The sequence below is a fragment of the Jaculus jaculus genome, chromosome 8 (assembly GCF_020740685.1).
Source record: "Jaculus jaculus isolate mJacJac1 chromosome 8, mJacJac1.mat.Y.cur, whole genome shotgun sequence".
Taxonomy (NCBI): Eukaryota; Metazoa; Chordata; class Mammalia; order Rodentia; family Dipodidae; genus Jaculus; species Jaculus jaculus.
Window position 1 is genome coordinate 4,786,141 of NC_059109.1, and position 58,716 is coordinate 4,844,856.

The window sequence follows — 58,716 nt, forward strand, 5'->3', positions numbered from 1 at the left end:
ACATGGGAGCTGGGGAATCAAATCTGGTCCAGCAGTCTTTGCAAGCAAGCACCTTTAACCACTGAGCAATCTCCTCAGCTTGAATTCAACTCTTCCTTTAGAAATATTCTGTGTTTATGGGGTGGAGATATGGCTCAGTGGTTAAGGAGCTTCCCTGCAAAGCCTAACAACCCGAGGTCAATGCCCCAGTAGACATGCACAAAGTGGCGTATGCGTCTGGAGTTTGCAGCAGCTAGAGACCCTGGCACACCTATTTCCTCTGTCTGTCTGTCTTCTATCTCTCTCTCTGCTGGAGGGATGGCTTCACAGTTCAGGTGCTTGCCAGCAAACCCAAAGGATGCAGGTTTGATTCCCCAGTGCCCATGTGAAGCCAGATGCACGAGGTGGTGCATGTGTCCGGAGTTCGTTCCTAGTGGCTGGAGGCCCTGGCTTGCTGCCATTCATTCTCTCTCTCTTCCTCTCCGTCTTTCTCTTAAATAAATAAATAAAATATTTTAAACAAACATTCTGTGTTTGTTTTGACTCAAGTGGAAGAGACTCTTTCCACTCACCCTCCTGTGTGCAGGCTCAAGATTCACTTTAATTGTTTATGAGCCCCTCATCCCACGAAGCCATCTATGATTGCTTGAAAACAAAAGTTCCCCTCTTCTTACCAGAGAAGCCAGTCCTTTACCTGTAGAGGCGCATCCCAGCATGCTCTGGGAGATAACACATCCCAGCATGCTCTGGGAGGCAACAGTTCCAGTCATATCCAGGAGCAGGCTTACACACACAAGAAAAACTCAGCAGAGATTTTGCTAATTTAAAGCAGAGACAGACTCCATGTCTGCCCACCAAATGAGAGAGAATGTAATTTTAGTTTGGGGCTAAACTGACCGACATGGGTGTCCTTACCGTGTTGAATTCGTTGAGCTTTCTGCTGGGAATGGTTCCAGTGCTTTGCTTAGCTGGGTAACCAAAGCTCAGATCTTCCCTGGTCTCCACTTAATTACAGGCCGCACTTCTGAAGTGCGGTACAGTTCTGGAAGTAACGCAGAAGAAATGTTGAGACCAGGACAAGAAGGTTGTAAGAATCCATCTCATGAAACCCCGTTACCGTCTGCAGGTCCCGGGCCTCCGAGAGCCTGGGAAATCTTCCCTTGGCCAGAGGCTGAGAACACCGGTGGACAGTGGCACTGTCTTTGAAAGTCACTTTAAAGGCTGGAGGGATGGCTTAGTGGTTGGGGCATTTGCCTGCAAAGCCAGAGGACCCAGGTTCTATTCCCCAGGACTCACGTTAGCTAGGTGCACACGGGCGTGTGCACATCTGGAGTTCGTTTGCAGTGGCTTGAGGCTCTGGTACGCCCATTCTCTCACCCTTTTTCTCTGTCAAACAAATAAATAAAAACAACACATATTTTTTAAAAATCACTTTAATGGCTCTGCTTTAGATGTCACCAAAGTCACTGGAACATGAAAATGTGACAGAATGCCCAAACTTAATGGGATCGAGAGCTTCTGGGGTGGCAGAGGCCAGATAGGGGTGCTGGGAGAGCTGAACTTTGTTGTCAGCTTGACTGGATTTGAAGAAACTTAGGAAACATACCTCCAGATGTGTTTATGTAGGGCATTTTCAGAAAGGGTTAACTGAGAAGGGAAGTTCCTCTCTGAATGTGGGAGGCACCATCCTATGGTCTTGGACCCCAGACTGAATTAAAAGGGAAAAGGGGCTGGCGAGATGGCTTAATGGTAAGGCACTTGCCTGGGAAGCATAAGGACCCTGGTTTGATTCCCTAGTACCCACATAAGCTAGATGCACAAGGTGATGTTTGAGTCTGGAGTTCATCTGCAGTGGCTAGAAGCCCTGGCATGCCCATTCTTTCAAATAAAATAAAATAAAATGATAAAATAAAATAAAATAAAATAAAATAAAAAAATAAAATAAAATAAAATAAAATAAAATAATAAAATAAAATAAAATAAAAAATAAAATAAAGGAAATGGGCTGGACATGGTGACACCCAACTTTAATCCCAACACTTTGTAGGCACGTGCCTTAACCACTGAGCCATCCATCTCTCCAGTCCTGAAAGGTTTATTTTTATTTTATTTTGAAAAAAAATTATTTGAGAGAGAGAGAGAGAGAGAGAGAGGCCAATAGCTATGAGTTTGATGTCAGCCTGGGAATACAGAGAGAGTTCCAGGACAGCCTAGACTAAAGTGAGACCCTACCTAAAAAAACAAACAACAACAAAAAAAAACTGCCCAGTAAGCACTTCTCTTAATGTTCATACCTATATATTAATGTTACTCTCACTTATGGTAGAGAACCTTCTCTTTTCAAATGGCAGTGACCTTGGAATGACTCAGAAGGCACTATGGTGCTGAGAAGAAGTGACAGAGGAGTGCTCAGCACTGCAACATCTCTATCATACCTTCCATGGTTCAGGGTCCATTGCGGAAGAGGTGGCAGAAAGAATGTAAGAGCCAAAGGAAAGGTAGGACTCCTTACAACGTGCTCCCCAGACACAAAATGGCCTGAACATCCATGACCTCACAGGCTGGCCTCTAATTTTCAATCTTCTTGTATCACCTCTGTGTGCTCTGACAAGCTTGCATCACCATATCCAGTTAATGACATTTTTAAATCCATGTTTTCATCATCTTGCTAACCCAGAGGCATAATGCTTACTTTTCTAATAGTTTATTTTTTTGGTATTTATTGAGAGAGAGAGAGAGAGAGAGAGAATAGGCATGCCAGGGTCTCTAGGCACTGCAAATGAACTCCAGATGCATGCCATCTCTCCAGTCCTAATGTTTTTTGTTGTTTTCGAGGTAGGGTCTCACTCTGGTCCAGTTTGACCTGGAATGCATTCTGTATTCTCAGGGTGGCCTCGAGCTCAAGGCAATCCTCCTACCTCTGCCTACAGAGTGCTGGGATTAAAGGCATGCACCACCATGACCGACTCCCTAATGCTTTTTTGTTTTTTAAGAAAAATTTTAAATATTTTTATTTATTTTATTTTATTTATTTGCAAGCAGAGAGAGACACACAGAGAAAGACAGAGAGAGAGAGAAGGGGCAGCCAGGCATCTGGCTTTACATGGGTACTGGGAAATCCAACCTGGGTCTTTAGGCTTTGTAAACAAGTGCCTAAATTGCAGAGCCATCTCTCCAGCCACTGAGAGGCATAATGTTTATAAACAACATGCTTCTGTTGTGATTTTGTTTTTGAGTGTGTGTGGGGAGGAGTGTCAAACCCCCTGGGGCAAGCACTCTACCCCTGAGCTACATTCCCAGCCCTGGGCTTTTACGGACAGGATCCTGTTACATTGTTCAGGCTGGCCTGAAACTGACTATCCTGCTTCCACCCCCCAAGTGCTGGAGTCAGAGATCCACACCCCCATACCTAGCTTATTTCTGATTCAAGGGATTTTACTCAAGCTTGTATTCTTGCTGTTAGCACCAAAAACCTTTTCCCTATTTTTGGATTTGTTTAAAACAAAAGCAAACAACAAGCTGGTGTCACATGCCTTTCATCTGAGCTCTCGGGAGGCAGAGGTAGGAGGATCACCATGAGTTTGAGGCTACCCTGAGACTACAGAGTGAATTCCAGGTCAGCCTGGGCAAGAGCATGACCCTACCTCAAAAAACTACAACAAAAAACAAACAAAAAATACCCAGGGCTGGTAAACCGGGTGGATCAGTGCTCACCTTTAATCCCAGCATTCAGGAGGCAGAGGTAGGAGGATCGCTGTGAGTTCAAGACCACCCTGAGACTACATAGTTAATTCCAGGTCAGCCTGGACCAGAGTGAGGCTCTACCTCAGAAAAAAAAAAAAAGACAAAAGGGCTGGAGAGTGATTAAGGCACTTGTCTGCAAAGCCTAAGGACCCAGGACCCAGGTTCCATTTCCCCAGTGCCCACATAAAGCCAGATGTACAAGGTGGTGCATGCTTCTGGAGTTCATTTGCAGTGGCTGAATGCCCTGGTGCACCCATTCTCTCTCTTTCTCTCTCTATTTATGTGTATATGTGTGTGTGTGTGTGTGCATCTCAAATAAATAAATAAAATATTTATTAAAAAAATATATTTTAAGCTGGGTGTGGTGACGCATGCCTTTTATCCCAGCATTCGGGAGGCAGGGGTAGGAGAATCACCATGAGTTCAAGGCCACCCTGAGACTACATAGTGAATTCCAGGTCAGCCTGTGCTAGAGTGAGCCCTATCTTGAAAAACAAACAAACAAACAAAATATATATATACATATACACACTGCCTCAAACAAAACAAACAACACAGTAAGAAAAGAAAAGCATAATGTGTGGAGTTAAATAAAAGTGAAGGTTGTGGGAGAAAGGGGTTGGTACAAGCAATATCTGTCTCAGAAGATAACCCTGTCCCCCACAAACCTGAATATAATATAATTATATTATATATTATATAATATAAGTGATAAATTCAGCAAGAAAGGGTGTCGTAAACTCTGTGAGCTCAGTTACCTAAGCATTGCTGGAAGCATTACCGAAGCCACCGCATGGGGTCCAGTGCAGCAGACGCCAGGGTGGGAGACTGGGGGACAGAAAGGGGCCAGCGGTGGCAGATCTCAGAGAACATTAACAAAAGTGCATTTCCTGTGGGCAAAGGGCTCACCCTGAAGTGAGCAGCCCACATCCTTCGCGTGCCGCAAGAGCGCAGCAAGCTGGGAATTACCAGGCCGAAAGCGACTGGTCACCGTGGTGAGAAGTACATGAGACGCACAGGAGACCTAAACGCCGCGGGTCTCAGAAGGTGCCCGGTGCCCGCCAAGGGCCCCTCCGGAGGGAAGCTCTTGCTAAGGGCTGAGCTGGCAAAATCCAACTCGTTGCATGGTGTGCAACGGAGATAAGGGATTACTGTGACGCTGTTATAGAGACACAGGAGAACCAAGATGGGGACGAGCAGCGACAGCTGACGGGTGAGGGACACACGGCAATTCTGGACAAAAGAACAGGGTCCGAAAGTGATGGGCGTGGGAGGTGGGGGATGGGGACGAGGGCTGGAGAGGTGGCTCAGCGGTTAGGGCGCCTGCCTGCGAAGCTTAATGACCTGGGTTTGATTCCCTACTACCCGTGCAAAGCTAGATGCACGAAGTGACGCACGTATCCGGAGAGTACATTTGCGGTGGCTGGAGGCCCTGGCTCACCCGTTCTTTTTGTTTCTCTTCTATCTCTCTGCTTGCAAATAATTAAAAGTATTTAAAAAAAAAAAAAAAAGAAAGAAAGAAAGAAATGTTAGCCGGGCGTGGTGGCACACACCTCTAACCCCAGTACTGGGGAGGCAGAGATAGGAGGATTGCTGTGAGTTCAAGGCCAGCCTGAGACTACACAGTGAATTCCAGGTCAGCCTGGGCTACAGTGAGACCCTACCTCAAAAAAAACAAAACAAAACAACAACAACAACAAAGAAAATGACACTGAGCTTCTGATCTTCCTGCTTCACTCCTAAATGCTGGGATTACATGCATGCACCACTACGTTTTATGCAGGGTCAGAAGTCAAACCCAGTACCTCATGCATACTAGGCAAGCACTCTACTGATGGAGCTATATCCCCAAATCTTAATCAATTTTATATATATATATGGCAGTATTAGGAATTGATAGCCAGGTGTGGTGGCGCATGTCTTGAATCCCAGCACTCGGGAGGCAGAGGTAGGAGGAGTGCCATGAGTTTAAGGCCACCCTGAGACTACATAGTGATTTCCAGGTCACCCTGAGCCAGAGTGAGACCCTACCTCGGAAAACCAAAAAAGAAAGAAAGAAATTGAACCTGGCTGGAGAGATGGCTTAGCGGTTAAGGTGCATGTCTGTGAAGCTTAAGGACCCAGGTTTGATTCTCCAGGTCCCACGTAAGCACATGGTGGCGCAAGCGTCTGCATTTGTTTGCAGTGGCTGGAGGCCCTGGCAGGCCCATTCTCTATCTGCTTCTTTCTCTAAAAAATAAATGAAAAATAGAAATTGAACCTAGGGCCTCCTGAATGCTAGACAAGTATCCTATGACTGATCTGTATCCGCAGCCCAATTTGATTTAAACGAACTTAATGACCACTTGCAGTTACCAGCTACCATACTGGACAGCAGATGATCAGAGACAAACTGCCAGGGGTAAAAGACTGACCAAGGAAAGCCGATCCGAGAATAATTATTTAAGAACTTCTAATTTAGATCAAGATACATTTCATGTGAATAATTTTACGCACCTTTCCCCTGGGCTGGGGAGGCAGCTCAGTTGGTAAAGTGCTTGCCTCGAGGGCATAGGGTGAGTTCAGTCTCTAGCGCAGGGTAGTGGTGTGTGCCTAGAATCCTAGTGTGTTCTGGGGACAGGTTCATGCCTGGAGCTCAGTGGACACCTAGTCTAGCGTTATTGGTGACCTCCAGGTCAGAGAGACCCCATCGCAAAGGGAGGCATGGAGCACTCCCGAGGACCATAGCTGAGGTCATCCTCTGTCCTACACACACACACAGATGTGCATGGGCACGTATGTGTGTCCACATGCATAGAGACACGCATACGTGGGCTGGAGAGGTGGCTCAGCGGTGAAGGTGCTCGCCTGCAGAGCCTAAGGACCCGAGTTCCATTCCCCAGTGCCCACATAAAGCCAGAGGCACAAAGCAGCGCATGCGTCTGGAATCTTGGCAGGGCTGGAGGCCCTGGTGCGCCGGTTCTCCATCTGCCTCCCTCCCTCCCTCTCTCAAACAAATAAATTGGCAACAGGAAAATATTTCTGATCATGCAGAGTGGTGGTTTGAATGTAAATGTCCTCAGAGCCTCAGGGGTTTGTCATTGAGTGTCCCTAGTCCCCACCTGGTGGAGCCTATGGGTGGTGGAGCTCTGCTGTAGGGGGTGTACGCCTGGAGTAGACGGGGTGGGGAGGGGTGGGGGGGTGGGGGTTGGGGAATGTAGCCCTACTGTGTGTTTAGAGCCAACTCACACTCACTGTGTTCTCTCTAAATGTGGATCTGTGATGAAGTAAGCCAGCTTCTCCCACCATGATGAAACTTCCCCTCATAACTGTCAGCCTCAAAAGCCGGGCATGGTGGTGCACGCCTTTAATCCCAGCACTCCGGGGGCAGAGGTAGGAGGATCTCTGTGAGTTCAAGGCTACCCTGAGACTCCATAGTGAATTCCAGGTCAGCCTGGGCTACAAAGAGACCCTACCTCGAAAAACAACAACAACAACAACCCTCTTTCATGGGACTTCGATCTCCCTCTTGTTTAGTGTCTGGATTTCTGGTTTGACTTCCTTTTCCTCTTTTTTCTCCTCCACCTTTCCCATCACTCTGGATAATAATGGCCTTTTATTTCCATAATGCTTCACCAGTAAAATCCTCCCAGGGGCTTTCCTGTGTTCCTGACTGTAGTTTACCTTATATAACAGTGATAGTAACGCTCATTTTCCAAAGAAGCTTGTGCAGTATTGGACAGAAACAGTAGCTGTCAATACGTGTCTGTTAGAAGAATTAATAAGTGGATTTCAGTTTAGAGGATTTTTTTTTTTTTTTTGAGGCAAGCCCAACAGACTATCCTTCCTTTGGCTCTTATATTCTTTCCGCCACCTCTTCCACAATGGAACCTGAGCCTTGGAGGGTGTGATAGAGTTGTTTCAGTGCTGAGCACTCCTACGTCAACGTCTCACTACTTCTTTTCTTTCTCTCCTTCATTCGTCCTTCCTTCCTTTTCCTCTTCCCTTTTTACGAGACAGAGTTGGTGTGCTAGACCTCCAGCCGCTGCACTCAAACTCCCAGCCCGCCGCGTGCGCATGTGCGACTGGCTTATGTGGGACCGGGAGAGGGGAACATGAGTCCTTACGTTTCACAGGCAAGCGCCTTAATCAGTGAGTCACCTCACCAGGCCTGGCCTTTTTTTTTTTTTTTTTTTTTAATGAGAGAGAGAGAGAGAGAGAGAGAGCAAGAGAGCGAGCGAGTGAGAGAGAATTGGTGTACCAAGGCCTCTAGTTCCAGATGTGTGCACCACCTTGTGGGCATGTGTCAGCTTGTACATCTGGCTTAAGTGGGTCTGGGGAGTCAAACCTAGGTCCTTAGGCAAGCACCTTAACCACTAAGCCATCTCTTTAGCCCAAGACGGCTAGTATTCTTTTTAAGACCTATTGTGCCTGGTATGGTGATACACATTTGTAATCTCAGCTCTAGGAGAGGTGACCCAGGAGGAATGTGACTTTGGGACCAGCCTGGGTTAGGTAGTGATGCTGTCTTAACAAAACCAAACAACAACAACATTAAAAAGCCACTGTTAATCTAGCCAAACTTTTCAAAACCAATATTCTTTTTTTAAACTATTTTTTAAATTTTTATTTATTTATTTGAGAAAGTGAGACAGAAAGAGGCCAACAGAGAGAGAGAGAGAGGAAAAAAAAAAAAAGAGAGAGAGAGAGAGAGAGAATGGGTGCCCCAGGGCGTCCAACCACTGCAAACAAACTCCAGACACATGTGCCACCTTGTGCATCTGGCTTACATGGGTCCTAGGGAATCCAACCTGGGCAAACACTTTAATTGCTAAGCCATCTCTCCAGCCCCAATATGTTTAAACCATTTCCATTACAGCATAAGAATATAATGATCTCATCTTCTAACATTCCTCCCAACTGTGTATTCAGAGTTCTCCCCCTCCCCCGCCCCGTCCCTCCCCCCCCAAGGTATTGTCTCACTGTAGCCCAGCCTGACCTGGAACTAACTTTGTACTTAGTCCCAGGCTGGCTACAGCGGTCCTCCTACCTCTACCTCCTGAGTGCTGGGATTAAAGGCGTGCACCAAGCTGGGCTCTTTAGAAGAAATGTACTATTTAAAACTATTTAATGGCAAGGCCTATTTTTTAAATCTTTTTTTTTTTATTAACAACTTCCATGATCGTAAACAATATCCCATGGAAATGCCCTCCCTCCCCCCACTTTCCCCTTTGAAACTCCATTCTCCATCATATCGCTTCCCCCTCTCAATCAGTCTCTTTATTTTGATGTCATCTTTTCCTCCTATTATGATGGTCTTATGTAGGTGGTGTCAGGCACTGTGAGGTCACGGATATCCAGTAAGGCCTATTTTTTAAATCATGCATATTTTATTAATCCAATGGGCATAGTACCTGACCTTTCGAAGGTCTCCTGCCAAGGGGAAGCTAATGGTAATACTGAAGCATTAATAGAGATATTATGAAATGCTGCTTTAAAAAAATGTGAGAGTGTAGGGAATGGAGACTTTCTAATGTATTCCTTCCTTTCTTTTCTTTTTTTGGGGGGGAGGGTTCGAGGTAGGGTCTCACTTATGCCTGGAGCTCAGTGGACATCTAGTCTAGCATTATTGGTGACCTCCAGGCCAGAGAGACCCCATCGCAAAGGGAGGCATGGAGCACTCCTGAGGACCATAGCTGAGGTCATCCTCTGTCCTACACACACATCCACACACACACAGATGTGCACAGGCACGTATGTGTGTCCACATGCATAGAGACACGCATACGTGGGCTGGAGAGGTGGCTCAGCGGTGAAGGCGCTTGCCTGCAGAGCCTAAGAACCTGAGTTACATTCCCCAGTGCCCACATAAAGCCAGAGGCACAAAGCAGCGCATGCATCTGGAATCTTGGCAGGGCTGGAGGCCCTGGTGCGCCGGTTCTCCATCTGCCTCCCTCCCTCCCTCTCTCAAACAAATAAATTGGCAACAAGAAAATATTTCTAATCATGCAGTGTGGTGGTTTGAATGTAAATGTCCTCAGAGCCTCAGGGGTTTGTCATTGAGTGTCCCTAGTCCCCAACTGGTGGATTCTTTGGGGGGTGGAGCTCTGCTGTAGGGGGTGTACTCCTGGAGTAGGGGGGGATTGGGGAGTGTAGCCCTACTGTGTGCTTAGGACGTCATCCTGAGACCACATAAGTGAATTCCAGATCAACCTGGACTATAGAACAAGACCCTACCTTGAAAAATCAGAAAAGAAAAAAAAATTCTCAACTTAGGCTGGAGAGATGGCTTAGTGGTTAAGCGCTTGCCTGCGATGCATGAGGATCCCGGTTCAAGGCTTGATTCCCCAGGACCCATGTTAGCCAGATGCACAAGGGACACACGCTTCTGGAGTTCGTTTGCAGTGGCTGGAAGCCCTGGCACGCCCATGCTCTCTCTCTCTCTCCTCCTGTCACTCTCAAATAAGTAAAATTAAAAAGTTAAAAAAAATTTCTCAACTTTTGTTTGTTTTGTTTTTCGAGGTAGGGTCTCTAACTCAGGCTGACCTGTAATTCACTCCGCATTCTCAGGATGGCCTCGAACTCATGGTGAACCTCCTACCTCTGCCTCCCAAGTGCTGGCTCTCTAATTGTTTTAGTTCTAGCTAGTAAAACATTCTCCTATTCCAAATAAATTAATCTGGGCTGGGGAAATGGCTCAGTGTTTAAGGGTGCTTGCTTCCAAATAAGTTGTTCCTATTTAGAGACAGAATTTTAAAAACAAGTATTTGTAATGAAAGGTAACATCCTTGTTTTGTTGAACTTAATTGCTGCACAGTTTAATGGAGAGGCCAGGGACTGATGAACTTAAAGTCTTTAAAATAGCTAAAGATTAAAGGGAATTAAATTTGGTGCCTCTGGGATTTTTGATCCAAATTTGTTTTTAATGACATAATTGTCTTATGTTACATTTATGATCACATCATAGAGAACTGGTTATATGTGCAGTTATGTGAATAGAACCCAATTTCAAGTGTCAAAACTGAGAATCAGGATAAGTGTAATGTTAACTGAAAAGTGGAGATTGGAAATGGAAGAGAAATATTAAGGTTGAGTGAGGGCTTAGTATGAAAGTATTGAGCAGAAAAAAACTGGAAGTTACATGTTTTAGGTTGTCAGTGTATATCCATCAACAATTAAATCATTATTTTCCTGTTTTTTTTTTTTCAAGGTAGGTCTCACTCTAGCCCAAGCTGACAGGCTACTCACTCTGTAGTCCAAGGCTGGCCTCGAACTCACAGCTACCTTCCCAGCTCTGCCTCCCTAGTGCTGGGATTCAAGGCATGCACCAGCACCCCCTAAAACATTATTTTTCTAACAAAAATATGGGACATTTTCTCAAGGCATTTATTTATTCATTTTAGTGGAACAAAAGATTCCTAGTTGTGCAAATGAGGAAATTTTGTTATTTTTTTCAGGGCATCCCTCAAGAAAACAAGTTACCTATCATATGTACAACTGGTTATTATTTCACAGTGCAAAAGTAAAATTCTTGTTTCCGTTCCACTTCTGTTATTTTTTTTTTCCACTCAAAGTAATTGCAATACTCTCTTGCCTCTGGGGCTTTTCCTTCCACAATTAATCTTTTCTTCCACCCTTCCCTCCAAGTGATTATTCCCTCAGCTTTAGAACACTTGACAGCCATTCATACTGTATCATCCTCACAGCTTTCAAAACATTGCCCTGCCCTTGCTTAGAGCTACAAAGCCATTCTTTTTTTTTTTCCCCCTTAAAAATTGGTTTACAGAAATATTTTTGCAGGATGCTTCTTCCATCTATTAGGAAAACCTTTGCCATGCAAACTACATACTTTGCTTTCACCGAAGTTTTACACTTAAAATTATACATGGAAATTCCTTAGGATGCTGGACATACACAATTCAAAAAAGTAGCAGTATTCAGTTTAGTCACTTGGAAGATTTGGCTTCTAAGACTCGATTCTCCCAACAGAGGACCCACGTCCTGGATCATCAGAACTAAGCAAGGAGTGGTCAAAGTCTCCGCCAGCAGGCAGGAAACGCTTTCAAAATATGTCATCTTCACATGCGATGGCAGCTTATCCATATATCCTTCCGTAAGCATCATTAAACCTTGGTGCTTAAGACTTCAGTCAGGTGAGGTAAGCCTTCCAATTTATAGGCAACAAAAAAGGGGTGGCAAAAGAGCCTTTTCCTCCTTAATTTCTTTTTCTTTTCTTTTTTTCCCTCCATCAACAGAAGCCAGTTTTATTACATCTGAAAGTTTGCATTTGCCATTTGTCAAGCATCTTTTTTAGAAAGCCGCCTAGTTGCATCCAATTAACCAACTCCTAGCCAAATCAGACTTTGAGGATCAAAGTGTTTCCCCCGCTTGAAGTGACAAACGAATTACCAGATGTCCTTAAGTTAGACTGTCAAACTTTTATGTTGACTTTTTTGCATGACACCACAACGAAGCGTCAGGTCTGTTTCTCCCAAAGGCGGTCTCGTGTCCTTGTGTGGCCCCAGGGGCTCACCTGGACACGGCAGACGCGGGTCTTTGCAGGGTGGGGGGGAGGTGGGGGAGAGGGATGGACCTCGCTAGACCTTTGTCCAGAGGGAACAGGAGTGGCCATGGCTGGGGATGGAGGGAGACACAGACAACGACTTGGCGGGACAATGCACCCGTCCTCTGCCCCGTCTGAGCGTGGCCCTCCACCGGGGGTGGGGGGGGAATTTGGAGGTTTGGGGACCTCCCCCAAAAAACCCATCACCTCCTACAGGGACAAGGGAAGGGACGGGAGCGGGGTGTGTGGCTCCGAGCAGGGGGCCATCAGCTTTCGTCTTCACATCCCCAGCTCGGTGGAGGCGGAGGCGGAGGCGGCTGCAGGGCCCGGGATGCAGCGGGGTTGCACATCGAGGATGGGGATTGCGGGGGGGGGGTCCCCCTCCGCTCGATCCCCCCCCCCCCAGCGCATCCGCACCGCCACCGTGAGGCCGAGCCGGGGACGCTGGCCCGCGGGCGCCGGGCTCGGGCGGCCGGTGGTGGGGAGGATCGCCGCCGTGTCCCCGCTGCCTGCGCGCGGTCGGTTCGGCGGGGAGGGAACGAGCGAGGGAGGAAGACGGAGGAGAAGAAGAAGGGGTGGAGGTGGCGGCGGGCTCTGTGTGTGTGTGCGTGTGTGTGTGTCGGGGGTGGGGGGGAGGCCGGAGGGGCGGATCCTGCCTGGGGGCTGATCCCTCCCTCCCTGCGCTCGGCCGGGCTCCGTGGCGGCGGCGGCGGAGAACGCTCCCTTCCCTCCTCCTCCTCCTCCTCCTCCCCCGGGAGCGAGCGAGCGAGCGAAGCGGCGGGCGACGGCGGCCCGGGGCCGGGGGAGGGGGACGACGGCCGGGGAAGGCCGCGCTCCGCTTCCCCCGCCGTCCGCCACCACTCTGGGCCGTCAAGACCTTGCACGGCGGCGGCGGCGGCCGGTCCGCTTGCCCTGGGGGGGAGAATCTACCCGCCCCCCGAGTCACCGTGGAGGCTGAGGTAATGGTGGAAGCCGGGACGTGGGGCGGCGGGGACGGCGGCGGGGCTTGCAAGGATGGAGCGGGGAGCACCGGGGATTGCACGGGATCGGGGAAGGGTGTGGGGGGGAGGTCGCCGGCCGGGGAGCTGGGCGCGTGCAAGCTGTCCCCTGGAGCGAGGGCGGCGGAGAGGAGAAGGCGGGCGAGTGTGAGTGCGTGTGTGAGTGTGTGTGTGCGCGCGCGCACGCGCGGGGCGGCGGGGGGAGAAGCTGGCGCGCGAGGACCCCCGTCCCGCGCCCGCCATCTTGTTCCTCCCTGCTCCTGGAAGCCGAGCCGCCGAGCCCCGCCCCCTCCGCGCGCTCCGATTGGTCAGCCTCGAGCGGGGAGTCCCCGCCCCTCGGCGCTTCCTCCGGAGCTCCGGTTTCTCCTGACGGGCAGGTCGGGCGGCCAATGAGCGCTCGCCGCTCTCAGCAGCTCGTTTCGCGGGCGCGCTCGGCTCTCTCTCCTCCTCCCCCCACCACCCCCCACACACTCGGGGCGAGGGGGGTCCGGGGAGTCGGCCGGCCGTCACCGTCTGCGGTGCGCTTGCCCTCTCTGTCTGGCCTTGGGGAGGGGATGTGTCCTCTCGCACCCCTCTCCTTCCTTTCGCCTTCGCGCGGGGGCGGTGGGATGGGGGTAGGGGGGTCCGGATTCTTCTGGAAGAGATGGCCCCCCTCTTAAAGGGGCAGCAACGTTGTCTGAGGTCTTCCCGTGGCGTCACGAGTGTCTCGTGTGATGAGCGAAGGGGAGGGGGGCTCCATCTGGTTCAGAGGAAACTCCTCGTTCGAGGAGGACCTGGGTGGGGTGGGCGAGCCGAGGCGTGGGGGGTGCTGAGACCGTCCCCGGGAGGGGCTGCGGGGGGACTTTGGGGACATCTTGGATGCCTGTGTGTGGGGGAAGACTTGGGTGTGCAGAGAAACTCCCGCCAAAATAATCCCACGTCTAGACTGTTAGCTTCTTTCCTGGGCAGCAGCCCTTCCCGCCCCCCCACCTTCCTCCAGGTTTGTTCCTGGGAGGGGTTGGGGGGGTCTCGGGCATCGAATGCACACCAGGACCTTGCAGGCTGGTGAAGAGGTGCCCCAGCTTGCCCAGGAGGTGGTCTGCAGGTGGGAAGGGATGACCGCACGGCGGCTTTCAGGAGCTGGGGACTAGAAAAGTTGACACAGATACGCCTGTTGTCACCACCTCGCCTTCGGAAGGGGGTGAGTGAGTGAGAAAGCCGGGCTGCTGGCGCGGGGCCCCCCTCTGGGACCTTGGCATTCGGAAGCAGTGCACTGGCCAAGGGCCTCTGGAACCTGGACAGAATCGCTGCGATAGTTCTTGTTTCCTCTGGCTGCAAGTGGAGTGTGTGCCTACCTGGCACTGTTCCTCAGCCAGAGTCACACTTTGGGATTGGGAAGGTCTTTTAAACAAGGATGGGGATAACAGTGTAATGATAACTTAAGTAGAGAGTATTTCCCTCATATTATTGAAGCAAAGGGGAGACACAAAAATACTGAAACTTTCTTCAGGTCACAGGACCAAGATTAGAACCAAGGTTGCCCCAAAAACGTCTTTGTACCAGATCATAGCATCTCACTGGTGTTTATTCTTATTTTTATTTTTTGTTGTTGCTTTCAGGCAGGGTCCTACTCTAGCCCAGGCTGATCTGGAACTCACTGTGAGGCCCCAAGTTGGCCTTGAACTCAGCAGTCCTCCTACCTCAGACTCCCAAGTGCTGGGACAAAAGGGCTTAAAATCACTCCCTGGTCATTGATGTTCTCAATTTGCTAGTTTGAGCGGAAGATTGGGGTTCAAATTGTTATCCTGATCACAAATTTGATTTTTTGGTTTGAGTAACACTTTTTTTCTGGCTTGTTTCTTCATCCGTAAAAAACGGCAATGATACTGTCTCCCAAGGTAGTTATGTGAAAGGAAAAGAAGAAAAATTTGTAGTTAAAATATGCCAAATTATCATATTTTCAAAAGTCTTCTTGATAATGGTGGTCTTGGTAACTGCCTGCCCCAGTTCCTTACAAGCTTGTCCATCCGGAGAATGATATGGGAAGCTTTAGGGATAGACTAGATGCAAGTTATATTGAGAAAGAGGCAAACAGTATATACAGTATATATCTGCAGTAGTGCCCTGATCAACTTGGCCTTGATCTCCAATGAAGATCCCAGACAGGCCACTTATAATTTCGGTTATTTCTTGGAGACACTCCCAGAGCTGGCAAGGTTGCCTCTTGGAAATATCCTAGCAGTTATCTGGAGTGCTGCCTTTTGCAGGGAATGCACTGCATACTAAAGTGTGAAGCCCATAGGCTACATGTGATATGCATTTCAGATGTCTTCACTCTGGGTAGAGTCCCCAGTAGGGCTTCTGATGATAAGATGTGTTGGGAGAGGGCTATAAATTGGTGATACTTTTTTTTTTTTTCTTTTCTTTTTTGAGGTAGGGTCTCACTCTAGCTCAGGCTGACCTGGAATTTGCTGTGTAGTCTCAGGGTGGCCTCAAACTCATGGTGATTCTCCTACCTCTGCCTCTTGAGTGCTGGGTGGTGATACTTTTTTTTTTTTTTTTTCAGAGTCAGAGGGAGATGAGGGGAAAGACAGACAGAATTGCCTTAACTGCTAAGCCATCTCTCCAGCCACTGCAAACGAACTCCAGATGCACACAACACTTTGTGCATCTGGCTTTATGTCAGTACTGGGGAATTGAACCTGGGTCATTGTGCTTTGCAGACAAGCACCTTGACCACTAAGCTCTCTCTCCAGCCCCCTAAACCTGTGATATTTTGCTCCTCTAATGGGGCTTACCATTTATAAAACTTGAAAATGGATACTGTTGTCATTATTGTGACCCCACTTTTTTGGGGGGCTGATTTTTCAAGGTAGGGTATGGCTCTAGTCCAGGCTGACTTGGAATTCACTATGTAGTCTCAGGGTGGCCTCGAACTCATGCCGATCCTCCTACCTGTGCCTCCTGAGTGCTGGGTTAAAGGTGTGCATCACCACGCCTGGCTCACCTCACTCTTTTGAAAAGACATGGTCTTGCTTTATTGCTCAGCCTGGCATTGAGCTTCTGGGCTCATGAAGTTCTGATTTGGTTTCCCAAGTAGCTGGGTACAGGCATACACCCATGCACCCACTTTGTTTTCTTTTCTGAAACCTAATCTCCTTTTTCTGTACTTAACTGTCCCATATCCTTCTGTATATATCTTTAGGATATTAGATCTTTTCCTTGGGTCATGTTGTAAGGATCTGTTTACTTTTCTGTCCCTTCGGTAGGGCGTTGCTCCTTGAAGTCAAGGATGGTACGTGTTTAATTTTCACTTAGTACTTACCGACTACTAAGCATCTTCTCCCCCCCCCCCCATGTTGCTTACAGTGTAGCTGAAGGAAGCAGGCAATAAACATAATAAATAGGTTAATTACGTAGCATAGTAGGAGATGGTGAATGATGCAGGGAAAAAAAATAAAAGTAGGATAAAAAAAGAGTCATTGCTGGTAGAAGAGAGGGATTTTCAATTTTATTAAACATAGTTGTTTATTTTTAAAACAGCCAAGGGTGTTGGCATACACCTTTAATTTTTTTAATATTTTTATTTTTATTTATTTGAAAGAGGGAGAGAGAATGGGTATGCCAGGGCCTCCTGCCACTGCAAATGAACTCCAGACACATGTGCCCCCCTTATGCATCTGGCTAATGTGGGTCCTGGGGAATCGAACCAGGGTCCTTTGGCATTGCAGAGGCAAATGCCTTAGCCACTAAGCCAGTCCTCCAGTCCACTAAAAATATTTATTATTTGAGAGAATAGAATATGGGTGTACCAGGGCCTTTAGCCACTACCAATTAACTCCAGATGCATGGGCTACTTTGTTTCTGACTTTACAGGGATACTGGGGAATTGAACCTGGGCCGCAGGCTTTGCAAGGAAGTTTCTTTGACCTCTGAACAATCTTCTGAACCCATGCAATTATTTATTTATTTATGTTTTTGTTGTTTATTTATTTTTCTCAATTTTTATTAACATTTTCCATGATTATAAAAAATATCCTATGGTAAATGTTAATATAAAAAAAAATATCCCATGGTAATACCCTCCTCCTCCCCCCACCCCCCCCCACCCTGCTTTCCCCTTATTTTTTTTTTTTTTTTGAGGTAGGGTCTCACTCTAGCCCAGGCCGACCTGGAATTCACTATATAGTCTCAGGGTGGCCTTGAACACATGGTGATCCTCCTATCTCTGCCTCCCGTGCTGGGATTAAAGGCGTGTGCCACCACGCCCGGCTTCCCATGCAATTTTAGATAATCAGAGGATGTCTTACTGAGAAGCGATGTTGGTGGAAAGACTTGAAGACTGTAAAAGCCTTGTGGACGTGTGAGAGGCACATTGTTTAGACAGGGAACCACCAGACCTCAGCAGTCCCTGGATCAGGCGGAAGGAAGGTGGATGGACACGGGCATGGACAAACAGCTGCCTCACAGTCTCCTTCCTGTCTCTCCTTAGGTTTGTCTCCTTGGTTCCCAGGGGCCATGAGGAAGCCTCGCCGAAAGTCACGGCCGAATGCCGAGGGCCGGCGTTCCCCGTCCCCGTACAGTCTCAAGTGCTCACCCACCCGAGAGACCTTGACGTACGCCCAGGCCCAGCGGATCGTTGAGGTGGACATCGACGGACGTCTCCATCGCATCAGCATCTACGATCCCCTCAAGATCATCACGGAGGATGAGCTGACGGCTCAGGACATCACCGAGTGCAACAGTAACAAGGAGAACAGCGAGCAGCCCCAGTTCCCCGGCAAGTCCAAGAAGCCTACGTGCAAGGGCAAAAAGAAGGAGTCCTGTTCCAAGCACGCCTCTGGCGCCTCCTTCCACCTGCCGCAGCCCAGCTTCCGCGTGGTGGACCCAGGATGCCAGCCAGAAGCCCTCCCGCTGCCCGCCGCTTACTACCGCTACATCGAGAAGCCTCCCGAAGACCTGGACGCCGAGGTGGAGTACGACATGGATGAGGAGGACCTCGCCTGGCTGGACATGATAAACGAGAAGCGGCGAGTCGACGGGCACAGTCTGGTCTCAGCGGACACCTTCGAGCTGCTGGTGGACCGGCTTGAGAAGGAGTCGTACCTGGAGAGTCGCAGCAGCGGGGCCCAGCAGTCGCTCATCGACGAGGACGCCTTCTGCTGTGTGTGCCTGGACGACGAGTGCCACAACAGCAACGTCATCCTTTTCTGTGACATCTGCAACCTGGCCGTCCACCAGGAGTGCTACGGCGTCCCCTACATCCCCGAGGGCCAGTGGCTGTGCCGCTGCTGCCTGCAGTCTCCCTCGCGGCCCGTGGACTGCGTCCTGTGCCCCAACAAGGGCGGTGCGTTCAAACAGACCAGTGACGGCCACTGGGCCCACGTGGTGTGTGCCATCTGGATCCCTGAAGTCTGCTTTGCTAACACCGTGTTCCTAGAGCCCATCGAGGGCATCGACAACATCCCTCCTGCCCGCTGGAAACTAACCTGCTACATCTGCAAGCAGAAGGGGCTGGGTGCTGCCATCCAGTGCCACAAAGTGAACTGCTACACGGCCTTCCACGTGACGTGCGCGCAGCGGGCCGGCCTCTTCATGAAGATTGAGCCCATGAGAGAAACCAGCTTCAATGGCACCACCTTCACTGTGCGCAAGACTGCCTACTGCGAGGCCCACTCGCCAGGTGCCACCACAACCAGGAGGAAAGGCGACTCACCTCGGAGCCTCAGCGAGGCTGGGGACGAGGATGGGCTGAAAGAGGGTGGGGGGGAGGAGGAGGAGGAGGAAGCAGCAGAGCAGGAGGAGCAGGAAGGCCAGGATGGAGTGGGCAGCCCCCTCAAGGGAGCGCCCAGGAAGAACAAGCTGACTCTGAAGCAGAAGACCAAGAAGGAGCCAGACGAAGGCAGCCGAGACACACCCTCCACCGCTGTCCCAATGGTCGCTGTCCCACAGATCCCCTCTTGCAGGTGAGCCTGCTCACAAGGGCTCTCGAGGGTCTTGTGGTTTCCTCCTGGTGTGGTCCTGGCCCTAGGCCAGGCTTTCCCCAAATACGCCTGATGAATGTCAGCTCTCTTCCGTGCTCCCAAATTTAAACTTGTTCTTTGGAGCATGGGTCTGCTGTGTGTGTGAGTGTGTGTGTGTTAATAGTTTTATTTACTTATTTGTGGGAGAGAGAGAGAGAGAGAGAGAGACAAAGAGAATGGGCATGCCAGGGCTTCCATCCACTGCCAACAAACTCCAGAATCATGCACTTCCTTGTGCATCTGGCTCATGTGGATACTGGGGAATTGATCCTGAGTCCTTAGGCTCTGTAGACAAGTGCCTTAACTGCTAAGTCATCTCTCCAGCCCTGTTTTGTGATTTCGATTATACCCTCAGGATAATGAGTTTCCCTTGATTCAGCTTGACACTGGATGCTTAAGGTCCCTAGAAACTCAGGTGATGGGATGTCTAAGGTAGTATTTTTCAACAGGGGCACTAAATGGCATTTTGAACAGGATAATTCTTCACTGTTTCAAGTGTCCCATGTATTTCTAGATGTTTAGTGTCTCTGGTCTTTGTAAATGCCTGTTGTATGCCCTTATATTGCCTAATCTTTGACAACCTCATGTATTTACCAAAAGACCCCTGGGGGGATAAAACTGTTCCTAATGAAGAACTTTGTTAAGGGGTTTACTCACCTGCTGCCCAACCAGCTCTCTGATGGGGTCTTTGTCCAAAGGATGTGGGGAGAGGACATTTCGTTCTGAGAAGCTTTACAAGTCAGGGAAAAGTGCAGCCGTGTAACTAAGTCTCCTAGACTCCCAGTGAGTCTGCAGAGATCATTGCACCTGTGCTAGTGAGGTAACTGGAGCTGTTGGAGGAATGGGAGCTTAGTATGGAAGCAGGAGATGGAAGGTTTTCCAGCAGAGGCCCACCTCAGGGGTGATTCATTGAAAAGCCTAGTGTTAGAGCACAAAGGAACCTTGGAGATTGTTCGTCTAATGCAGTCCTTGCCCCTTCTCCCACATTCCCAGATGAAGAAACGGCAGCCACAAGAGGTAAAGTTGTTCATGCCTTTATTCATTCAATGAGATATTTATTGAGCACGTACTACATGCCACAGCCTGTTCTAAGGGATAGACCAGGTAGAGAGAACAGATCCTGGATGGTACGCTCTAGGCTGTCTTGCTGTCTGTCTCTTGAGGCGATGGTCAGAGACAGAGGCGTACTGACAGGAGGGAATGAGGTCTTTGAGGGAAACAGACATGCAGACTTGCCCTGCTGTGAAGGCACAAGAACCAGATCAGCCATGGCCCGATGTGGAATCTCTGTGCCAGACCTTGTCTTCTAGACATAGCTGCTCTAGGCTACCTTTTTCATTTTTAAGATTTATTTATTTATTTATTTTTAATTAATTTATTTGAGAGAGAGAGAGAGAAAATGGGTGTGCCAGGGCCTGCAGCCACTGCAGACAAACTCCAGACTCCTGCGTTACCTTGTGCATATGGCTTATGTGGGTTCTGGGGAATCGAATCTGGGTCCTTTGACTTTGCAGGCAAGTGCCTTAACCGCTAAGCCATTTCTCCAGCCCTAGGCTACCTTTGTTCTTGTGGTAACTGGGTCAGTGCGCTGTCCCTGAGTGTAGAGTGACCTGCCCCGGGCCTGGACCTGGGTCATCATGTCTGCTTCTTAGACGTCTTTCCCAGGAGCCAGCTTTGCTGGCTAAGCACCAGATATCACTCATGTGATCTTGGCTCAGCTGCTCCAAGCTTTGGTTTATTTGTAAGTGAACCTGCCACAGAGGCTTGTGAGGAATAAATGAGGCGACGAAAGGAGAGCACTTAGCACAGTGTCTGGCACATAGTAAGCGCTCAATAAATGGTGGCTCCTGCTGCTGCTGCTGGGTCATTCCTCTTTCCCTACCTGCACAAATGCTGTCGGGACCCTCCATGGCCAAGAGGGGGTAGAGGGAGGGGGCTGCCTGCAGGTGGGCAGGTGTGCTTGGCATGGGTGTTGGTGGGGATCTGTCCTTCGGGGAAAGGCCTAGCTCTTCACGTGTGTGAGCTTGGCTTTGGGGTGGAAACGTCTAACTGTGGAGATGAAGAAGGGCCTAAATGAGCAGTGTCCTGCCCAACACCCCATCTTTCTTAAGCTTCTCCCCCAGCTAGGGTCTCGCTCTAGCCCAGGCTGACCTGGAATTCACTCTGTAGTCTCAGGCTGGCCTTAAGCTCACATCAGTCCTCCTACCTTTGCCTCCCAAGAGTGCTGGGATTAAAGGCTTGTGCTGCCACACCCTGCTAAGTTTCACCTTAAACAAACAAACAAACAAAATATATATATATTTGATTTATTAGAGAGAGAGAATGGGGACACCAGGGCCTTTGGCTGCTGCATACAAACTCCAGATGTGTGCACCCCTTGTGCGTCTGGCTCACGTGGGTCCTAGGGAATCAAACCTGGGTCCTTTGGCTTTGTAGGCAAGCCCCATAACTGCTCAGCCATCTCTCCAGCCCCCAAGTTTGACCTTCTCGATAGCTTCCTCTTAATAGACTGAGGTAGAGAAATAAAGCAAGGGAAACCCCACCGGAATACCGGGGCCTCGTTGACACTGGCTAACCAGTTTGAGGAACGCACAGTAGCGTGGCAGAGCTCACGCATTCATATCCCACCCAGATCCTGGTCCACCATCTCAGCGGCGGCACAAGTAGCTTCGACAGTCTAGTCATTGGCAGTGTGAGGGTGGTCATAACCCCGGAGTGTGGGCGCCAGGGAAAAGCTGCGGGCACTTCTTGGCTCCTTTCCTGCTGCCCCCCCCCCCCCCCCCCCCCGCCAGTGTTACCAGTTTAAAGCCTTACCTGGCGGTTTCTTAGCTGGCTAAATTTTCAGTGTCTATCCTCTTACACATTTGGACCTATCCTTTTTATAATGCTGAAAGTTGTAGTGAAAACCTAGAGGTCAGGTGGATGCAGCAGTGTTTACGTGTAACCCCACTTACTCGAGAGGCTCGGGCCAGAGGGTACACAGGCTAGACCAGCCTGGGCGGTGGAGTGAGGTTTCCCACACACCCTTAGAGGGCAGGTAACTAAGGGGTGGCATCTGGGTGCAGAAAGCCGAAACCTAACGCACTCCTACTGGATCTCTCTTCAGTCTCACTGTGGGCTACCCCCAAGGTCTGGTGGGACCCTTGGCCACAAAAGGCAGCTAATAGTGGCCATATTGCCTATAACTTATTCAAATTCCTGTCCCCTCTCCCCTTTTTTTAAGGTAGGGTCTCTCTCTAGCCCATGATGACCTGGAATTCACTATGTAGTCTCAGGGTGGCCTTGCACTCAGGGATCCTCCTCCTTGGCCTCTTGAGTGCTGGGATCAAAGATGTGTGCCGCCAGGCCTGGCTTCTTCCTTTACCAAGGTGAGGGTGTTGGGCTCAGGCCTATTCCTCAGTACCTGGAACTACAACAGGCCACAGGGATTGTAGTAGGCCAGGGTTCTTGTGGAGGCTCCAGACTGTAAGACAGGAGACAGCAAGACAGGTGAAGTGCCGCTTGCTGAATCTGCTGCTCCCCTCTGCTGTCCCTTCCCATTCCTCTGAGGTGCAGCATTTGGCCACTTCATCTTCTGGAAGGTTCCGAAGTGAACTGGGGTCTGGATGGGATAGACAGGGGGCATGTTTCCTGCGCTGCCTGCTGACCCCGTGCCTCCCTCCCCTGTGCCCCCACTCAAGGTTGAACAAGATCTGCAGCGGCCTCTCCTTTCAGAGGAAAAGCCAGTTCATGCAGCGCCTCCACAACTACTGGCTGTTGAAACGACAGGCGCGGAACGGCGTGCCCCTCATCAGGCGCCTGCACTCCCACCTGCAGTCCCAGAGGAACGCTGCCGAGCAGGTAGGACTCGTGGAGGGAAGTGGAGAGCGGGCAAGAGAGGGAGCAGGGCTGCACCCTGCCTGAGCCCCCTGAGACCCTCTGTCTACTGGGATCATGCTCTAGGCCGCGTTTCCCAGGAGCAGTCTGAGATCCTTTGAGCTGACAGCAGCCCCTTCTCCAAGCAAGCCAAACTCAAGGCTCTTTTGCCTGGCCAGCCTCTCTCCATCCCTCCTCTTTCCTTTCTCCCCTTACTGGGGATCGAGCCTGTGGCTTACGGAATGCCAGGCAAGCACTTGTGCCGCCTGCGCTCTGTCACCTGGCATTCGCAGCCAAGATCCACTGGATCCTGACTCTTCTTGTCTGGCTTTGTAGTTCTGCAGCGTCTCTGCTCTAGCCAGCCCGTTTTCTCATCAGGCAAAGAATCACCATTGTTTCTTCTACATTTCTTCCCTTTGTCCCGTTGGCTTTAATTTTTGTGGTGGTGGTTGTTTTTGTTTTTCGAGGTAGGGTTTCACTCTGGCTCAGGCTGACCTGGAATTCACTATGTAGTCTCAGGGTGGCCCCGAATTTTCGGTGACCTTCCTACCTCTGCCTCCCGAGTGCTGGGATTAAAGGCATGCGCCACCACGCCCAGCCATCCCATTGGTTCTAGAAAGAGGCTTTTGTTGCTGCTCAGTTCACCGAGGTGCACCTCCATATGCAGCTCTCAGGAGATTGCTTTCCCAACTCAACTCCTAGCTGCCCAGACCCCTCTGTCTCATGGCCTCTCAGCATGTTCTATTCAGTTTACCTATGTGTTTTTATATTATTTATATTAATGTTATACAATGCTAACATGTACTTGTATTTCAAACACTGTGTTCTTCCTTTAACAGCAGTAACTTCTTAAAGGACAGTATTCACAGATTGCTGTTCTCCCAATGTATGTTCAAACCACTTAGAACAAGCTAACAGGGCTTCACTTTGTTTTGTAGCCCAGTCAAATCTCTAGGGTGATGGGCTGGAGAGATGGCTTAGCCATTAAGTGCTTGTGTGTGAAGCCTAAAGACCCCAGTTCAAGGCTCAACTCCCCAGGACCCACGTTGTCCAGATGCACAAGGGGGCGCACACATCTGGAGTTTGTTTGCAGTGGCTGGAGGCCCTGGCATGCCCATTCTCTTTCTCTTGTCTGTCGCTCTCAAATCAATAAATAAAAATAAACAAAAAAAAAATAAAAAAGCTCTAGGGTGAAACTCTTTCCACCCCCAAGGAGTCTTATAAGTATTTTCCAAAATTCTTTCCAGCCCTGAAGCTCACAGCTGATCCCTGGGATCTCACGGGGTAGGAGAGTGGTCCCAGCTCCCCTTCTAGCCTGGCTCTTGTGCGCAGCACACGGTGATGGGTGGAAGGGATGGGGTTCCTATGTCCTGAAGCTGTGGAGGCCCAAGTGGGGAGAGAGTCTTTGGGAGGGAGGGAAGGAGGGAGGGAGGCCCAGCTCCTCTTCCCGCTCCTTCGTTCCTCCGCAGAGAGAGCAGGACGAGAAGACGAGCGCCGTGAAGGAGGAGCTGAAGTACTGGCAGAAGCTTCGGCACGACCTGGAGCGCGCCCGGCTGCTGATTGAGCTGATTCGGAAGAGGGAGAAGCTCAAGCGGGAGCAGGTGAGGGGGCCCCTTGCCCCTCAGTGTGGCACCGGAACATCAGGGACAAGCTTTCTTCCCCTCGCCTCTGCAGCCCTGTCTATGGTGTGCCCACTCTGCTCGGTGGGGCGCTGCAGGTAGCTTCTGCGTGTTGGGGTTCAGCCCGTGAAACCTCAAGCAGAAGTTTAATATCACATTCCTGGCCCACGTGTAGAGTTCCCGATACAGGAATTTTTTTTCATTAACAACTTCCATGATTGTAAACAATATCCCATGGTAATGCCCTCCCCCCCCCACTTTCCCCTTTGAAACTCCACTCTCCCACATATCCCCTCCCTCTCTCAAGTCTCTCTTTATTTTGATGACATGATCTTTTCCTCCTATTATGATGGTCTTGTGTAAGTAATGTCAGGCACTGTGAGGTCATGGATATCCAGGCCATTTTGTGTCTGGTGGGAGCATGTTGTAAGGAGTCCTACCCTTCCTTTGGCTCTTACATTCTTTCCGCCACCTCTTCTGCATTAGACCCTGAGCCTGGAAGGTGTGATAGAGATGTTGCAGTGCTGAGCACTCCTGTCACTTCTTTCCAGCACCATGATGCCTTCTGAGTCATCCCAAGGTCACTGCCATCTGAGAAGAGATTTTCTACCCAAAGTGAGAGTAGCATTGATATAAGGATATGAACATTAAGAGAAGTGCTTACTGGGCAGTTTGGTGAGCATAGTATATACATTTAGCCAGACAGCAGTAGACATTACACCCCTAAGGGCTCATGACTACCCCTGTTTTAAGTTTTCAGTATTAGGGATGTATTCCCTCCCATGGAGCGGGCCTCCAGTCCAATTGGAGGGCAGTTGGTTTCCACCATGACAAACGTGCCAGTATTGCACCCGTTGGTTCATTTGGCCTGGCAGATAGAGGAATTTTTGGAGAGACTGACCTTGAATATTTTGAAAAGCTTCTCGGACTATTTAAGGCCATTGTCAGTTGAGAACGTCTAGCCTGGGGGTTCTTACTTGACCCTTGTTGACCTCTAAACATTTATGGTCTGTAATAATTTCATTTTTCCAGCCAGTTCAAAGACACCCCAAGCCCCAGAGCGCACACTGTGGAAGTCGGCGCTGCAGCACAGGTGGTTTAAGAGCATGAGGTCTGGCGACCAGGCTGCATTTCATTCACTCCGGCTCTGTAACGCTGAGCGCATGGCCGTTACCAGCATTGGTGGTGGTGGTGGTGATACTGCCTTCCCTGGTGTCTCCACAGTGCTCTGCACATGGTAGAGAGCAGAGACTCGTTGAAGGGATGACAAGCCCAAACTTTCTCTCCAGCCCAGAGACTGTAGCTGTTGCTTGTGTGCTGTAGAAGACAGATTCAGGTTCGCTGAGATGAACTTCCAGACCAGGCACAGTTATGGAGGAAGGGATTTGTTGAAACTTACAGATCCAGGGGAAGTTCCATAATGGCAGAAGCTGACCTGCTTTCACAGGACCAAACAGAGAGAGAAAAGCACAAGCCAAAAGCCACACAGCACACTTCAGGAGCTCCAGCTAGGTACACTTTGCATGAAATCTGAAACCCACCACCACACCTTAAGATCCACCCAGCAACACTGCCTCCAGCCAGGTGGCTGCAGATGCAAACTACAAACAATAAAGAACTGAATATATTTGGGGCCATATATTCAAACTACCACACGTGCTATTGAGGCCTGGCTGACACTGAGCCTTTCTCTCCCCGCGCCCCCCCCCCCCCCCAGGTAGGGTCTCACTCTGGCTTAGGCTGACCTGGAGTTCACTCTGTAGTCTCAGGGTGGCCTTGAACTCACGGTGATCCTCCTACCTCTCCCTCCCAAGTGCTGGGATTAAAGGTGTGCCCCACCATGCCTGGCTTTTTAAATTTTTTTTTGCGTGGGGTGGGGGCTTTCTCTCTTTCTCCTGTATAGCTCTAGCCTGAGCCTTTCTCTGGTAGGTCAGAAGCCTGAGTTTCTACTCTAGTCCTGGGTAGCTCTTACTCTGTTTAGCATGAGTAGCCATGGAGGATATCTCAAGACTTTATTCACAGGTTGAAACTAATTCTAGTCCAAGCCTGTTCCTAAGCTTAGCTTCTTTTTCTACTTCTGGTTCGGGGATATGAGAGGGATAAGGAGACCCTGGCCCAGGGGAAGCAGGTGGGATCCTTTTGAGGTGGCTAAGAGGCAAGAACTTTACAGTCTAACCCATGGCTTCCCTATAGTTTAAGATACACGGATAATAGCGGTATGGTGTTCCAAATATGGGGCGCTGCTTGAGAGGTCACCCTGGTCACCATCTGATTTCGGCAATGTGTTTGGACTAAGTCGGACTTGGTTTAGATGCCTTCTGAGTTCTTTTCTAGCCGGATGATTTTAGAGTGGTGACTCAGTCACAAAGTGGGAATCATAATTTCTCCTTCAGAGTTACTGTGGTGACCAGCTGAGCTCACATAGGTGGAGAGGCAGTGTGGTGCAGTGGTTACGAGTACTTACTGTGCCATTCTGTACTGGAACCAGACTGTCTGGAGCTGTACCCCAGCTCTGACCTTACTAGCTGTGTGGTCTTGGAATGGTTACTCAGTGTCTGCTTCAGCTTTCTCTAAAATAGCTGTGCCTGCCTCACTTACTCAGACTTACTACGTAAAATGCTTGGAAACCGTAGCTGGTCTTTAGCATGAGTTATAAAAGTATTGAAAGTCAAGAATTATTTTTCTGTAAGTTTTAGCATAGTGCTTGATAATAGGATGTAGTCACAAAATAGCTGTTTTAGTGTATTTTCTGCTGCTTTATTGGAATATCACACACAGACTTGCAAAGAGGTTGATTTAGCTCACGCTTCTCAAGGCTGGGAGGTCTAGGGCCTTGGTGACCGGCTGGCAAGGGCTCCTGTGCTGCCTTCCCCTGGTGGGAAAGGGGGAGGGAGAGAGGGTACGTGCAGGAGAGCCTGCCTGCAGAGCAGAGTCGTTCCCAGTCCTGTGAGGCTCCAGTGAGTGCAGCCTTACTCCACTCACAGGGTGGAGCCCTGGAGACGCCAGCACCTCCTGTCAGATCCCCACTTCCACCACCCCACAGTGCAAAGTCAGGCTCCAACATGAGGTGTTGGGAGGCAGTCAGCACGGCTCCGCTGTTGTCAGCCCCAGGCTGAGGGCTCGGTGACGGCTCCTCATACTCTGCTCAGCTTAATATCCTGTGAACATTTGCTATGTATGATTGTTGGCAATCAGGTCAAAAAATTTCTCCCAGTAAAGGATGTTCTGCCCACTCCCCCCCCCCCCCCCCCCCCCCGCCCCGCAGGTCAAGATCCAGCAGGCCGCCATGGAGCTGGAACTGGCGCCGTTCAACGTACTGCTCAGGACCACGCTGGACCTGCTGCAGGAGAAGGATCCCGCGCACATCTTTGCTGAGCCCGTCAATCTGAGTGAGGCAAGTTCCCCATGTCCACGCAGCAAACCTATCCTGAACAGCAAATGGTCTGACTAGGCCAGAAGGGGGTCGGGCCATGGGGCACACAGACCTGAGGGTGGGGGGTGGGGGAGGTGGTGCCCAGCAAGCCAGTACACTTGCCCATGGTGAGAGGCAGCAGGAGGTTAGCGTGGGCCAGGCCCTGAGGTTCTCAGTGAGGCTGACATGGCCAAACCAGGAAGTGGGGAGGCCAAAGAGTTCCAGTGAAGGGTGCACCTGTTTGGCTAGTAAATAGTTGTTGTAATTGTACAGGTTTTATATGTTTAGGTTCCAGATTACCTGGAATTCATATCCAAGCCAATGGATTTTTCTACTATGAGGCGGAAGCTGGAGTCTCACCTGTACCACACCTTGGAGGAGTTTGAGGAGGACTTTAACCTTATAGTTACCAACTGCATGAAGTATAATGCTAAAGACACAATTTTCCACCGAGCAGCTGTCCGCCTGAGGGACCTGGGAGGGGCCATCCTGCGACATGCCCGACGGCAGGCAGAGGACATCGGCTATGACCCCGAGAGGGGTACCCACCTGCCAGAATCACCCAAATTGGGAGACTTTTACCGCTTCTCCTGGGAAGATGGTAAGAAGCCCGGGTGGGTAGGGAAGGAGCGGGACCAAGGAAAGAGACAAGGGCAGAGCCCAGGGTCCGGGTGGCCCTTGGAACTGTAGGTTCTGGGCACGCAGATTGGAGAAGGGACAGACAGGGTAGCACAGTGTGGCTGGAGTAATTCTGAGGGCTCAAGTCTCACCAGTGCACCGAGCGCTGTGTGAGTGGTAGAGTGGGGAGTCAGCGAGCTAAGGCCTCGCCAGGAGTCTTCTAGGGTCCTTCCGCGTGATACTGGATGTGGGCAGGGTCCGCGATGCGCATGTGTGGGTGGCTCGCGCAGATGGAAGACCGGAGCACTAGGACGCCCGTCCCTGCTTTCCGCTTCCCCACGGCAGCAGCCCGGTAAACGTCCAGGCTCGGAGGTGGCCAAGCAGGTCCTAGCTGTGAACTGCTTCCTGCAGCTGTTTCCTGCATCCTGACCTTGTCCTCCTGGGCAGTGGTGCTGTAGGCCAAAGGCCCCCAGTGAGACTGGCCGGAAGCCACTGGCACAGGCATTCCAGGAGCGTATTTCGTATCCCTTTCTCGTGCCCCGGGCCAGGCCTGGCCTTGCCTTCAGCTCCCTCTGTCCTCCCTTCTCCCTGGCAGTGGACAACCTCCTCCTCCCCGAGAACCGCGCTCATCTGTCTCCGGAGGTGCAGCTGAAGGAGCTGTTGGAGAAACTGGACCTCGTGAGCGCCATGCGGTCCAGCGGAGCTCGCACCCGCCGCGTCCGCCTGCTGCGCCGGGAGATCAACGCCCTTCGGCAGAAGCTGGCGCAGCCCCCGCCGCAGCCACCGTCCCTGAGGACAGCGTCCAACGGCGAGCTGCCGGCCGGGCCTCGGGGGGATGCGGCTGTGCTGCAGCAAGAGGAGCCAGAAGACGACGGGGACAGAGGTGAGAGGGGGTCCCAGGCAGCCGGGGGGCTGGGGCAGGGGGCAAGGATTGGGCTGAAATTTCGTGGGAGTGTCCTTCCCTAGTTCACATCTGACCCTATGGGCAGTTACCCTTCTGTATCACACTCTGGTGTATATTAAAAATATTGAACATGACGGGCGTGGTAGTACACGCCTTTAATCCCAGCACTCGGGAGGCAGAGGTAGGAGGATTGCTGTGAGTTCGAGGCCACCGAGACTCTAGTGAATTTCAGGTCAGCCTGGGTGAGAGTGAGACCCTACCTCAAAAAACCAAGAAGAAAAGAAAATTAACAGTCAGTAGAGTTATTTTATCTTAGTAAATGTTGGCTAGTGTATTGGACTGGGCTCCGCCCCCCCCCCATTGTGCATGTTTACTGGCTGGGTGGTGGGGAGGTTCAAGGAGTATGGGGTGTTGGAGCCAGGCAGCTGTTTATAGCCAGTTAAATATTAAAGCACTTTTGTACCTGATACGGCAGTATTATACGTTCCAGTTAATTACCCGCCTACTTTCTACCGGTGCGTGGATAGGCTCTTAGAGCCGGGCTTAGGTTGGGGTGTAGGAGAAAAGCCGAAGTACCAGCCCTGCATGAGCCTGAACTCTTCGTTTTGATCCTAGCTGACCAAGTCTCTAGGCCCATCCCAGACAGAGGCCAGACTGTGAAAGGCCCAATTATTGATTGAACCTGGGCCTTTAGGCTTTGCAAGCAAGTACCGTAAACCACGGAGCCATCTCCCCAGCCCAGCATTGGAATTTTTAAGAAACTAACATGCAGCCAGGATTGAGAGCTACTAGTACATGCAAACCTAGCCCTGCTTTCTCTGTCTAGAGCTAAGACCTGGGATGTGTCCTGAGCCTTATAATAGGATAGGGTCCCGTGTTACTACTATCAGTATCTGGCATGTGAGAGCAGACTGCTTCTAAAATGTTCAAGCAGGTTCTCTTTTTCTCTAACAGATGATTCCAAACTGCCTCCCCCACCAACCCTGGAGCCCACCGGGCCTGCACCTTCCTTGTCTGAGCAAGAGTCCCCCCCGGACCCCCCCACTCTGAAGCCCATCAGTGACAGCAAGCCGCCAGCCCGACTCCTGAAGCCCCGGAAGGCGGAAGAAGACGAGCTCTCAGAAAAGTCGCCCCTGCAGCTGGGCAGCGAGCCCTTGCAGCGCCTGCTCAGTGACAACGGCATCCACAGACTCTCTCTCATGACCCCTGACCCTGCCGCCGGCACTCCTCTTAGTGGCGTGGGTCGCCGCACATCAGTCCTCTTCAAGAAAGCCAAGAACGGGGTTAAACTCCAGCGGAGCCCGGACAGGTCCCTGGAGAACGGCGAGGACCTCGATATGGCGGGCTCCCCTGACTCTGCGGCCAGCGTGGAGGACGAGCCGCATGCCCGGAAGCGGCCAAGGAGCAGGAGCTGCAGCGACAGTGAAGGGGAGCGGTCCCCCCGGCCGGAGGAAGAGACAGGTGACCTGCCCGAGACTTCCCTGGCCAAGTCTCCCCTGCTTCCCTGCCTTGCCTGCCAGCACCTTCCCCCAGTCGGTATTGGGAGTAGAATCCAGGGCTCCGGGGCTCGCGGCTGGATCGGGCTTAGTGGCCAGGGGAAGCAGCTGTTTTCACAGAGTCAGATTGTGTCTGGGGCTGCCATTGGCCTTGAGGGGAGTGTAAGGTTACATAGGGAAAAATAATTCCTACCTTCACATCACTCATCAGATATTTGTCAGACACTGTTTTAGATACCAGGGCTAGGGAAATCACTGGGGAAAAAAAAATCATGAAAATCTGTTTATCTTTTTTTTTAAATGTCCATATGTATTATTTATTTATTTATTTATTTTATTTGATAGCAACAGGCACAGAGAGAAAGACAGATAGAGGGAGTGAGAGAATGGGCGCACCAGGGCTTCCAGCCTCTGCAAACAAACTCCAGACGCGTGCGCCCCCTTGTGCATCTGGCTAACGTGGGACCTGGGGAACCGAGCCTCGAACCGGGGCCCTTAGGCTTCACAGGCAAGCGCTTAACTGCTAAGCCATCTCTCCAGCCCTGTTTATCTTTTTTTGAAAAAATACATATTTTTTAAATTTATTTATTTGAGACAAAGAGAGAGACTAGTGTGCCAGGGCCTTTAAGCCACAGCAAACGAACTCCAGACACATGTGCCACCTTGTGCATCTGGCTTATGTGGGACCTGGGGAATCAAACCGAGGTCCTTTGGCTTTGCAGGCAAGAACCTTAACTGCTAAGCCATCTCTCCAACCCAGATCCCAGCTTCTTACTGGTGTTGTAGCCTGGGCAGTGGCCCTCTCTGAGCCCGTTGCCGTCTTACTGGAAGTGGAGTCAGTGCTGCCTGCCATGCAGGTCTAGGGACCGGAGATAGACCACACGGCACTTGGCAGTAGCAGCAGATGGTAGCAGATGTTGGCATCTTCGTTTGTTCCTGGCCCAGCCAAACAGCATTGAGAATGCTGCACCACAGGGGAAGCCTTTGCTGGGGAACAGCAGGCCCTCCTGCTCAGAGGACAAGAATCTGTCCCTTTCCCTCCGTCCTAGCTTCCTGGCACCCAGGAGTACTCGTGTGACCTTAACTGGATTTCAGAAATCGTTCTTTACAGGCGAGGGCACAGCTGGCTTCAGTGGTTTAGGCCGAAGTCATGTTAGAGGTCAGGCCAGGTCCTGGCTCAGGCACCCGCTCTGACACGTGTGACTTTTTTTGTTATTTATTTATTTTTATTTATTTGAGAGCCACAGACAGACAGAGAAAGAAAGAGGTAGAGAGATAGAGAAAGAATGGGTGCGCCAGGGCCTCCAGCCACTGTAAACGAACTCCAGGGGCATGTGCCCCCTTGTGCATCTGGCTTATGTGGGTCCTGGGGAATTGAGCCTCAAACCGGGGTCCTTAGGCTTCATAAGCAAGCGCTTAATCTCTAAGCCATCTCTTTAGTACAACATGTGTGACTTAAAAAAAATCATTTATTATTAACAACTTCCATGATTGTAAACAATATCCCATGGTAATGCCTTCCTTCCCTCCACTTCCTCCTTTGAAACTCTACACTCCATTGTATCCCCTCCCCCTCTCATTCTCTTTTATTTCGGTATTTTGATGTCATAATCTTTTTCTCCTATTATGATGGTTTTGTGTAGGTAGCCAACACGTGTTACTTTTGCCTCACAGTTTTGGGGTCAAGGTATCTTAACAGCTCTCTAGTGAGGTACCTGGCTCATCTCCATTCTGCTCTTGGCCTCACTGTCAGGACTGGGAGTATGGGGAGATGTTGCAGAGATGGGGAATGAGGGCCTTCACTGCAAGGTTGTGTTCCCGGGGTGGCCAGACAGTCAGTCCTGGGTCTCTGAAGGCACCTTGCTGCAAACAGACTTCTTTCATACCAAATGGCACCTTCTACAAGAAAGCATTAGCCTAACTTCGTTAAAGGGGGGCCAGGCCAAGGCATAAAGAGAGAAGAAACTGCTGACGTTCAGAGCCCAGTCTAGACTCGTGGTTCTGACATTCCATTCTCAGACTGTCTGGGCTGCCCAGTCCCTAAGTGAGCATCCTCCTCTGCTGCCTGTCTCAGGGTGTGGTCACACAGAGTCCTTATCCTGCCCAGGCGTCTCTTGCCACCCTCCCCATCCCTGAAGAAGGAAGGTGGCTGTTGCCGGCTGGGTGATGGGGAGGGCGTGTGAGTATTTATCTGAAGAGGCAAGGTGGGTGGGGTCCTCAAGAGGCAGGCAAAGACTCTGATAATTGAGGTTTGAAGTTAGAAGCAGGTCCAGGGACTTGGGAGCCTGGGTGGGAAAACTTAGCCTGTCCCTCAGTGGCAGCTATGTGCTGGCTGTGTGTCCCTTAAAAAAAAGGGGAGGGATGGGGCTGGAGGGATGGCTTAGTGGTTAAGGCTTTTGCCTGCGAAGCCAAAGAACCCAGGTTCGATTCCCCAGGACCCATGTTAGCCAGATGCACAAGGGGTCACATGTGTCTAGAGTTCGTTTGCAGCGGATGGAGACCCTGGTGCACCCATTCTCTCTCTCTTTCTCTCTCTCTCTCTTTCTCTGTCAAATAAATAAATAAATAAAATAGGGGGAGGGAGGCGCAGGCTGCTTAGTGCCTAAGTCAACACTGTTTCACCCAAACCTTTCCACCACCTAAGACCCCGCCTCCTACAGGGGAGGAGCAGACATACTCCTTCCTGGCCCCCACCCCAGCTTTCAGAGACAGATGTCACAATGTGGCTGTGTTGGGATGGGGAAGTTCTGGACTCAGGCTCACTGTGTGTCCTTGGCAGGTGTCACCAATGGCTTTGGAAAGCACACAGAAAGCGGGTCTGACTCGGAGTGTAGTTTGGGTCTCAGTGGAGGACTGCCGTTGGAAGCTTGCAGGTAAGGACACGTCCCCAAGCTTTGTCTGCAGCCGAGCCGACTTTCCACTCTAGCAACCCAAACTTCTTACGGCATTCCCAAGGCCTGTAGCTGGAAGCTGTACATGATAGACTCTCGGGTCTGCTCTAAGAGAGGAGGGGGGGTGCTGACCTAGGACTCAGTCTCCTGTTGCCAATGAAGTTACCATCTGAGCCCGTCCCCCTGCTACACATGCGGGTATCCCAGCTCAGTACAGGCATGGTTTTGACTAAGCATTGGCCTGGTTTGTTTTTTTTTAGGTTTCACACATACTAGGCAAGTGGTCTACCACTGAGCTGTATACAACTGAAGCCTTTGTTTTGTTTCCTTTAAGATAATATATCTTTCTGTATCTTTTTTCTTTTTGATTTTTTGAGGTACAGTCTGTAGCCCAGGTGAATCTGGAATTCATTATGTAGTCTCAGGGTGGCCTCAAATTCCTTGTGATCCTCCTACCTCTGCCTCCTGGGTGCTAGAATTAAAGATGTGTGCCACTATACCCAGCTTTTGCTTATCTATTTAAAAAAATATTCTATTTATTTATTTATAAGAAGACGCAGAGAGAATGGGTGCACCGGGGCCTCTAGCCATTGCAAAGGAACTCCACACACGTGTCACCTTGTGCATCTGGATTTACACGGGTGCTGGGGAGTTGAACCCAGGTTGTTAGGGTTTGCAAGCAAATGCCTTAAGTGCTGCATCTCTCAGCCCTTTGTATCTAGTTAAGATAGAGGATGGGTGCAACAGGGCCTCTTTTTTTGCTGCAAACAAACTCCACATGCGTGCACCTTTGTGTGTCTGGCTTTACATGAGTACTGAGGAATCGAACCCAGACAAACAGGCTTTATAGGCAAGTGCCTTTAGCCACTGAACCATCTTCCCATCTCTTTTTGTTTTCTTGAGACAAGGTATGGCTGTTGTGGAAGACGATTTGTACCCCAGGCTGGCCTTAAACAAGGCCATCCTGCTTTCTCAAACTCCCAAGTGCTTGGATTTCAGGGTTGCACAACCACACCTGACTTCAACCTTTCTTTTTCTTTTCTTTTTTTTTTTTCTTTCTAATTTGAGTTTTCTTAAATTCTTATTTATTTATTAGAAAGGGAGGTGGCAGAGAGAGAGAGGGAGGGAGGGAGAGAGGAAGAGAATGGGCTTGCCAGGGCTTCCAGCCACTGCAAATGAACACCAGATACATGCACCACCTCGTACATCTGCCTTACAGACGGGTCCTGGGGAATCATACCTGGGTTCTTTGGCTTTGCAGGCAAGCGCCTTAACCGCTAAGCCCCAACCTTTGTTTTTTTGAGACAGGATCTCACTAAGTAGCTCAGGCTGGCCTCAAACTCAGTCTTTCCACCTCTGTCCCCCAGGGTGCTAGGGTTACAGGCCTGAGTCACTACGTCCAGTGCCCTTGGTAGTAGCATCTTCAGGAGTGTGTAGGGATGTAGAATGAGTGAGTACACAATTTAAATCGCCTGTTTTCAGACAAGCTCCCCAAGTTTACCAGGACCCTTGAGCTAAAGAAGGGATGGGCTTCCTTTGTCATTCTTTATCCTAAAAGGAAGATTTCTGAGAACATTAAAGTTCCTCCCCACTCCAAGAGTTCACTGAGCTTCTGCGCTGTGTTCTTTGTTCTGTAAGACCGCAGTGGGTGAGGGAGTTGTGGAAATGAGAGGACCTTAGTGTCACTAAGGGAAAGGAAGCTGATGCCAAGGCCATCATGGCTGCCGAATGGAGCCTTGGCTCAGAGTGGGGAGGAAAGCGCCACAGGGCTAGTGTCTGTGTCTGAAGGCTTCTGTGATGTGTTGGTTGGGGGGGGGGGGTTCTGTTAGGTACTCCCCTGCCCTAGCTTTCCCCATCTGCTGCAGTATCCAGAGATACAACGGGCAAAGTCAGTAAGTGCTGCTCGCCGCTCCTGGGTCAGAGTTCCTGGTTTCCTTCAAAAATTAGGTGCTTTGCCAGGCGTGGTGGCGCACGTCTTTAATCCCAGCACTTGGGAGGCAGAGGTAGGAAGGGTAGCCATGAGTTCGAGATCACCCTGAGACTACAGAGTGAATTCCAGCCTGGGCTAGAGTAAGACCCTACCTCAAAAAGCAGAACAAAGAAAAAAAAATAGGTGCTTAAAAGAAGAAGAAAAAATTTAGGTGCTACGTATAATTCTGGCTGTGCTAGGAAGATCATCAGCTCAAGGCCAGCCTGGGCTCTGTATCAAGACCTATCTCAAAAAAAATGATAAAAGGATAAAGTAGCCAGACATGGTGATGCATGCCTTTAATCCTAGCACTTAGGAGGCCGACATAGGAGGGCTGCTGTGAGTCAAGGCCAGCCTGAGATTTGAGGGTTCCGAGGTGCCAGTCATGTCATCAGGAAAGCCTCTCAAGGTTCACGTGCTGATTCTGGGGAGACATCCTCAAACACAACACAAAGCGCCTATGAGATGACTCGGCCCAGGAGGCTGGGCTGCATAGGTTCCAAACCCAACTCTTCTCATTAGTTCTGTGACCTGGACTCCATTGCTTACTTCCCTGAGACAAGTGTTCTTTCTCCATGTGGTGCTATGGAGATTTAATGCCCACAGCCACTTAGAGCGCATGCCACGCGGCTGTGGCCTAAAGGTAACTGTCCACAAGCTGCAGTACTGCTGCACTGGAACACGGCCCGAGGACAGAGCTCAAGGAAGGAAGATGCGATGCCACAACAAGGTTTGCTCTGTAGAAAAAGTACAGTGGACACCGCCCTGGCCGTCATTTCTCTGGCCACATGATCCAGGCCTAAGTAGGCAATCGAGTATACAATTAATTTTTTTAATGCATTTTTAAAAGATTTTTACTTGCTTATTTATTTGAGACACAGAGAGAGAATGGGCATGCCAGGGCCTCCAGACACTGCAGACGAACTCCAACACATGTGCCACCATGTGCATCTGGCTTACGTGGGCACTAGAGAATCGAACCTCAGTCCTTAGGCTTCGCAGACATGAGCCCAGCCCCAGTTAATGTTATTTACTGGTTCAACAGTCATTTCTCCTACTGTATGATAAACTCATTGAGAATAGACACATTACCTGTACGGCAAATTGCCTAGCACACAGTAGGTGTTCAATGATCACCAGTTGGGTAAGCAACCTGGATAGAAGGGAAGATGGCTACCTCATTCCTCAGCCTCCTGAGTACTTTATTTATTTAGTTTTCTGGGTTTAGTTTTTTTTTTTTTAACTTTTTAAAAAATTTATTTATTTTTTTTATTTTTTTAATTTTTATTAACATTTTCCATGATTATAAAATATATCCCATGGTAATTCCCTCCCTCCCCACCCCCACACTTTCCCATTTGAAATTCCATTCTCCATCATATTACCTCCCCATTGCATTCATTGTAATTACATATGTACAATATCAACCTATTAAGTATCCTCTTCTGGGTTTAGTTTTTATTTTGGTTTTCAAGGTAGGGTCTCACTCCAGCTCCGGCTGATCTGGAATTTTCGATGTAGTCTCAGGGTGGCCTTGAACTCAAGGTGACCCTCCTACCTCTGCCTCCCAAGAGCTGGGACTAAAGTGCTCATCACTCCTGGCTACATTTTCTATAAAATGTTGACTTCTAGCCAGTTTTGTTTTAATTTGAAAATTACATAGCAGTAACATTTTTAAAAGTTTGAGTAGAAGGTAGTCCTGGCCACCTCTGTCTCTCCCAGAAGCTCTCAGCCTGCCTGTTTATTAAAATTGCATGGGGAGCTCTTAACAACACCCATGCCTGCCTGGGCCTCAGTCATGCAGTGATAGTGCTGCCATTTTCAGTTTTGCTTATTACCTTCTACCTTTTTCTTTTTTGGGGGGGGGAGGTGGGTTTGAGGTAGGGTCTCGCTTTAGCCCAGACGACCTGCAATTCACTATTCTCAGGGTGGCCTCAAACTCATGGCAATCCTTATACCTCAGCTTCCCAAGTGCTGGGATTAAAGGTGTGAGCTACTATGATCTTTTTTTTATTTACTTAATTTTTTTATTCTAAAATTTTTATTTATTTATTTGAGAGAGAGAGACAGACAGAAAGACAAAGAGAGAGCGAGAATGGACGTACCAGGGCCTTCAGCCATTGCAACAAACTTCAGACACCTTGTACATCTGGTTTATGTGGGTCCTGAGGAATTGAAACTGGGTTCTTAGGTTTCACAGGCAAGTGCCTTAACCACTAAGCCATCTCTCCAGCCCTATTTTAAATTTTACTTTTAAAGGTAGGGTCTCACTAGCCCAGGCTGACCTGGATTCACAGTGTAGTCTCAGGATGATCTTGGATTCATGGTGATCCTTCCACCTTTGCCTTCCAAGTGCTGGGATTAAAGGCATGTGTACCAGCACACCTGGCTTGACCTTCTATCTTAAATATATATTTTATCTCTTTGCAGTAGCCTGTTTAAAAAAAAAAAGTCTACTTTTTAGTGGGGAAAAAAATATCCACCTCTATCCAAGAAAAACTTCACACATAAACCATTTGGAAGTGAGAAGTGGTTTTTTGTTTTTCATTTAAAAAAATATATCTTTGCTAATTCTGGAAGGGAAACATGCCCATTATAGAAAATTTGGGAGCAAGGCGTGGTGGCACACGCCTTTAATCCCAGCACTCAGGAGGCAGAGGTATGAGGATCACTGTGAGTTCGAGGCCACCCTGAGACTACAGAGTGAATTCCAGGTCAGCCTGAGCTAGAGTTACACCCTACCTCAAAAAACTAAAAAGAGAACACAAACAAACAAAAAAGTTGATTTCTAAAGATGAAGCATGTGCCCTTCAGAGCAGCCTAGGCAGTTCTCCACAGACTGAGATGACACCTCTCTGTGGCAAGGTGGTCACTCCTTGAAGGGTTAAGGAAGGCCACCCCGCCTTCCCTCTGCGTAAAGTCCCAAGGGCCTTGGAGGGGCCTCCCAGCTTCAGTCCTTCAATATGCGTGAAGTGGTTCCTGAAAAGCTGGTAGAAATTTCCAAGTCAGAAGTGTCATGACTAATGTGGGTCTGTTGGGGACACTGAGGCACTGTTCTCCTTAGGGGTTAAAAACTCATGCTGGAGTGGGTGGGCGGGTTAGTCCTCAAAACCACTCACTGCAGCTGTCCGCTCTGCTTGCAGTGGTCTGACGCCTCCCAAACGCAGCCGTGGGAAACCAGCCCTGTCCCGAGTGCCCTTTCTGGAAGGTGTGAACGGAGACTTGGACCACAGCGGCTCAGGTGAGGAGGGGCTCAGGCAAAAGCTGAGGTGAGGATCAAGTCCTCTGAGGCTCCAGCCCTTCAGGCAGCTGCACTGCCGGGGATCAAGACCAGAGTCATCAGTCCATCAGCTCCCCAAACCCTCAGACACTGACCCTCCTAGACACACATACTTGTTTTAAAAACGTCATCCTCAGTTTGACTAGGTGACACGTGCCCATGGTGACCCAAACTCAGAAAGGTACCACGGTGTCTGATGAAATCCAGCAGCGCTCCTCTCCTTAGCACACCCATCGCCAGCAGTTTCTTCTGTGTATTTTCAGAGCTAAGCCATGTATACACAAGCCAAACCCTGTGTATTTGAGTGAGTAGATAAGCTCACGCACACGTGTTCCCCTAAACCATCCCCTTTCCCCAGTTAATACATGCCTTGGAGCTTCTCTGCCCCGTCTTGGCGTCCCGCGTCCCGTGGCGTAGGCCTGCTCTGCCGGGCCTCCCAAGACGCTCTCTGAGATCGTTTTCATGGGTCGCAAGCAGTGTTGCATTGAGCAACCTTGAGTGCACGTAGGTGATTTTCTCTTCCTGGGGACTGTATCCATAGAAGTAGAACTGTTGGTTTGAAGGAAGCTTGTATTTGTCATTTTGGTTGATGCTGCCTGTCTGTGCTCACTGGAGTGATCAGCAGTAACCTGTATCTCTGACTGTCTCCTTGGACCAGTAAAAATAAAGAGCAGATCAGGAGCTAGAGGAGAGGCCTCAGGTGGCTCCTGGGTGGAGCAGGCCCAGAGCAGATTGTGCTCCTAACGCACCTCGTCCAGCCCTCTGCACTGCTGCCGCCCTGCCTGTGATGGTTCTGTGTGACACGCAGAGCCACCTGACTCTAGGACTCCCACATGTTTGCCGTGGCCTCGTCCCCTGTCTCGTGTGTGTGTGGATGGATGCGTGCCTTGTGTCCCATTACTTTCTGTGACTGTCAGCACCCAGAAGACAGGTCTTACGTCTAGGTGAATTTGCATAACACCTAAGCTCTCAACCAGGAGTGGATTGACACAGTTTGTGTTTCTTGTGGTAACATTTTATTCCCACTTTCAAACCTACGTGCTTAAAAAGGGACTGCACCTCACGCTGTCACATCATCTTAACAGCTGTCGTCCTCTGTCCCTCTCTCTTAATTGTGGGTACATCTTGAACAGAGGGCTAGTCCAAAGGATAGTGCATTTTCTTTCCTTTTTTTTTTTTTTTTAAATGGTTATTTGAGGTAGGGTCTCACTCTGGCCCAGGCTTACCTAGAATTCATTATGTAGTCTCAGGGTGGCCTCGAACTCACTGTATACCTCTGCATCCCAAGTGCTGGAATGAAAGGTGTGTGTCACCACGCCTGGCCTACACTTTTGTATGCTGCATTTTTACTGTTATCTCATACTTTTTCATGTTGGCATATAATATTTATCTCGTATTACTAGAACAGTATTTCTTGTACTAATTATTTATTGAGAAAGAGAACTGGCATGCTGTGGCTTCCTGCCACTGCAGCTAAACTCCACATGTGTTCGCCACTTGATGCATCTGACTTTATGTGGGTACTGGGGAATAGAACCCAGGCCACTAGGTTTCACAAGCAAGTGACTTTAACCATTAAGCCATTTCTTCAGCCCCGTAGAACAGTATTTCAAAAAAATCAGTGCATTATAATTTACTTAAGTGGTCTACTATTAGGCATTTTAGCTTCCTCTAATTTTTGACATTCTACATACTGTAGTGAAGTCATATTTCTGTTCGAAAGCCTTTCATTCTTTTTTTTTTGTTGTTGTTTGTTTTTTTTATTTGAGGTAGGGTCTCACTCTAGCCCAGGTTGACCTGGAATTCACTCTGGAGTCTCAGGGTGGCCTCAAACTCACAGTGATCCTCCTACCTCTGCCTCCCGAGTACTGGGATTAAAGGCATGCACCACCATGCCTAGCCGGTTTATACATTTTTTAAATGGCTCCTGAGACACAGCCACCAAAATTATATTCCTTTCATTAGACTGGTCTGTAGTTTGATTGGAATATGGGATTGCCCCCTTCGGTTGCTCTGCCTACTTTGTGAGTGCTGGATTTTTTTTGTTTTGTTTTGTTTTTTGTTTTTTAAGGTAGGGGCTACTCTAGCTCAGGCAGACCTGGAATTCACTATGTAGTCTCAGGGTGGCCTCGAACTCACAACTATCCTCCTACATCTGCCTCCTGAGTGCTGGGATTAAAGGCATGTGCCCCATGCCCGGCTGGATTTCTCTGCTTTACTGCTAACCCTATACATTCACTAGAGACAAAGTAGTACCTAATATTACCTGAAAATGTTGGCTGGGCATGCTTAATCACGCCTTTAGCTTTGAGTGAGTTTGAGACCAGCCTGGGATCCAGATTGAGTTGTTACAGGTCAGCCTAGGCTAGAGTCAGACCCTGCCTCAAAAAAAAAAAAAAAAAAAAAGCATCCCAATGAGTTTGATAGTTTTCCCTGGGAAATCTCATCACTTTGGAATTTGGGCCCTTTTTCTCTACCTGGTTGACCCCCGCTCCCCCCACACGCTCCCAGTTTGTAGGCATAAGAAAGGAAAGAAACTTCTCTGATGTTTAGAAGCCTTGGTAAAGCTGAGGACATGCACCCCATCCCCAGGCTGCCTGCCCAAGGCCGTGAGGGACCTGTGGACTGTGGGTGGACCTGCTTGGCTCTGCAGCTTGCCGTGTAGCTGGATGATCTGGGGAGTCCAGTGTGGTCTGGCCAGAAAAGAGAGTCTGCTGGGATGTCTTCTCGGGCATTTTTTTTTCCCATGGAGCCTCCATCAGGACTCTACGTTGGAGGTGCAGACAGTGGTGTGTGTCTGCCCAAGCTGGACTCTGGCCCTTCTCCAGAGCCTGGGTGAGAAAACAGTCACACCTTCCCAGGGAGAGCCGCCCTGGTCACACCTTCCCATGGAGAGCCGTCCTGGTCACACCTTCCCATGGAGAACTGCCCTAGTCACACCTTCCCAGGGAGAGCCACCCTGGTCACACCTTCCCAGGGAGAGCCGTCCTAGTCACACCTTCCCAGGGAGAGCCGCCCTGGTCACACCTTCCAAGGATGAAAGTCAGGGGCTGGTAAACTGCCCTGCTATCTGCTAATGGCTCATGAACTAAGGATGGATTTTGCATTTTAAATAACTAGAAAGAAAATCGGAGCTGGGTGTGGTGGCACACACCTTTAATCCTTGCACTAGAGAGGCTGAGGTAGGAGGATCTAGCCTGCCCTGGGTTTCATGGGAAACTTTTCCCCTGGAGAGATGCAGACACACATTTTCACCCCAAATAGGGCTCAGAGGGCAGACCAACGTACGATTGCACCACTACCATGTCGGTTAACACATGAGTTTATTGGGGTCACTTACAGAGCGTGGAGAGGGGTTATTTATAGGAACGTGGGCTCCCAAAGCAACCACTTTGGAGGAGATTCCTGCATCAGAATTACTCCTTGGACGCTCGTCCCTCAGCCTCGCGATGAGGGCTGACTCACAGGGCATCGGGACCCAGGGCAGCCGCAGCACAGAGAAGTCTCACTCCACCCTGGATGACCACTTCCCTGTGGCCACTTCAGACACTCCTTGTCCCTGTCCAGGAGTATGAGACCACAGCCCTCAGTGGGACTCACTATTTCAGGATTAGCCCTGGGTTTGCTCCTCCCTTAAGCTGGGTGGGGGGGAGGGCTTACAGAGCATGAGACCCCAAAGCAGCTCTTCAGTGGGGCTCATTATAACCAGAATTACCCCCACGGATGCTCCTCCCTCAGTCTGGGGTGAGGGCTTCCTTACAGAGCATGGAGGTGGCAGAGAACCGTTTTAGGTGGAGCTCATGGTTCCTGGATCTTTTACTCTCCATCTACCTTGTCTGCCCTGAGGTTGAGAGCCTGTGCAATATCGTATACAGCCAGCACGGGGGACCTGGCTCCCCAGTGGGGGTCTGATAACCCTCCCCACGGAGTCTATAGGGTCTCACTGTAGCGCAGGCTGACCTGGAATTCACTGTGTAGTCCCAGGGTGGCCTTGAACTCACAGCGATCCTCCTACTTCTGCCTCCCGAGTGCTGGGATTAAAGGCGTGCACCACCACACCCAGCAGTTCACTGTTTTCAATGTGGAGGAAGCCGGGCGGCCGTGGTGGCGCGCGCCTTTAATCCCAGCACTCGGGAGGCAAAGGTGGGAGGATTGCTGTGATTTTGAGGCCAACCTGAGACTACGTAGTAAATTCAAGGTCAGACTGAGCTAGAGTGAGACCTTACCTTGAAGAAATTAAGAAAAAAGCAATGTGTAGGAAATTTGCCATACAACACTGGACTAGAGTGAAACCCTAACTCAAAAAAAAAAAACCTAAGGGAAAAAGAAAAAGGTAGAGTTTTACATGTGAAAGTTAGATGAAATTTAAATTTGATGTTCAAAGCAAAAGCTTTTTTAAAAAAAATTTTATTTATTATTTACTAATGAGAGAGAGAGAGAAGATGTGTGTGCCAGGCCCTCCAGCCATTGCAGGTAAACTCCAGGGGCATTTGCTACCATGTGCATCTGGCTTACTTGGCTCCTGGGGGAATCAAACCTGGGTCCTTAGGCTTCACAGGCAAGCACCTTAAATGCCGAGCCATCTCTCCAGCACCAAAGCAGAGTGTTTATTGGGTCACGGCCATACTTTTTGGTTTAGAGACTGGCTGTTTTCCTGCCACAGCTGCAGAGTTGAGGACTGGAAACAGATCGTATGGCCCATAAAAAACTGAAATACTTACCTTTGGGCCATTGACAAGGTTAGTTTGCTGACCCCTGACCCAGGCTAAGAACAAAGGAAGGGTGGAAGGGATGTTGCTGACTCATTCCTGGGCTGCCCCCCGTCAAATGGAAGCCACAGGCAGGCTTTGGGGCACCATGCCAAGTCCCCTTTGGGCGCTGTCTCCTCCCCTCCCCCACCCCCAGGCAGAAGCCTCCTGATGCCCTTTGAAGACCGCGGAGAACTGGAGCCCTTGGAGCTGGTGTGGGCCAAGTGCCGAGGCTACCCCTCCTACCCTGCCTTGGTGAGTCTGCCCCAGCGCCACCCTCCTGCCTCCCCTGGGCGGTTCTGACCCCTGCTTTGCCTTGGGGGCTTATCTGACTGGATGAAGCCAAGCATAGGTTAGTGGGATTAGGGGCCCTTAGCTGCAGAAGGGAGGGAGGCCTGTGTGGGGCAAGCTAGCAAGGTCCTGCCTGGGTGCCCTTAAATTAAACTGTGAGCGTGCGGGAAGGGGCCAGCGCCCTTGGGTTTTCATAACCTGCTTTATTTTGCTGTATGAGGTACTGTGCATAGTGTAGAGATTGAAATGCTAATCACGCTTAAGCGCTTCATTGCTCCTCTATCTTGCTAGAAGTCCTCAAAACCCTGAGGGTCTGGGCTCTTCCCGTGGTGGGGAAGAGGAGCAGGTCTTCCTATAGCCCAGCAGCAAAAGTGGCAGGATTCACATTCAGTCCCAGAGCTTAAAACGTGTACGCTCTGAGCCACCGAGTTCAAAATCACCCACAGTCCTGTCCATTCAGAAACGACTCTGTACATGCTCTTGGTCTGGTTTTAAACACCTAAGTGTATGTATATGAAGGGACTGTCCTATCCTAACCTCCTTTTCACTTAGCACATCATATGTGATTAGACATTCTTTTTTTTTTTTTTGGTTTTTCGAGGTAAGGTTTCACTCTAGCCCAGGCTGACCTGGAATTCACTATAGAGTCTCAGGGTGGCCTTGAACTCATGGTAATCCTCCTACCTCTACCTCCCAAGTGCTGGGATTAAAGGCATGCGCCACCACGCCCGGCTTTGATTAGACATTTCTTCACCTCATTCCTGCCAAGGGCTGCATCATCTGCAGTTGGATTCATGAACTGCGTATTATATTCCCTGATTTACTCATTCAGATTGAGTTTTTCAGTGTGGCAAGCATCTGGCAAATGAACAACATCGTAACTACATTTCTAAAAAAATGTATGTATTTAGTTATTTATTCACAACTAGAGAAACAGAGAGAGATTGGGGGAAGGAGAGAGAGAGAGTGTGTGTGTGTGCGCTCCGTGACCTGTAGCTGCTGTAGACAAACTCTAGATGCCTGAACGACGTTGTGTATGTGACTTTACGTGGGTACTGAGGAGTTGAACTCAGGTCATTAGGCTTTGCAGACAGCTGACTTAACCACTGAGGCATCTCCCCAGCCCCTGTAGCTTTACTTTTGTGCACATTCATAATTATTTCTTTACAGTGAGTTCTTACAGTGCCTTCTGAGGGTACAGTCTATGCAAAATTCTGATATAAGCTGCCAGTTTAACTAATAGGTCTGGTTTATACTCTAGGAGCAGTAGTTAAAAGTCCACTTTTACCACCTTCATTGATATTTCTTAGAGCTCTTTCTCATTTGTAGAGAGAATTCCACTGGCTCTGGAAAATGGCACTGGTTCTAAACCTTTGAGGCATGTGAAAATCATCTGGGGGGGGCATTTAAAAAAAGTAATACAAGCAGGGCGTGGTGGTGCACGCCTTTAATCCCAGCACTTGGGAGGCAGAGGTAGGAGGATCGCTATGAGTTCAAGACCACCCTGAGACTACATATTGAATTCCAGGTCAGCCTGAGCTAGAGGTGAGATCCTACCTCAAAAAAAAAAGTAATACCTTAAGGCAACTCCAGCCTGGAACTTCCCAATCAGACTGTCCAGATGACAGACCAAGGCATGGGTTTCTTTCAGAAGCTTCTTAGATGATCTGTAGCCACAGGTTTGGAGTGTTGGCCAGCCTCCCACGTGCATGCTGAGCTCTGGGCTTCCCCCGGTCTGTAATTGGAGGCTAAAATAAAAGATAAGGGGCCAGAGCTCTGGTCCCACTGGGCAGGTGAGGAAGTGCTGGCTCAAAGAGGCAGACCATTTGCTGGAGCCGCATGGGGACCCATTCTGCCCACCTTGCCCTGCCTCTCTGTTAGCTATGGCAGGGTGGAGATCTATGCTGACCCCAAAGAGAAGCTGGACGAGTCCTGCCAGGCCCGGGCCATGAGGAAGAGATTAATGCTAGGCAGGTTTGGGATATTATTTTGTTTTAAGATGTTACAATGTAGAAGAGCCAGTCCAAAAGTTGTCCTGAAAAAAGAATAAATTCAGGACCCACCCGAAGACAGTGTGTGCTTGTATTAAGGTGCCTGCTCTCCTGCCCTTTTCCTGCACACAGTTCAGTATGTATTTGCATGTTACACTGTATTTTTTTTTTCTGGTCTTTGCCTTTTAGGCAAATGTGAGATTTTTGTTTTGGTTTTGCACAAGTAACGTAGACACAGGAGTTTTGGGAAAGCAGGGCAGACGAAACACCACCACCTCACCGTTGTGCCGTGTTGAGTCTAGATTCTGGCGTCGTCCTCTCGTCCTTCATGTGGTCAGGTTCCAGCCCAGTGTGTGCACACGTCGTCCGGCGAGCCAGCTCCCCCACAGCCTTGTCTCCGTGTCGCGTAGCATTCATTGAGTGAATGGACCATTGTTTATTATTTTGGAACAAAAAGCCGCCCTCTGATGGCAGACTTACCCACCTTGCTTTTGCCCTCAGGAAGTTTCTCGCAGTCCACTGCCAAAGTGGAGACAGAACACATCACAGTGACCCCGCTGCCCCTTTGGTAATCGGGGAAGCTCGGAGGGCCCGTTGTGGCTGATCGTACTAGACCGTTGGCTTCAGGCCCAGCAGAAGGGACAGGCTGGGGAGACAGTTCACGTGGGTGGGTGGCTCTTCCTTTGAGTGCACTCCGCCAGAGCACCTGCTCATCCTGAGAGGGGTGTGGGGAGCCGGCAGGTGCCAGCGGTAAAGAACGAGAGTGTTCAGTACGAGAAGAGGCCTCCGGGGGCAGGACGTAGGAATGAAGGTCACTGCGTCTCTAGAGAAGGCTGCTCCCCACAGGTTCCCAAGTCCCTGTGGCCCTTGTGCACCGAGGTTGTCAGCCAGCTGCTCTGAGGCAGGAGGCTGTCCACCACAGAGGCCCTGCTGCCTCCGAACGCCCAGTTTCAGTCCCGTCCTTCTGTGCCCGTGTCTCCCTCTGTTGCCAGACTTCCCAGCATGGGCAGGCGATTGAGACAACGTGGCATGTGATTGGCTAGGAGCTCTGACAGATGGAAGTGCCCCTTACACCCCTTGTCCAGGTGATGCTACCGGGCATTATGCTGAGCCTCCGCCTCTGAATGTGCCCAGCCCAGCCCCACCTTTCTGGAGCTTTCTGGACCTTAGGAATTCCCTCCTCCACTGGAGCTTGTTTTTCCCCTCTGAGCCTGACCCTCTCTCCTCCTACAGAGGTGTCTGGCTTAGGGCCCACACAGGGGTGGTGGCAGCCAGAGGCCGTCCCCTTTGCTGATTAAGCCTTCTTTACAGCCTTGCTGCCTAGGGGCCCCCCAGGGATCTGAGGCGATTGCAAAGGTTGTGAAGGCAAATAGGAAAAAATAAAATGGCCTTCGTACCGCTAAGGGACTCTGAGAAGGGGTTTGCCCATCTGGCTGGAACATCAAATATGCCCACTGAGTTCTCTCTGCTCCCCGTGAAGGCTTCCCACCACGTCCTGTCCAGCTCTAGGCTCTCCTGAGTGTGTGGATTAGGTTCTCATCCGAAGGACTGGTTGAACAGGACTGGGGGATGGGCATAGGACAGTGAACTGGGTAACAGTCAAGCTTCTGTTTTGGGGTGCTGAGGGTCACAGTTATAAGCCCCTCCATCATTTGGTTGTGTGCAGAGCTGAGCCCTTGCATGCATAAGTGTGGGGTGCCTTGATAGTTGGGGTTCCTGCTTAATCCACACCTCCCCCCACTGAATCCTTGTCTCTCCTTCTGCCTCCAGATCATCGATCCCAAGATGCCCCGGGAGGGCCTTCTGCACAATGGTGTTCCCATTCCTGTCCCTCCCCTGGACGTGCTGAAGCTGGGGGAGCAGAGGCAGGCCGAGGCTGGCGAGAAGCTCTTCCTTGTCCTCTTCTTTGACAACAAGCGCACCTGGTGAGTGTGCCCTCTCCCCTGCACCCGCTACCCGCTACGGGGTGCTTCTCCCTGGTGACGGCAGAGGCCGTGTCCGCCACCCGCTGGGCTGCACTTGCGGGGTTCACAGTTACCAGGCTTTCCTGACGACACTGGCTGCTGGTGTTGAGCATGACCAAGGGGCACAGTGGGTCTCCCAGGGAAGCACCCAGAAGTGGAGGCTTCCTGGGGAACTGCGAGATAAGGGCCCCAGCCCTGGGCCTTGGCTTGTCTTCTGGAGAGCTTGGGAAAGGTATTGGGAATTGGGGCTGCCACTGTATCACTCAGTGCCACCTTCCCCTGAGAAGGGATGTGACGTTGAGCAGGCAGCTCCCATGGTGGCTAATGCCTAGACAGGTACTGGGATTGTCACTGCCTCAACTCAAGCAGCTCAGGGAAGTTGTCCCGGTCCTCAGGGAGTCTGGGTACCGGGCGGACTCTGAGCATCTCAGTGGTCCATGACGTACGCCCCCGTCTGCTGTCACCTCTGGTAGAAGTCATGGTGCTAATGGCTGCTGATTGCTGAGCACTTTCTTCTGTCCTTACACAGAACGCTTCACGTGCGTAAAATCTCTCTTAAATTTTTTTTTTAATATTTATTTATTTTTATTTGTGAGAGAGAAGGAGGCTAAGAGAGGGAGAGAGAGAATAGGCCCACCAGGGCCTCTAGCCACTGCAAATGATATTCCAGATGCAGGTGCCACCTTGTGCGTCTGGCTTACGTGGGTCCTGGGGAATTGAACCAAGGTCCTTTGGCTTTGCAGGCAAACGCCTTAACCGCTAAGCCATCTCTCCAGCCCCTCACTTAAATCTTAATCCCAGGCTGGAGATGGCTGAGGCGTTAGGACACTTGCCTGCAAAGCCTAAGGACCCAGGTTTGATTCCGCAGTACCCATGTAAACCAGATGCACAAGGTGGCACATGCATCTGTAGTTTGTTTGCAGTGACTAGAGGCTCTGGCACACCCATTTTCTCTGTCTTTTCTATCTCCCTTTCAAATAAATAATTACAAAAATGTTTTAAGAATATTTTATTTATTTGAGAGAGAGAAAGAGGCATATAGAGAGAAAGAGAATGGGCGTGCCAGGGCCTCTAACCACTGCAAACGAACTCTGGATGCATGTGCCACCATGTGCATCTGCCTTACATGGGTACTGGGGAATCGAACCTGGGTCCTTAGGCTTTGCAGGCAAGTGCCTTAACTGTTAAGCCATCTCTCCAACCCTTTAAAAAAAAAATCTTAATCCCAGGCCTGGTGTGGTAATACACACCTTTAATCCCAGCACTGTGGAGGCAAAGGTAGGAGGATCACTGTGAGTTCCAGGCCAGCCTGACACTACAGAGTGATTTCCAGGTCAGCCTGGGTTAGAGTGAGACCCTATCTAGGAAGAACAACATGAAAAAAAAAAAATCTTAATCCCTCCAAAATCCACTTTTGGGGCTGAGGAAGTGAAGACCTCCCATTACCAGAACTGGGATGCGGTCTGCTCAGCCCGGCTGCAGAGGTGGTGATTTCCTCCTCGGCCTCAGCCAGGAGCTTCCCTTGTTGACACGTGCGTGTGCTCACAGTCAGTGAGGGTTCCTGGGTCAGTTCCATTTCCTGTCCATAGCTCCCTGATTCCCCAGGGCTCAGGGTCTTCCTCCAGGGTCACTTCGCCTGCCCCCAGTGTATCAGGGGTTTCCTGACCCAGGCGCCCTACGGCTCTTAGAGCAGAGGGAAGGACCAGTTGCCCAGCAAGTCCCTTGCCACCCCACCCCTGCTCACCGCCTTCTGCCAAGGTTTTGGGGCTGTCCCCTGGTCTTGCCTGGCTTAGCACTGGCCGCAGAGGAAACCTGCAGGCCCTACCACAGCTGCAGCTTACCCGTGCTTGCCTTTCAGGCAGTGGCTTCCAAGGGACAAGGTCCTGCCCCTGGGTGTGGAAGATACCGTGGACAAGCTCAAGATGCTGGAAGGTCGCAAGACCAGCATCCGCAAGTCAGTCCAGGTGGCCTATGACCGAGCGATGATACACCTGAGCCGAGTGCGGGGCCCCCACTCCTTTGTCACCTCCAGCTACCTGTAACGTGGGGCTGGACCGCCTCTGCCTGCCCGCCGCCCCTGCCTCTTCTGCTGGGTCAGATGTCTGGCTGGCAGCTTCCCCTTCTCATGGCAGGCCAGGGCTGGACTGTGTCGCTGCCAAGGGCAAGATCCCAGTTTTGACCAATCACATGGTTCCCCTGGAGGGCCGCTGTGTGCCAAAAACTCCCCTCCGAGGTCCCCCAGGGGCGTCCCACTGAAGAACTGCTTAGACGGAGGAGCAGCTGAGCTTCTTGGCCCCAGCCAGGGACGCGGGCCTGGCCCGGAAGGCCAGAGGTCCTGGGCTTGCGCTCGAGGGGCTGCCTGGCTCCCCCCACGGCCCTCCCAGCGAGCCACACCTCAGGGTGAGCGAGGTTCTGACACCCATCCCAGAGATGTGCCAGGGTCCTCGGAGCCCACCAAGCTCTCCTTCGCCCCCTCGTCCCCCATGCTCACTTCCTCCTCATCCCCGGCCCGGCCCCCCCCCCCCAATCCATGTTCTTTACTTTCTTGTGCCAAACCGACAGCGACATCACCAAACCAGTCTTTGCTTCAGTGTCTCATCGTCCCTTCTCGCCTCGCTGCTGTGCTGCTGGGTGGGGGTCTGCCAGGCACCCCACGTCCTGGACAGAAGCCAGCCCACCCTGTGAGGACCCCGACCACCAGCACACCTTGCTCACACCCCCACACCCCCCAACTTCTGCTGCTGACACTGGCATGGCTGCGTGCATGTGCGCTGTGGACAGAGCGGGTCTTCTGCCCTCTGTCGTGGTGAGGCGGGCTGAGGCTCAGGCCGCGGGGCAGTGCCCCTCTCCAGCATCGAGTGGGGGGTGTGCCCCTCACGTGCCCCTCCTTGCCACGCGTGTCTGCAGTTGCCTCGCTGCACCTGCCCCGGGCTCTGCTGCTCCTGCCTGGCGAAGCGGGAATGAACACAGCCCTCGCCTTTCTTGGTGGTGGTCAGCTTCCTCCCTCCCTTCACCTCCTCAGCCTCCTCCTCACCCCCACCTTCTCCAAAATGGAAGGAAAACAAAAACACAACACAACTGTGAATGAGGAATGCTGACTGACAAACCAACGCTCCGTTCAGAGGCTGCAGCGTCTGCCCTCTGGACGTTTCTTTTCACCTCTTAAGCACCAAAGTTGCAGGCCCGGGTTGCAGGCCACTGATCGCCATGTTGATTTTTAACTTGATGTTCTTTTTAATTGTTTTAAATTTTTCATAGGGGAGTTTTGGACAAAACAAAGTCACTGGGGAGATCACTGCCATTTTTACATACTCAACTTTTTAGAAAGTACAACCAACCACATACCAACTTCTTACACACTTGGGACATGAGCCAGAGTTTAAAAGGGAACCAACAAAACTAACAAGAATGGCATTTTGGATTTTGTACCGTAATGAAAACAATACAGCAGCATACGGCTAGGGAAGGACATGGTGTATATAACTGTAAAATACTGTCTAAATTATTCAGGCCTATACTTTCCATTACTGGAGTCCTCCATTGCGCAGCCACGCGGTGTGGCGTACTTACAGGAGCCCACGCGTCCCCTCTCCCCAGGTAGTTGGTCAGCTGTGGACTCTGTGACCTTTGTCTAAACCTGTGTTGTAAGACCTCGGGACTTTCTCCCTCTCTTTCTCTTTCTGTATCTATCTTTCTCCAACACTTTTTCTCCGTCTTCTATTTTTCAGTCTCTCCGAGGCTCATTTTTGAAAATGCTCTTTTGGAACGGGAACGGCTCGGACCCTGCTGTGGCCCAGGGCCTGCGGGTCTCTCTGAAAAGGGGCGTCCCAGACCCTGCTGTGCACGGGGCCTGCGGGTCTCTGTCTCGTCTGCTGTGAAGCACACAATACCCTATTTATTGTAGAAAGTGACTTCATTTGCTTTCTAGAATTGTTTATAACAGATGGTATAAAAGAGGTAATAAACAGAAAAATCTATGCCTATAAAGAATACAGAAGTTAATTTTACCTACTATAATATGACTGTCGGAAACTTATTTTCTCTCTGAGGAATAAATGTTCTACTGGGCAGCAGTTTGCCGTGCCGTGTTTGGTGTAACAGTTTGGGGTCTCCCCTCCTAGCGCCCCTCGTCCACTGCCCCCTAGTGGATGGGCTGGGCGGCTCGGGGCAGTGACGCTGGACACTGGGTTTGTTTCCCTCCCAGACCACGGCGCAAAGCCAGCCCACCTCCCCACACCTTGGCTTCTCTGTGGCCATGTTCCTGAGGCATTCTGCGCCTTGGGATCTCAGCCCCCCTTAACTGGCTAGTGAGACTAGAACATTCCCACCTCTGCTGTTCCGTTTCCCCTTCTGTAGACGGGCAGCTGTGCCAGCCAGGTTTCCTTAGCCCAGCTCCGCTCAGAGCTGGAAGGGACGCTTGGGGCTGCCAACCTTCATTTTGCAGAAACATGCAATCAAACCACCCAGGTGAAAACGTCGACCAAGATCGGCCAGCGAAGAGACAGTGTCAAAGTCCTGGGACGGAGCTCCGGACAAGGCTTCGTGTGCGCCCTGCCGCATTCGAGGGTGCCAGCGCTCCTGGCTGCGCCTCCAGAAATGTTGGAAAGGGCCATGCTGAAGAGGAGATGCTCGGGCTTTCTGGGGACAAAGCCTGGGTGCAGGACCTGAAGAGCTCCCTCCACCCCCCAATCCCTCCTGTCCTGTCCCCTGGTCCTGTCAGACACCTCTGGTGAGGAGGACATGGAGCGCCCTTATTTGCATAGCAGTGACAGTGCCTCCCCTGTGCTGGCAATCTATGAGATAAGTGCGGTGGTTCGCATCGTGCGTTCCGAAAACCTGGTCCCCAGCTGGTAGCTAGTTAGGGGTGGAGCAGGGTGTGGACTTAGGCTTGTTCCAGCCAGCTCCCCCTTACCAGAACTCGGTCCACACTCCGGCTACTCCTGTCCATGTGCGGTGGCGCTAACGTCTTTCCCCTGCTAGCATGGAGCTTCCTCTCAAGTCTGTAAGCAAATAAACAACCAAACAAAAACAACCTTGGGCTGGTCGTAGTGGCACACGCCTTTAATCCCAGCACTTGGGAGGCAGAGGTGGGAGGATTGTCATGAGTTCGAGGCCACCCTGAGACTACCGAGTGAAATCCAGGTCAGCCTGGGCTAGAGTGAGACCCTGCCTCAACAAAAAGAGAGAGAGAGAGAGAAAAAAACCTTATTTATGAGTTTCATTTTTTAATTTATTTTTATTTTTTTAAAAATTTTTAATTTTTATTAACATTTTCCATGGAGTTTCATTTTGAATTGGAAAGGCCATCCTAGAATATTTGTAGAGTACAAGGACAAGGTCATCCTCAGAAGTCTTTTAGAAATGGGCCCATTCGGAGTGGATCTTCTCACCTGTGTTAGCTTCTTGCCAAGACAAAACACCTAACTGGGTTGGAGGGATGTCATGGCAGTTAAGGCACTTGCCTGCAAAACCAAGGGACCCAGGTTTGATTTTAAACCTGATACACAAGGTGGTACATGCATCTGGGGTTTGTTTGCAATAGCTGGAGGCCCTGGTATACCCATTCTGTCTGTCTCTCAAGTAAAAATACATTATCAAAAGCCAGTTTCCAGGAGAACGCTTTATTTCAGTTTATAGTTCAGGTTGTAGTCTGTCACGTAGGGGAGGCATGGCACAGGACTTGGTAACTAACGTTAAGTCCAACAAGTGAGGAAGCTGAGCTGCATTCAGCCAGCTCTCCTTTCTCTTTTTTTTTTTTTTTTTGAGGTACGGTCTCACCCTAGCCCAGGACCTGGGATTCACTCTGTAGTCTCAGAGTGACCTCAAACTCACAATGATCCTCCTACCTCTGCCTCCCAAGTGCTGGGATTAAAGGTGAGCACCACCAAGGCCGGCTTTACTTTTTATTTCTTTAAAAAAAAGATTTATTGGGCTGGAAAGATGGCTTAGCGGGTAGGCACTTGCCTGTGAAGCCTAAGGATCCCGGTTTGAAGCTCTATTCCCCAGGTCCCATGTTAGGCAGATGCACAAAGGGGCACACACATCTGGAGTTCGATTGCAGTGGTTGGAGGCCCTGGCGCGCCCATTCTCTCTCTCTCTATCTGCCACTTTCTCTGTCTTGCTCTCAAATAAGTAAATAAAAATAAAAACGAAAAAAAATTAAAAAAAAAGATTTATTTACTTATTTGAGACAGAGAGAGAGGGAGAGAAAGAGAAAGAGAATGGGTACGCCAGGGCCTCTGGCCACTACAAACGGAACTCCAGATGCGTGTGCTACCTTGTGTATCTGGCTTACATGGGACCTGGAGAATTGAACCTGGATCCTTAGGCTTCCCAGGCAAGTGCCTTAACTGCTGAGCCATGTCTCCAGTCCCCAACTTTTTTCCTTTTTATTTATTTTATTTTTGGTTTTTCGAGGTAAGGTCTCACTCTAGCCCAGGCTGACCTGGAATTCACTATGGAGTCTCAGGGTGGCCTCAAACTCACGGCGATCCTCCTACCTCTGCCTCCCGAGTGCTGGGATTAAAGGCGTGCGCCACCACACCCAGCTCAACTTTTTTCTTTTTTGAGGTAGGGTTTCACTCTAGCCCAGGCTGACCTGATATTCACTATGTAGTCTCAGGCTGGCCTTGAACTCACAGCGATCCTCCAACCTCTGCCTCCTGAATGCTAGGATTAAAGGCATCCGCCACCATGCCCAACAGCTCTCCCCCACCTTTTTAAAAAAATATATTTTTTGTTTATTTTTATTTATTTATTTGAGAGCGACAGAGAGAAAGCAGCAGAGAGAGAGAGAGAGAGAGAGAGAGAGAGAGAATGGGCGCGCCAGGGCCTCCAGCCACTGCAAACGAACTCCAGACGCATGCGCCTCCGTGTGCATCTGGCTAACATGGGTCCTGGGGAACTGAGCCTTGAACCGGGGTCCTTAGGCTTCACAGGCAAGTGCTTAACCGCTAAGCCATCTCTCCAGCCCAGCTCTCACTTTTTTATGCAGTCTGGCCTCCCGCCCATGAAATAGTGTGGTAGAAGATAGTTAAAGAAACCAGGCCCAGATGATATTCTAAAACAGTTTCTATTGCAAGAGCTTCACCAGGGAGACAGCGTGGCCCTGGGTCTCCTCCCTGTTACCTGGTTCCTGCAGCTGTAGACAAAAGCACCCCTGCACACACAGCTTTCTCTTCCACGTTTGTACTTATCATTGAATGATTGCTAAGACACTCTGTGCTCCCAAATCATGTAATTTTAGAAACTTGTAACCCACCAATAGTGTAAAGAACTCCAGGTGATATCCGACTGTCTGCCGTATTTGTCTGTAAAACCCCTGAGCTGGCGCTGTAGATATGGCTCAGTGGTTAAGGCGCTTGCCTGCAAAGCCTGGCGACTTGGGTTTCATTCTCCAGTACCCACGTATAGCCGGATGCACAAAATGGTACATGCATCTGCAGTTTGTTTGCAGTAGCTAGGGGCCCTGGTGTGTCAGTTTTTCTCTGTATGTCTCTGCTTGCAAATAAATAAAAATCCTTTTTTTTTTTTTTTTTTAAATCATGGCTGTAGCCGGGTGTGGTGGCATACAACTTTTTTTTTTAATTAATTTATTTATTTGAGAGTGACAGACACAGAGAGAAAGACAGATAGAGGGAGAGAGAGAATGGGTGCGCCAGGGCTTCCAGCCTCTGCAAACGAACTCCAGACGCGTGCGCCCCCTTGTGCATCTGGCTAATGTGGGACCTGGGGAACCGAGCCTCGAACCGGGGTCCTTAGGCTTCACAGGCAAGCGCTTAACCGCTAAGCCATCTCTCCAGCCCCCCTTTTTTTTTTAATGCAAGAGAGCAAGAGAGAGAATTGGCAAGCCAGGGCTCGCAGCCACTGTAATTGAACTCCAGACGCGTGTGCCACCACGTCTGCATGCGCGACCTTGCGTGCTTGTGTCACCTGGTGCGTCTGACTTGTGGGGACCTAGAGAGTCAAAATGGGTGCTTAGGCTTCGCAGACAAGTGCCTTAACTGCTAAATCATCTCCACAGCCCATAAAAATTCTTTAAAAAGTTTTTTTTTTTTTCCTGAGTGGGGTAGGGTCAATCAAAATTCAAGATATTCTGAATAAGACATGTGAAAATCTACTTTCTTGAATAATGGCACATCCAGAAGCCATAAATTGTTACTAGAAAATTTGCAGTGCCAGGGATGGGGTACTTTCCAGTGAGTTGTTGGCCAGGGAGGTCCCTGTTGCCTCCAAAGCATTATAGGCTATTGCCAAGGCCCTTGGTTTCCCGTGAGAAAGAGATGGTAAGACCCTATTGCTGAAGACTTCACATGCCTGAGCTGCAGAGTCACTGAGAAATCAAGCTGGAGCTGAGTGGAAAACCTTCTCCCTGCAGCCCGGCCAACTGAAAGCTGGGAAAAGCTGCACTGTATGCAGCCTTATGGGAGACAGAAGTCATCAGCGGTGAAAACAAGGGACACTGGAAACCTCAAGTTTGGCCACACAGGCCAAATGACTGAACGAGTACAGTAGTGGCATGTCTGCTCTGGGGGAACCAATTGCTCTCTCATTGGACTGAAGGTCCACTCTATGGGAGAGAATACATGCCTGGTACTGAAAACCTAATCAGAAGCCTATGGCAAGGGAGGTCATGAAACTTAGGGGTAAAAAGCCTGCTCTTGTCTGGATAAATGCATATATTACTCTCACCAAATTGCCCTGAAAGCACTACACTTAATGTTCATACTCATATTTTAATGCTACTCTCACCTCTGGTTAGAGAAGTTTCTCTCTTAAGATGGTGATGGCCAATGGAATGACCCAAAAGGCAACATAGCGTGCTAAGAAGGGACGGAGGAGTGTCCAGCACTGAAGCATCTCTATCACACCCTACAAGGCTCAGGGGTCCATTGTGGAAGAGGTGGCAGAAAGAATATAAGAGCCAAAGGAAGGGTACCACTCCCTACATACAACTGTCCGGATAGAATTCGGCCTCGATATCAAAGACCTCACAGTACCTAGCAATACCTACACAAGACCCTCATCATAGGAGAAAAAGATGATGACATCAAACTAAATGAGTAGTGGAAAGAGGTAGAGCATATGACGGAGAGCAGAGTTATGAAGGGGAAAGCAGGGGAGGGGAGGGAAATACCATGGTTTGTTGTCTGTAAATACAGAAATTGTCATTAAAAACTATATATATTAAAAAAATTTAAACCCTGAGCTAAGCCGAGTGTGGCCTGGAGCACCCATCATGCTCTCTTTCTCATCTGCTCTCTCTCTCTCTCTCTCTCTATCTCAAATAAATAAAAAATAAAATATTAGCAGGGTACGGTGGCACATGCCTTTAGTCACTTGGGAGACAGAGGTGGGAGGATCTCTGTAAGTACAAGGCCAGCCTGAGACGACATAGTGAATTCCAGGTCAGCCTGGGCTAGAGTGAAAGCCTTCCTTGAAAAACCAAAATAAATAAATAATAAAATAAAATATTTAAAAAATTGTAATAAAAAAAGGATACAGGAGCAGGTTCTGGTGAGGCAATACAAGGACACCAGGACTTTGAGAGGGGATTGAAGGGGGAAAAGAGGAGCCCCCACCATGTTGGCTGGCCTTGGTCCACAGACTCACATTTCGTGGTCACAGGGGAGGAGGGCACAGGAGACTCTGAAGTGACTTCAAAGGAATGGCCCCGTGCTGAGCCGGTGAAGGTCGGAGCTGAGCGGCAGGGTCGCGGGGAGAGACGTGGGAGCTTTGTGTGGAAGCCAAGCTCTGCGAGCCAAAGACTGAAGAGCCAGGGATCCCGGCGACTACCATGTGAAGTCATCCCCGTCCTCAGACCCAGAGCATCAGCTGGGAAGGAGGCGGAGCCTGGGGTCTAAGGACAAGTGACACAGCTGTCCTGAGCTGCCATGCTTCCCCTCCACACCGGTTCTCACACACTCCTGGTCTCCTCTCCACCTTCCTCTGTAACTGGATCTTGTTATGACCACCGCTCAGCGCATCAGCCCGCAGCACCCCAAGATCTTGCCCTGTGGCGGAGGACATGGGAGGAGATTATCGAATATCACTCACTCATCTGATAACCACTTAACCACTAAGCCATCTCTCCAGCACTAACGCTATGATCGTTAATTTCAATTGATTTATATGATTCTGAATTCTAAAGTTTCAGTTAAGTCTCTCTTTCTCTCTCCCCCTGTCCTGAGCTTTGCATCTCCCTTCCCTTCCCAGCTGCAGATGGAACTGCCCAGAAGCCCACTGATAGTCTTCCTCGGGGCATTAATAGGGGTCTGGCAAGAGAGCTCAGTGGGTTAGTGAGTTCCTCACAAGCAGAAGACCTGAGTTCAATCCCCAGAACCCATGACAGATGCCTGGCCTGACCCCAGGGATGGGGAGACAGAGACAAGGAGGATCCCAGGAGCCAGCTGG

At 50.1% G+C, this 58,716-nt stretch overlaps 1 protein-coding gene across 2 annotated transcripts; it reads left to right on the forward strand.

Moving 5' to 3' along the window:
- Window positions 1-13,101: 13,101 nt before the first annotated feature.
- Brpf3 (bromodomain and PHD finger containing 3) lies at window positions 13,102-52,376 on the forward strand. Of its 2 annotated transcripts, none has more exons than XM_045156422.1 (13): window positions 13,102-13,224; window positions 17,735-19,208; window positions 22,946-23,105; window positions 24,590-24,721; window positions 28,005-28,133; window positions 28,440-28,752; window positions 29,365-29,652; window positions 30,628-31,134; window positions 33,949-34,042; window positions 39,173-39,270; window positions 44,215-44,312; window positions 48,110-48,264; window positions 50,162-52,376. In XM_045156422.1, exons 2-13 carry the CDS (start codon window positions 17,761-17,763, stop codon window positions 50,343-50,345), a joined length of 3,606 nt encoding a protein of 1,201 aa, XP_045012357.1. In that variant the 5' UTR covers window positions 13,102-13,224; window positions 17,735-17,760; the 3' UTR covers window positions 50,346-52,376. The 2 variants fall into 2 exon arrangements, with proteins under 2 accessions (XP_045012357.1, XP_045012358.1); XM_045156423.1 differs by lacking the exon at window positions 13,102-13,224 and adding an exon at window positions 14,165-14,443.
- Window positions 52,377-58,716: the final 6,340 nt, after the last annotated feature.

What these genes read in the sequence shown, in the direction of transcription:
- Brpf3 (XM_045156422.1), top strand. Translation starts at nt 17,761, where the DNA reads ATGAGGAAGCCTCGCCGAAAGTCACGGCCGAATGCCGAGGGCCGGCGT. An exon ending in CTTGGACCACAGCGGCTCAG is followed by an intron (nt 39,271 to 44,214) that starts GTGAGGAGGGGC and finishes CCCCACCCCCAG; the next exon opens with GCAGAAGCCTCCTGATGCCC. An exon ending in ACCCCTCCTACCCTGCCTTG is followed by an intron (nt 44,313 to 48,109) that starts GTGAGTCTGCCC and finishes TTCTGCCTCCAG; the next exon opens with ATCATCGATCCCAAGATGCC.